Source organism: Lactuca virosa, chromosome 4 (genome assembly GCF_052849685.1).
Source record: "Lactuca virosa cultivar CGN04683 chromosome 4, Lactuca_virosa_CGN04683_v6, whole genome shotgun sequence".
Classification (NCBI taxonomy): Eukaryota; Viridiplantae; Streptophyta; class Magnoliopsida; order Asterales; family Asteraceae; genus Lactuca; species Lactuca virosa.
In genome coordinates, this window is record NC_136429.1 from 105,552,590 (window position 1) to 105,624,678 (window position 72,089).

A 72,089-nucleotide genomic window follows, 5' to 3' on the forward strand; every position below is an offset into this window, starting at 1 on the left:
AAAATCACAAAACAATTTAACACATACGAATGTGTCCAATTAATCATAAAATTTTCCTAGACTCTACTAGGACTTCTTCCATGCGTATCTTCAATCGTCAATTCTACTTCAACTTGGTTGGTGATGGAAATTCCAGACGATGGGAAAACTTCAAAAATTACACCAATCATTCCATCATCCTGCCAATCGAAGGTGTACTTCAGACGTACCGTACCCCTCTAAACGTTCCGTTATTTTATTAGACATATTCTAAAGGCAAGATACCACTCTTACGATATCTTCTTATAGGTATCATTCACTATCATAAACTTTTCATTTCCTCCATCTACTCAATTCTCTACGAGTCTTCACCATAACGTTTTGTACACCCAAGCAGACGTTCGGTGTACTGGGCGAGAACTTAAGATAGGAAAGCTTTATTTACGATAGACGTATAAATCTCCTTATCACTTCGAAACGTTTACATGTTAGTTCTAATCTCGTAATCATACGCTTAGAATCCGACACACATAAGGTTTCCAGATCCGATCGGCAATAGACCATAGATCCGAACAAATAATAGCATATAAGGCATCCTTATAGCTATAACATAAAATATTTAACACATAAAACATTTTAGGCATATTTCCTAAAATAAACTTGTGCTCGTGTCTAAAATATAGCAAACACTCATCTCACAATCATCGCTTAGCATTCTAAGTTTAACTCTAGAAATCCTACAAATTCCTAGTTCGCTTAAACTAATGCTCTGATACCAACTGTGACATCCCCAATTTCACGGCCAGAAAAGACCGGTTTAATTTATGCTTTTAAAATAATTTCAGAGTAATCATTTAATTAAAAGTGTTGCGGAATTTGTTCCCAGAAAAAAAACATGATAAATATGTTATCAAATCATTTCCGAAGAAATGTATTTTATTCACTTAAACCATTGGGATGTCATTGTCAATACAAAAACATAAGCATAAACAAAACTTACATTCATTTACACTAGTGATCTACTTCTCTTTTAATCTCTCAGTGTAAAGCAACTTCGTATCGATACTTGTGATACAATTAAACTGAGTGGGCCAGGCTTGGGAGCCTGGTGAGCATATAGGGTTTTCAATCCACAATAAATAATAAACTTATTAAGTTCTCAATCAACAATAAATTTATTAATTTCATCAACCAAAATAACCCTAATTACCCATTCCCATTATCCTCACTTTACGTCCCTAAAACAACTATCACAAGGGACCTAGCCTAAGGATTTTCACTAGGGGTGACAACATTGCTTTCCTCAGCAATTTATGTCAAACAAGACATCCTAACATAAAACAACCAACAAGGTGACAACATTGCTTTCCTCTGTAATTTATGTCAAATAAGACAAACATCGGGGTGACAACATTGCTTTCCCTCAGCAATTTATGTCAAATAGGCACGAAGTCACATCGTCGCCATGTGCTAAGTCCATAGCTCTTATTTATCGATAATATTTCCCACGGGAATCCCCCCCCCCCCCCCCCCGCAATACTTGTCAATAGGTTTTCCATGTGCTAAGTCCATAGCTCTTATTTATCGACACTATTTCCCACAGGAGCCCCCCCTCGCAATACATGTCAATGGGTTTTAGAGTAGGTAATCGACAGTATTTCCTACGGGAGTCCCCCCCCCCACAATACATGTCAATGGGTTTTTAGAGTAGGTAATCGACAGTATTTCCTACCCCCCCCCCCCCCCCCCGCAATACATGTCAATGGGTTTTTAGAGTACAGCTGATGAACATATAGTACACACACTTACAGGTTGCAAGCCTGCTAGTATTCCACAGACCGTCTAGAATAGTCCATGGTTGTCATCCATACTCTGCTGAATGACGGGGACCAACGTTTGGGTAAGGACTTTTCTCATATTGCACCACTCACGCCAACGTTTGGGTAAGGCTTTTCTCATATTTCACCACTCACTCTCAACTCATGATCTATATCACTGATCATCTCATCTATCCAACTCACCTTTCATCATACACCCACAATTTCATCTACCCATGTTTTACCCGACATTTTTGTAGATAAAATACATATACAGTTTAAATTATTTAAAAACATGTATAAATCATTCCTTCAATATCCATCTCAAATAAACAAACAATATATATTCACACAGCACGTATTTTATATAAAATACTTCATATCTATGTTTAAGGTGAAAGTAACTACACACTCACTTGATTTAACGATAACCGGGCAGCACTTCGTTGCCTAAAACGATCGTTTCTAATAAAACCGAGAGTTTTATTGAGAAACCGGGCTCTGCGAGGGTCGGGCTTCGAAACCGAAAAAAATAAATTTCCCGGCTTCTCGAGCACTCCGAGACGTGTTCCGGGCGTTGGAATTAATCCTGGGGCTTTGGGGAAGTTGAAATAGGTTAAAAATGGGTTTAGGGTGTAAAAATGTAAGAATTTCCAACATTAGCCGGGAGGGTTTGCACCCTCCTATTTATAGGCTGCGAGGTCCGAAGTCGGCCGAGAGAAGGGAGTCAGCAACGAGGCAGGTGACATTAGGAGGCGAAGGCACGTGGTCGGATCCGGAGGAAGACACGCGTCGGACACGGGGCGCCCTCGGATTGGACCAGCGAAGCTCGGATGACGAGTCAGAAGCGAGGCGCGTCGGACGCGCATTGGACCGCTGTTCGGACGAATTAGAAGGTGACGCGTCCTCGGCTGGGTCTTCGGCTCGGACACGTGGCACGCATACAACGAAGGTGACGTGGCCTATGCAAAATTTCTTGGATTTTGAAATTTTTTCTCGATTTTTGCGCCAAAACTTCTAAAATCCATAACTTTCGCATACGAGCTCCGTTTTTGATGTTCTTTATATGCACGCGTAGGTAAAATTACGCTCTACAACTTTTTTTTAGACTTCGTCGGCTAATTTTGACTTTAACTTTTATATTATTATTTTTAACAGACCGGGACAGGAAATCCGTTAAAAATTCATAACTTCTTCATCCGACGTCCGTTTTCGTCTCTCTTTTTACCGTTGTGCTACTATTGACGAGACCTTCGATTCTCGTTTAGGTTGTGTCGGCTAAAAATCACTCGATCTAAAATTCGAGTTTTTAGCCGTCTACTGCTAAGCCGAAACTTAGAAAAATCATAACTTCCTCATACGAAGTCAGATTTGGGCGTTCTTTTTATACATACTCTCGGTTTAACGAACACTACGACTTTCGTTTAAATAAGCAAGGCTAAAAAGTAGTTTATCAAAAACTCACTTTTTACGACATTCGGCACCGTGCCGGTTTTGTCGCGAAACTTCGACAGGTCATAACTTCTTCGTTATAACTCGGATTTCGGCATTCTTTATATATCCGTAATCCTTGTCACGACCACTACAACTTTCTTAATAGATATCGACTTTATCTAATATTTATTTTTGATGCTCATTTTTATTCTTAATTAATTAAACCCTAATAATTAAGCATAAAACACATAATTTTCACATAATATTCACATAATTCCTTTTCATTTCTTCTAAATGAGTTACAAAGGTTAACCTAGACTATTATGTCAATATTAATGCCTAGCCTAGAAACACGGGCGTTACATATATATATATATATATATATATATATATATATATATATATATATATTAGTGTACGTTTAAACTCCTGTAAAAGTTATAACCATAGTGACTTGGAGGGGGAGCGGGAATTTGTGTATAGATCTATACTGGGTTGACACCCCGCACCTTCGCTGTTCGCTACAGCTAGACCGGCCAGTCTAGGGTGACAAATGTCTTGAATGAATCCGGCGCCTGAAGAACGTCTAGATAGGCACTCCGTCATATTAGTATGGTTATAACGACTCACTTAGAATATAACAGTGTTATTTAGAAAATTACGCAAGTTATACCTGTTGATTATAAACAACTATTGTTTGGATACTTTAAACGAAGCTTTTACCACACAAGTCTTAGTGTTTTTAAGACTACAATTTTGTATATATCAGAAAATATAGGATTTTCTGGGGGAAAACGATTTTATACGATTTCGAAAATGATAAACTAAAACACACAAGCAACTATACGTGATTGGAAACAAGACTTACAACTATTTTGACAAGAAAATATCGGATTTTTCTGGTTTTCTAACTATCACAGATTTTTATAACAAATGATTATGAACTCACCAACATATCTTATGTTGACGCTTTTCAAACGACTTGTATTCTCAGGAAATCAGTAAGCAGGTTTGTGGAAAGCGGACTCAGGATCATTTTGCTGTAGTTTGAAACTTACTTACAAATGTCACTTTTGTGTAATATGAGAACAAATACATGATGTAAAACAATGTAAGTTGGTTATCTTAATGTATGATGTTTGGATTTGCTATGTTTCATTTATATTCAATTGTTATGATACTGCACAATGACGTCACCCGCCTCCGAACGTTTCCGCCGTTCTGGTTCGGGGGTGTGACAGATTGGTATCAGAGCATTGTTTATAGTGAACTAGTATATCTAGCCATACAAGATATACAACTATAAATACAATGGGAGTAAAACACTCTGGCTAAAAGTATACTTTAAAGATATAAGTACTTTATAAAAGTATACATACTTACTAGAACCGTATCATAACAAGAACAAAACCAAAGTAATTAAAGGTTGAACACTACAGTCAAACCTGGACAGTTATGTAATCATATCTAGGATAAATATAGCCTGATCCACTATATTTGTTTGAAATATGACCAACATGTGTTTGGGAGTGATAGTGGTGTTGTAACAAGTCTAAAACTCCCTAATTCGATATCCAAAAGTTTTAAGAGCCAAACCTAAACAATTAAAAATACTATAGGAGTATTTTGTCGCTTCAAAAATTTTCTACACTCTTCTTACGCGCCTATTCTCGTACAGACGACATGGCAGGATTTTATTTGTCAGGCGATCCCTATATCCCTAATCAAGGAAATGGAGGGTGGATCAAAGAAGACCCAGAGGAAGAACCTATGGAAGAACTTGAGGATGATGATATCAATGAGGAGGAAGAAGAAGAAGACGAGGATGGTGTGTCGAACGTCGAGTCCGAAGTCATCGACCCTCCTTACGTCAATAGGGTACCTCCACATCGCCTAGGCCCCAATGGTCCTATACCTCCACGGGCTTATGACATCGAGAGATGGAGACATCAACAACAACCATCTCCGTATGGGATGGAGCGAATATTTTCCAATCTTCGTTAGGGAGGACCCGCTGACCGCGCTCTTCCGGTCGTGGTCCGACGGATCGGAGATATTGGCGATCAGGCTCAAGTGACCGCCGACCGGATGGTGCAATTGAGAGTTGCCTCGGAACAAGCGAATGCTCGCATTCAGGACCTCGAACGGAGCTATGTCTCAATGGAGCGCCTGATTGAAGACCTTACCGCTGCACGAGCAGAGGTAAGAGAGTATCAGGTGCGACACGCTGCCCTTGAGGAGAGAGTACGTATCGCCGAGCGCAGACTAGCTGAACTTCAGGGTGCATCCTCAGCCGCACCATCGGATGCTCTCCACCACAAGTAGAACCCGTTTTACTTGCAGCCGTTAACCACAGAACTCTCTTTTGCTTATGAAAGTAGGATTAACTCTAAAAATTAAGTAACCACACTCCTCGTAGAATCTAATAACTAGAAGATTGCGTTGCCTCTATGTACCGAACGCCTTTCAAAGGCGAATTTTCATGCGTGTACTAAGAAATTATCATTAATGAAACAATTATGTGTTTTATTTATGATATATCTGTTATGCTTCTCTACTACTGGTTAATGTGTGAAAGCAAACCACCACGATCTTTAAACAATCACCAATATCTGAAATCCTTATATACTCATCGTCATTCTGTTCCATGACAGAAAGATGCCTAGGAGACCGATTCGCAAGAACAACAACACAACACCACCACCGCCGCATCCGCCAGATACGAACTCTGCCGCATTTCAAGCAGCAGTCTCAGCTGCAGTGACAACGGCTCTAGCCCACATTCAAGTTGGAAATAATGGTGGTGGGAATGGCCAAGGGACAGGAAGCTCCCACCACGGGATGAATCAAGGGCCTGTGAAGGTTTGTACCTACAAGGACTTTTCCAATGCAAGACCCCGCACTTTCAACGGGACTGGAGGAGTCATCGCCTTGAAACGATGGATCGAAAAGGTTGAGTCGGTGTTCGAAATATGCGAATGTCCGGAAGGGAGTAAAGTGAAATTTACGGCCTGCACATTCATCGACCAGGCATTATCATAGTGGAACGGTCACATTGAGGCCATGACACTCCCTATTGCAAATGCCATGTCCTGGGAAGAACTCAAGGAGATGCTAATCATTGAGTACTGTCCCCGAGGGGAGGTACAAAAACTCGAGCAAGAATTATGGAACCTTACAGTGCAGAACTAAGACATTGACGCGTACATCTCGAGGTTTAGTGAACTAGCACTTTTGTGTCATGGTATGATTACGTCCGAGGGAAAGAAAGTTGAACGATTCATTTAGGGGTTAACGCCTCCCATCCAAGGTAATGTGATTGCCTCGAAACCCGAAACATTTGACAGTGCAAAGCGTCTAGCCAAGAAGCTTTATGATCACAGCGACAAGAAAAGTACCTAAGCGACCGAGGGGGGAAACAAACAAGAAGGAGGTAACAAGAAGAACTGGGAGAACAAGAGAAAAGGGCGACAAAATTCAGGGTCGTCCAAGAAACCACAGACAGTAGCAGTCCATTCCGTTACCGCTCCAGCCGCACCAGCTCCACCCGCCCCAGCCTCAACCACAACAACCCCTGCCAAGTCATACGCGGGTTCCAATCCCAAATGTGACAAGTGTAACTACCACCACTTCGGGGCATGCAAGGAATTCCAATGCACCAACTGCAATCGAAAAGGACACACTGCCCGATATTACAGGATGCCCCCACAACAAAACAAGCAGCCCGCTGACAGCAACGCCGGAGCCAGCCGTGCATGTTACGGATGCGGAGAAACCGGCCATTTTAAACGCAACTGCCCCAAGAACAACAATCAGAACGCAGGAAGGGTCCTAGCCATTTCTATAAAAGGCTTTTTAGCCTTAACAATATAAATGAAAGTTTTAGAATATGTTAAACCGAGAACGTTCATAAAAAGAACGTCAAAATCTGACTTCGTATGAAGAAGTTATGATTTTTCTAAGTTTCGGTTTAGCAGTAGACAGCTAAAAATTCGAAATATAAATCGATCGATATTTAGCCGTTGCAACTTAAACGAGAATTGAAGGTCTCGTCAAAAGTAGCACAACGGTAAAAAGACAGACGAAAACGGACGTCGGATGAAGAAGTTATGAATTTTTAACGGATTTCCTGTCCCGGTCTGTTAAAAATAATAATATTAAAAATAAAGTCAAAATCAGTCGACGAAGTCTAAACGAAAGTCGTAGAGTATAATTTTACCTATGCGTGCATATAAAAAACGCCAAAAACGGAGCTCGTATGCGAAAGTTATGATTTTCGCAAGTTTTTGGCACGAAAATCAAGAAAATCTTGAAAACCGGGTAATTTCGCATAGGTGGCTTCGGACACGTCATCCTTCGCATGCAGCCTCCACGTGGCGTCTTCTGATTGGACCGAAGCCTCGCGTGGCACCCATTGATTGGTCCGAAGTCGTCATGCTCCTTCCCCATTGGACCGAAGTTCGGTCCACTTAGAAGCCAACACGTGCCTCGCACCGGGTCCGAGCTTCGCAACCGCCTTAGACTTCGGCCTCGTGGCCTTCGCAGAAGCTGTCGCGTGTCCTGCTGACTCGCCTTTGCCTCGCCAGGTGTCCGAGCCCTCGCCAGCTGGCTGCTGACTCACCTCCTCGGCCGAACCCTCGCACCCCTATATAAAGGGTGCGAGCCTTCTCGGATTTGAGAGTTTTTTCACCCCAAAATTCACCCTTTTTCACCTTTTCACCCCCTAGACTTTCTCACGACCCCCAAGGCCCCGGTATCATGTCTAAAACCCGAAGCAAGCCCCGGATCCCCGGAATTCTCGAGAAGTTAACCTCTCTCCAGTCGAAACTCTGCCCGATTTGAGCCGGTTTCTCGTCAAACAAACTCCTTTCCGGGAAACGAAACGCTGCCCGAGTCACCGCTTATCAAAGTGAGTTCATACCCCTATAATTTACCTTTTTAATGGTTGTTAAATGCTTTTTAGGGGGGGGGGGAATACAAGTTTAACACAATATTAAACTGTGTTAATAACTGTATGTGATAATAATCACACAAAGAGTTTCCGTATGCTTTTAAGAATTACCAAATACTTCCAAAATGACTTAAAGTCATGTTAAATCTTTAAAGTCATGTAAACTCCGTTTAATTCTTTGAAAAATGTTTTATAAACTATTTCAAATTATAAATGCCAAAATCATGTTTATATATGTATAAATATATAAATAAGATTTGAAGGGCTTAGGACTAATGAATTATCTTATTTCATTTTCCTTGTTTGGATGTATAATTAAGGTTGTGTTATTTGTCCGAAGGTCGTTTACTTCTTAATTATATATATATTATACATATATGAGTATAAAAGGTTACTCCTTTTGGTATAATTACCTTTGTATCAGGCTGAGCAAAGGTGTTCATCCATGAGAAATCATGCTAATCAGATAGAACATATAAATTATAATAGGTATAATTTATGATTCAAAACTAAACATACAAGTATGATTCACGACTGTATACTTTCCAAGGAAATTACCAAAATTCATTCAACTATACCAAGATATGTATAATACCTTTAATATATGAACAACATATTAAAGAAGTAATAATACATCATACCGAGTTTGCATTAACAAAGGTACTATACAGAGTACCAGGGTTAGCAATCACGGGATAATAAAACATCATACCGAGTTTGCATTAACAAAGGTACAAATACAGAGTACCAGGGTTAGCAAACACGGGGTAATAATACATCATACCGGGTTTGTATTAACAAAGGTACTATACAGAGTACCAGGGTCAGCAAACACGGGGTAATAATACATCATACCGAGTTTGCATTAACAAAGGTACTATACAGAGTACCAGGGTTAGCAAACACAGGGTAATAATACATCATACCAGGTTTGCATTAACAAAGGTACGATACAGAGTACCAGGGTTAGCAATCACGGGGTAATAATACATCATACCGGGTTTTGCATTAACAAAGGTACGATACAGAGTACCAGGGTTAGCAATCACGGGGTAATAATACATTGTAAATCTCACATGGATAAAACAACGAGTGAATTACTAAGTAATATACTTCTCTTAAAACAGTAAGAAAATATAATTACATCCCGACCAAATATACCTTCTGTAGTTTTTACTTACAGTAAAAGCTACGTATCATGAAATCAAGTATGGTAAATATACTTGTACTTCTGGTTTTGAACATTTAAAACCACAAGGTAGTATTATGGATAATATAATATTTTCCAGGATTAATACTAGGGTTTTTACTATAGAACAGATATAACTAAGAATACTTTTACAAAGGAAACAATTTATGGGATTAAACCACTTTTACAAATGAAACAGTTTATGGAATTAAACCACTCTTTCAAAAGAAACAGTTTATGGGATTAAACCACTTATACAAAGGAAACGGTTTATGGGATTAAACCACTTTTACAAATGAAACGGTTTATGGGATTAAACCACTTTTACAAATGAAATGGTTTATGAAATTAAACTACTTATCAAATGGAACTTAGTCATTCAATCTCTGTAAACTAGTATAACATAAAAGACCTTTAGTAGTTAATTCTATAATTCCTTAGTTTTTACATCAGAGTTATACATAAGTAATATCCGATTGACAGTGAAATGTGTGACTTCCGCCTTACTTCCTGTTCCTTGTTTGGTTGTGGGCTTAGGGCAGATACACCCATTTGGATATTGGGTTATATATAATCAGTATAAACTAAGTAATTACAGAGGGAAACTATTGAGGTTATCAATCTATCATCTCAGGAAATATAGGATTTTCTGGAGGAACCAGTGAACTTATCCAAAGAACTTAGGGTATACTTAACAGAACTAAAATACTGATGAACTCACCAGCTTAAATGCTGATCTACTCTTTCCAAATAACTTGTATTCTCAGGAATCCAGTAGGCAGGTACACTCCCGAAGCTTTTGAGAAGACTACCTAATACCGTACCGCGACTCTTGTCTTCTACTGTACCTACTTTAGTGTTTGAATATGTAATGTTTAAACACCTATGTAAAACTTATACATATTAATGCAATGGTTGTTTGTGCTTTGATTACTATATTTCATGTGTTGTGATACTTACCTGAAGTCCTCCGCCCCCGAACGTTTCCGCCGTTCTGGTTTGGGGGTGTGACAGATTGGTATCAGAGTAGTGTTTATAGTGAACTCAGTATATCAGTCATAAAAGATATACAACTATAAACCCATTGGGATAAAAACACTCTGACCAAGAGTTATACTTTAAAAATATAACAATATTTTATAAAAGTATAAGTACATGCAGAGTATATATACTAGAATGAGTATCACAAGAAGAACAAAACAAAAGTATTTGGATGTTGGACATTGCAGTTAAACCTAGACAGTGACGTAATCATATCTGGGATCAATATAGCCTGATCAACTATATTCATTCGAGATATGACCAACATGTGTTTGGGGAGTGATTGTAGTGTTGCAACAGGTCTAAAACTTACCTAAGTACCAGAAGAATTCTTGAACCAAACATAAAGATTAAAATACTATGGGAGTATTTTAGGATGCTATAACAAGAAAACTGAAAACTTGTCAAGTTCTTATATGTAGAAGTCCAAGAATCAAACTCATATAACATGGAGGTATTTTACATACCTTTGGGGAAATGTTAAAAAGATCTTTTCTGATAAGTCTATAGTTACTAAGTGGATACGTTAAGGTTATATATAGCCGAGATTTTATAGACTTAGAATATGTGATTTTTACTCTACTTCCTTTTCCGTGTTTGGATGTAGTTTTAGAGTAGGATTACTTATTCAAAGGTCTATTTGATCTGGATTATATATAATCGGTACACACCATGTGATTAAAGAAGGACCAAAAAGAATCACCTTTGAAAAAAAAATTAATTTTCTCATAGATTCTTTAGACATTGCCATTCTCGTGTAGACCCCTTAGATAAACGTAGTTACTCCAGCAATCAATAGAAGAGTCAAGGAGGATCCAACAGAATTTCATTAGGAGAATTCCAAGAAAGAAACATATGAGAAGTAAATAAACTATAGAAATCATTTAGTGCCCTTACTCTATTAAGGACACCAATGAGAGATTCGCATGAACTTCCAAGATTCAAAATCTTCATTACGAAGTAATGGGGATCAGTGTCAGAATCGGAAGTAAGACAGCTCGGGAATTCAATATACCTACAGAGGAGAAAGACACCCTATAGATACCAGGAGGAAACAAATCATTACCACTCAGAATAGAACAAAGAAAAAAAGAAAACCACGTGTGATTCATGTGAAGTGTTTGAGCACATTTTCATTTAAGTAATAACAAATAAATGATACAACCTAGTGAGCTAGTATTTACACCACTCACATTAGGTTGTGAGCTTATCCTCTTTTCCTGTCACGGCTAATAACAATAAATCAGATCACGAAATCTTAATTGATAGTGATTACTTCTCAAATTCATAAGTCTATTTTATGTAGACACTGTTATGAATTGTTTTCGAATATTTTCTAAAATTGGGAAACGATATCCACCAAACGAAGGTAACTTAGTTCGGATGATACTCGGTTCATGACCATTCTAGAAACTTATTTTTGTTCCTTACCAGGACTGCATCATAGGGATGCAGGTCGAATCATTGAGAACAATATAACAAAACGAAAGATTTATACATAGATACAAATGGTTAGAATACATCTAGAGACACGATAGTCGCTCACAAGCTCATTTTCTTATCATGAAACAGAATCATGCCTCCGAAGGAATGTAACCAACCCACCAGCAAAACACCAATCCTTCAAATAGATGCGGCTACGTTTCAAGCTGCGGTCACAACAGCTGTAGCAGCTGTCATGTCACACCTTAATGCTAACAATGCAAATGTTAGTAGTAATGCTATCGGTAACCCCAATCGTGGTGATGGCCAAAGACAGCAACGAGCACCTACTTGTAAGGACACGTTGAACCTTAAGCCTAATATCCTGAAACGAAAGTTTGAGAACAAGAAAGGGAGTCGTTCAACTCAAGAACCTAACAGAGGGCAACGAACTGGGGCAGTCAATACCCCCATCAGCCCTGTTATTCTAGCACCGACCAAGCCGTATTTAGGAAACCTCCCACACTGCAGCAAGTGCAACTACCATCATCATGGAGTTTGCCGAGAACTGCATTGCAATAGATGCAACTTGAAGGGGCATACCGCCCGCATCTGTAGAACTCCGGTTGAGTTCATCGCTTCAACTACCGATGTTGGAACCATTCCCATATGTCACTTTTGTGGTGAAATAGGACATTACAAGAGGAACTGTCCAACAGAGAAGAATGACGGGGGAGCAGGAGGAGTTTGACCCCAATACATGGGAAAGCATCAAAGAACCCTGTTATATTTTGGTACACTTCCAAACCCCGATAACTATCTATAATTATGATTACTCTTCCGTTCAAATTAAATCACAACAATTATATAAAATTTGAAACCCTAACAGGTAAGCTATGATGACTTAGTGTATACATAGGGGTCATTTATAATTAAGATTTGTAGACTTAGAGTGAGTAATCCCGCCTCATTTCCCGTTCCTTGTTTGGTTGTGGATTTAGGGCAGGGTTGCTCAGTCAAAGGTCTTACCAATCTTAATTATACATGAATTGTATACACCAAGCGATTATAGAGAGACCTAGTAAGGATCGTTTCATGAAAGTTCATAATTTCAAATTATCAGAACCCTCGTATTGGTAGTACCCGCCAATTTCGAATCAAAAAGGGGTTCGTAGCGATAATAACAGAATAAAACCAGAAGCGCTGAAAACCTAAGTACATAGGATATCATCCTAGTAATCATTCCTCCCAGAATGACTTAATATCTATTTCGTCGAGAAAATTTCGAAATTCTCATTGGACATGGTTTGGCCTGGCCCTTACCATGTGAAAATTCTTATGCTGTATAAGAGAAATTTTTCCTTAATCAACAGTAATATGAAATTCTTCCAATCCATGACGCAAACCCTTAGGTTGTCTCTCATTTTCAAAACTTCAGAAGTACCCATGCGAAGGGTACCACGCCATTCTAGCCTACTCAGTAGACAGGAAACTTCAAATGAAAAGCACCGAAGTAGTCTTAGAAGTCAGTAACTACCGAAGTACCTCAATAGATCTCATAGGAAAATCATTGTACCGCAGGTCAAGTTCAAGAACAGAGACTAAGAACTCATTAGGTAAATCTATCGTTGTTAAGTGTATACACGAGAGTGGTATATAATTTAGACTTGACAAGATTAAGGATGTGTAATTCCGCCCTATCTCATGTTCCTTGTTTGGTTGTGGACCTGGGGTAGAGTTACCCATCCGAACGTTTTGTGAAATCTAAATTATATACGACTTGTATACACGAGGTGATGGTGGATGATCCAAGTATGAGTCTGATCATGAACTTCGGAGCAAAAAACTTCATCATATATTCTACCAGGAGGAATTCAACGTGAGACCACGACAACGGGTCGAGCTACTAAATGACTACGAATTCGAAATTCGTTATCGTCCCGACAAAGCCAATATAGTAGCTGAAACCCTAAGTCGGAAAGAGTACTCAAGTCGTAGAGCTAATCATTGACTATGATAACCCATTCAAATCTATCCACACAAAGTAAGGAGGCTCAACAAGAAGCCTTGAAACCTGAAAATGTGGCAAGTAGAGAAGATAACTAGAACGTGTGAGTGCACGGTATTCCAATATCTGTTATCTCCGCAGAGATAATAGAATCATCTCCCAGTTCAGGCAGTCACTCAAAAAATCTCTAGGAACTAGAGTAGTTATGATCCTATGTGATCGACTATGGTAAAGAATGGGATACCCATTTACCAATTAGTCGAGTCCTTTATCACGCTAGCATTTAAGTTGCTCCATTCAAAACCTTCTGTGGTCACAAGTGCAGATCCTATCTGCACTGGACTAAATTAGGTAATATGCAACTAGCTAGAGATCCAATTTCCACACAACACCTTCGCTGATCTGGAATTCATCCGAGAAACTACCAAAAACAAAATACGAATCGGGAAGCGACATAAAGCTTCCAGAGTTAATCAGAGAAGCTACGGATTCGATAAAAGAAAACCCTTGAAATTCCAGGATTGATGACCTTGTCATAGGAAGGTCTCACCTCGGAAGGACAAGATGCGCTTGTGAAAGCGTGGAATACAAAATTCAAGGTACATAGGATCATTTGAGATTCTTACCAGAATCGGTCTTGTACTTATAAACTTAGACTACCACAAAAACTTAATAACATTCATCCCATCTTTCACATATCTAATCTAAAGAGGTGTCTATCCGATGAAACACTTGTTATTTCACTCGATGAAATCAAGTTAGATAAAAGTCTACACTATGTAGAAGAACCAATAAAAACCATGGATAGGGAAATCTAAAGAACCAAGCAAAGTCTTATCCCATTAGTGAAGGTTCGCTGGATTACAAACCGGGGACCTGAATTCACTTGGGAAAGGGAATATTAGACCTAGTCCATGAGTATCACTTTAGACTTAATTCGGGACGAAATTCCCTCTAACGGGGGGATAATGTGACACCAGTCAAATTTAGGTCAAAAATAAATTGATCAATAATCGTAATTGGGATGAACCAAGTGGTAGAGATTGTAACAGGGTTTCCAAAAATATAAAGAACACTGAAATCCGAGTTATAACGAAGAAGTTATGACCAATCGAAAATCCGCGACAAAACCGACAAAACATTGTTCAGTGTAAAAAGTGAATTTTCGATAAAAGGCTTTTTAGCCTTAACAATCTAAATGAAAGTTGTAGAATATGTTAAACCGAGAACGTTCATAAAAAGAACGTCAAAATCTAACTTCGTATGAGGAAGTTATGATTTTTCTAAGTTTCGGTTTAGCAGTAGACAGCTAAAAATTCGAAATATAAATCGATCGATATTTAGCCGACACAACTTTAACGAGAATCGAAGGTCTCGTCAAAAGTAGCACAACGGTAAAAAGACAGACGAAAACGGACGTCGGATGAAGAAGTTATGAATTTTTAACGGATTTCCTGTCCCGGTCTGTTAAAAATAATAATATTAAAAATAAAGTCAAAATCAGCCGACGAAGTCTAAACGGCTTTCCAAACCCTGAAACAAGCCCTCTGCAGTGCTCCAGTGATGTCTTTACCCGAGGGAACGGAAGAGTTCGTAGTGTACTATGATGCTTCTAATCAAGGGTTAGGTTGTGTGCTTATGCAGCGCGGAAAGGTGATAGCTTACGCATCCAGGCAACTAAAGACCCATGAAGTAAACTATACCACCCACGATCTCGAGCTAGGAGCTGTGGTCTTCGCCTTAAAGATTTGGAGGCACTACCTATATGGTACGAAGTGCACCATTTTCACAGACCACAAGAGCCTCCAGCACATCCCGAATAAAAAAGAACTGAACATGAGACAGCGGAGATGGGTCGAGCTGCTAAACGATTATGAATGCGAGATCAAGTACCACCCAGGCAAGGCTAACGTGGCAGCCGATGCCTTAATCCGAAAGGAATACTCGAGTCGCCAAGTAAAGACGCTGACAATAACCATCCATTCTCAACTGCCTTCACAAATCAAGTAGGCTCAGCAGGAAGCCTTGAAACCAGAAAACGTCGCCAATGAGGCATTGCGCGGAATGGAAAAGAATCTGACGGTCAAAGAAGACGGAGCCTATTATATTATGGACCGAATCTGACACCGAGGTTTGGTGAATTCTGGGAAGTGATAATGCATGAGGCTCACAAAACAAGGTACTCTATCCATCCGAGTTCCGATAAGATGTACCTGGATATCAAACAACATTATTGGTGGCCGAATATGAAAGTGGAGATTGCCACTTACGTGGGCAAGTGTCTCACTTGTGCCAAAGTTAAAGTGGAATATCAGAAGCCCTCGGGTCTACTACAACAACCCGAAATACCCGAGTGGAAATGGGAAAGGATCACAATGGATTTTATAACCAAATTACCCAAGACAGCAGACGGTCTGGATGCTATCTGGGTGATTGTTGACCGATTAACAAAATCCGTCCATTTCCTGCCAATAAAGGAGACGTACAAGATGGAAAGACTAACGCGAATATACTTGAAAGAAGTAGTGAGACTCCATAGAGTGCCCATATCTATTATCTTTGATATATATAGTAGATTCACCTCTCGCTTTTGGCAGTCGCTCTAGAAAGCATTGGGAACCCAACTGGATATGAGCAATGCCTACCACCCTCAGACTGATGGCCAAAGCGAGCCAACCATTTAGACTCTAGAATACATGCTCCGGGCATGTGTAATAGACTTTGAAAAAGCTTGGGATACCCACCTGCCCCTAATCGAATTTTCATACAACAACAGCTACCACACGAGTATAGGAGTCACTCCCTTTGAGGCCTTGTATGGTCGGAAGTGTAGATCGCCCCTCTGCTGGGCTGAGGTGGGAGACACCCAGCTGGAAAAAGGGCAAACACCCAATAGCACACTCAATGGACCCGAAATTATTCGAGAAACAGCGGAAAAGATAGTCCAAATCAGAGCACGACTCCAAGCATCGCAGGACCTACAAAAAAGTTATGCCGATAAAAGGCGAAAGCCTCTGGAATTCCAGGTAGGGGATCGAGTGCTATTAAAAGTCTCCCCTTGGAAAGGGATGATACGGTTTGGAAAGAGATGTAAACTAAATCCCCGACACATTGGACCATTCGAGATCCTTGCCCGGATCGGTCCGGTAGCCTACAAACTCCAACTATCCTCTAAACTTAGTAATGTACACCCTGTATTCCATGTGTCAAACCTCAAGAAGTGTCAATCGGACGAAACCCCCACAGTTCCACTAGATGAGATTGAAGTGAACAAGAACCTTCTATTCGTTGAGCAGCCTATCGAGGTCATGGATAGAGAAGTTAAGCGCACAAAACAAAGTCGCATCCCCATCGTGAAGGTTAGATGGAATGCCAAGCGCGGACCTGAATTCACATAGGAACGTGAGGATCAAATGATGCAAAAATACCCTCACCTTTTCGCTAATTCGTAAAGATAACTCCTAAAGAATTTCGGGACGAAATTCCCTCTAACGGAGGGATGATGTCACAACTGGAACTTTCAAGTCCAAAAACCAAGCCAAAGGAGTTCCGTATATGTAATAGTTATAGTTATGCTATTATTATGCTTTGGTAATGTAATGTTTTTGATAATTATACTACCCTAAAGTCTCCTACGTCAATGCAAACAATATGAAATATAAGTTACATCAAAGTATTAATCACATAAACAATAAAACTAACATATTTGAGTTTCCAATCCACTAAGACCATGAACACTTACCTAGGAAGCACTTTGGCCGTGAACTACCCTAAAACACTAACCCTTGACCGTGAACTACTTCTTGTGGGATAAGGTTGGCCGTGAACAACTCCCTAAGGAGCATCTTGAACGTGAACCACCCTAAGCCACCAAATCTTGACCATGAACACCATTCTAGGCCACTTTTAGACCGTGAACACCATAATGGACACCCTTTAGGCCGTAAACCACCTTTGGTGGACCTCATTTCGCCGTAAACCCCCCCCCCCCAATTCAAAGGTGTTTACGGTGAGTGTTAGTTGTGATTGGCTAATTCCCAATGCAAATCCCAAATATTCACGAATTAACTTCTAGTAATAGTCATTACCCAACAGTAAACCACGCAAATATCAAATCAATTCCTTATCCCATATGAAGGAGCGTAAACTCCATTATCATTTCACCACAACTTATTTCCACCTTCTGAGAACTCCGTGAACTCTCCCAAGAACTCAAGACTTAGCTCCAGAATCCATTACTTCACAATTCTTCCTAGTCCTTGGTAAGTAATTCATGCCTAGTAAATGATTCATGCATTTAATTATTTTAAAGCTTCTACTCACACATAAATTTATGTGTTCATAACCTTATGCTAGCAAAAATCCTCAAGAGGTTCATCCAACACTTCAAGTGTTCTAGGCTCCAAATTTCTCACCTCACCTCTCCCACTACACTATCTTCTACCAAAGGTAAGCTTCATACCCCTATTTTGAGTTTGTCATTGTTTTTGGGGGAGAATACAAGTCAAGGGTCTTGTGAATTCATGGTATAATTGCTTGTCTATATTTGTATGTTGTGATGTATGTGTTTAAGATTATAAAACTCCCTATAGAAGTCCAAAATTTCGAGATTATGGTTAAGTCTCAAGAGTTTGGACTATATTTCACAAATCAATGTTGATTAGAAGTAAAAACTAGTAAGTATATGAATTATCATTCATAAAACCTTATGTCAAAAATCACAATAATTGCTCAAAGAAATTGTTTAAACAAGAGGTTGGAACTAATATTTTGAAGATGTTAAATTATGAAAATATTAATATCTTGGGCTATTTTCGGACATATATATATATATATATATATATATATATATATATATATATATATATATATATATATATATATATATATATATATCATTTTTGGAACATGGAATAAATTGGAGTAATTATTGAACACTTCGATTTATTAAGGACCAAAAATGTAATTATTGGATAAATAAGGGCCTTTTTGAACACTTTCATAAATATAAGTCTAAAATGAGCATAAAAAGAAATGGTCCATTTTCAATAATTCACATAGTTTTGAACCACTTATGACACCTTTTGTCAAATATGGGTCTTATTTGATAATTTATAAAAAGGACCATTTTTGCCAAAATCGATAATATTTGGTCATTTTTGACAAATACGATTCAAAGTGGATTATTTTCAACAAACGAAAACGAAATATCTAGTCAACGAGTACAACTATTGTTATTTATTTAATAAATAACAGATTTCAACGATTTGCACAAATAACTGTTAGTATTCTAGTCAGACGCATATATATATATATATATATATATATATATATATATATATATATATATATTAGTGTACGTTTAAAGTCCTGTAAGAGTTATAACCATAGTGACCTGGAGGGGGAGCGGGAATTTGTGTATAGATCTATACTGGGTTGACATCCCGCACCTTCGCTGTTCGCTACAGCTAGACCAGCCAGTCTAGGGTGACAAATGTCTTGAACGAATCCGGCGCCTGAAGAACGTCTAGACAGGCACTCTGTCATATTAGTATGGTTATAACGACTCACTTAGAATATAACAGTGTTATTTAGAAATTTACGCAAGTTACACCTTTCGATTATAAAAAAACTATTGTTTGGATACTTTAAACGAAACTTTTACCACACAAGTCTTAGGGTTTTTAAGACTAAAATTTTGTATATCAGAAAATATAGGATTTTCTGGGGGGAAATGATTTTATACGATTTCGAAAACGATAAACTAAAACACACAAGCAACTATATGTGATTGGAAACAAGACTTACAACTATTTTGACAAGAAAATATCGGATTTTTCTGGTTTTCTAACTATCACAGATTTTTATAACAAATGCTTATGAACTCACAAACATATCTTATGTTGACGCTTTTCAAACGACTTGTATTCTCAGGAAATCAGTAAGCAGGTTTGTGGAAAGCGGACTCAGGATCATTTTGCTGTAGTTTGAAACTTACTTACAAATGTCTCTTTTGTGTAATATGAGATCAAATACATGATGTAAACAACGTACGTTGGTTATCTTAATGTATGATGTTTGGATTTGCTATGTTTCATTTATATTCAATTGTTATGATACTGCACAATGACGTCACCCGCCTCCGAACGTTTCCGCCGTTCTGGTTCGGGGGTGTGACATCCCATTTCAATGCTCTAAAATGCATTTTGCAGTACATCAAAGGTACAATCACTCATGGGTTACTACTCACAAAATCACCATTCAAGAAACTTCTAGCCTATTCAGACGCTGATTAGGCAAGTTTTCTGGACACAAGACGTTCCACCTCGGGCTATTGTTTCTATCTAGGAGACAACCTAATTTCATGGTCCTACAAATGCTAGCCAACACTCTCGCGATCAGGCATATAAGTGGAATATATGGGAGTCGCAAATGTAGTATTTATGACATGTCGGATTCGAAACTTAATGCTTGAGCTTCATATTTTACAAACCACAACCACGTTGGTATATTGAGACAATGTTAGTGTCGTCTACCTATCATGTAACCCAATTCAACATCAACGTATCAAGCACATAGAGCTCGATATTTATTTTGTTCGGGAGAAAGTAGCACGTGGTCAAGTTCGTATTTTTCACATTCCTTCTCGCTATCAGGTTGTGGATATCTTCATGAACGGTCTACCTCCCATCCTCTTTGAAGACTTCAAAAACAGTCTCAATGTTCGTCATCATCCCGATTGGACTACGAGGGCATATTAGTCAATGATTATTTTGTTCCTCGATATGAGGAAGGTTTGTTATAGAAAGTAGATTATACACATTTGTTGTGACATCTCACCGGGTTTTTGGGTCTTGAGTCTTGGATCCGGGTCGGATATTGGGGCCTGATGTCATCTGCGTATTCCCGACTTTGTACCTAGCAAGAACCACAACAGATCGTTAGAGTTGCTCCGGGGCTGGAGCCCCTGAAGCAAGTTGTGATGATCAAGTCAGATCAGTGAAGATGATGAACGGGTTATATGTTTAGCCATGGCGGCTGTGTAAAGGTTGAGAGAGAAAGGATAAATCCTTTATGGTTTTTTCTAAGAGAAAGAAGGTCCTTTAAAAATGTGGGGTACATGTTCTATTTATAGGGGACCATTAGGTCAAAAGAACAATTATGTATTTTCCTCTTATAATTAGGTCAAAGGGAAATTAGGTTAGGCCTTGGGCCATCCAGTTCAGGCCCAACTAGCAAGGATCTGGGCCAGGCCTCCAGGGGGTGTCAGTCGAGAGCCCGGAGGTCGCCAGACAAGGTTGTCGCTCCAGATCTTGAGGTTTGGACCATGCTAAATGGGTCATTCATTAACAAGTTCCCCAGTCCGATGTGATTGGTATGCGTCCAATGACATTTGGACTGGACATAGTCAAATATTAACAATGCATCAAAGAGATAAAACGACTGAACCTCGACCATGAGAGACGTGGTGTTGTACGATGGGCTTATGCGGCACTGGCTGGCTAGATACTTTTTTCTTCTCAGGAGTGTGATCTGATTGATGTGATGCAACGTATTTGTTGCTGGTAAGATGATGCAGGGCGGGGCTACTAATGATGTTATGTAGCTTTGTTATGTTGTGGTTGTGGTGCCAAGCTCCAAGGTTCGCCGAGTAAGCATAACATACTCGGTTCATGATTCCTGACTTCTAGTCACTCCCGAAAGTTGTTCATGGAAACACCATTGAGGAAAACGCATGTGGCCCAGCGAGGGGGATGAGATCTGCACCCAACGTCGTGTAGTAGGTTATTTTTCTATACCCGAGAGAAGACTTGGAGTGACTGGTCAACAATGTACATTTCTCAAGTCCCCTATAGAGGTTTTGCGAACCGAGCTTTGCTCAGCGAGCCTACTTCCGGCTCCCTCTTAGTGTTGTTTTTCTAGATTGGTTGGTATGCTTTCTTAAGATCATGGATTGATTTGGTTTTTCAGTCGTGAGTGCTTTAAAACTCTTCGTGGGGTAGTAGTAGTAACGTATTGGTCTCCCCCCCCCCCATTTTAAAAAAAAAAACAAGTGGGCCGAGCTACAGTGCTTATTCTAAAAGCATATCTTGTTTAGCGGGGTTGTGGCATGTGAACGTTTGAGCGAGGTCGATTTTTCTTGCGGAGTTAGTGGGTTGTTTGTTGTCTTGAACTTGCCTGCTTCGATCTTGGATGGTTCGTGTTAGTTTAGTTTCTTCTCCATGAAAAATCTCTTTACTTTACTCAACTCTCTAAAAAACAACTTAGAAGCCTTTTTCATCACCACTTTATGTTATGCCTTCACCACCAGGTTACTTTCACCGTCTCCAACATTTTAGATATACAACCACCTCCAAGCTATTGACAACCACAAGCGTTTCTTCGAACTCTTTTTGTCTTCTCTCCTCCCTCTATCTCAAAGCATATCAAAGTAAGTCCCTATTTGTTTACATTTCATACTTGGCATGTTTAGTACCCTCTTATAATTTACATATGAACTTAATAAATGGCTCTTAAAAATTCAAATTAAAGGCGCATCACCCCGATGGCCTTTGTGTTGAATTAGGTGTCTAAGCCCATAACTATATTTGGTATGTACTTGATTTGATTATGAGCATGGTCCTTTTAGGTTGCCTTCACTCATGCAACTCGATAGGATGACAAGTGGAGAGAGAGAGAGAGAGAGAGAGAGAGTAGGATTTATTATATGAATAATAAATTGGTACTCAAAATGATTTTATTAATATATTATAAGATTAATATATTATTTGGAAAATCATATTATTTAATTAGTATTGATCAGAAATTAATTTGGAATTAATTTAGTGATCAAAAGAGACTGATTAAATGAATGGGGACTGATATTGCAAATCACTGATAGTTGCAATTGGGCTGATGGATCACCTTGGAATAAGGTTGGACGAATTCTATGGGAAGCCCGTAAACAATTCGTCCAAGGCGTATTCTAGAAGGTGTTCATGGGCTGCTTAAGGCTTAAGCAGTCAAATTAGGGTTTCCACCTAAAAACCCTAGCAGCCGCAGGTATAAATAGACCCCAAGACTAAGTAATTTCGGCCCTATGCTTATGAAACCCTAGAGTAGCCGATTTTCACCTCTCTCCTTCTCATCCTTGTTGTGTTGGGTGTTTGTGACTCCATTAGAGGTGTAACACTTGGGGCACTAAGCTTTCAAAGGTCAAGGTGGTTCTTGTTATTGCTACATAACAAGTGAGGTAATGTTTTAACCCTGGTTTATACATGAAAATTGAAATTGTATGCTAGTTTTAGGGTTATATGCTTTGGTATTCAATTTGCATGTTCAATAGAGAAAAACTTAGATCCAAAGCAATTAGGGTTGCATGTGCACCATAGGAATGTTGTAATGCTCAAAACCCATCACTTTGTAGGCATCAAGAAAGCATTTGAGTTGGAAACCTTCCAAGGATTCGACATTTTGGTTGATTTTGGGGAGGGGTAGTGGTCTTTTGGGCATGAGTTGTTCAAGTCGGAACAGTTGATGCACATCCGCCATGAGCCATCATGCTTCTTTACCGTTACCGGGTTTGCTATCCATGTGGGGAACATTTCTTCCCAGAGAATGCCCGCAACCACGAGTTTTGAAACTTCTTCATTAATCACTTTGTTTCTATCACTCGCCTGCCCCCTACTTTTTTGTTTAATCGGAGCGCTGCCCGGTAAGATGTTAAGGTTGTGTTCGATGATCCTTCGGTCTACACCTGTCATATCTGCAGGTTGCCATGCGAAGACCCCGAAAAACCGTGTTAGTAAAGCGATTAGTTGGGCTTTGGTTTCCGCTGATAGGTTAGCTCCGACCTTTATTGCTTGTTCGGGTTGTTCGTTGTGTATGACGTGCTTTTCAAATGGGTGGTGTTCTTTGCATTTCTTGGGGGCGCTGACCAGGTCCGCCGCCGCCATGATCTGGTGACACGTACGTCTGTACAAGGCATCGACGACGATGGTTGCTGATCCGGTCCTTATACCGAATTTGACTGTGCCGTGAATTGTTGATGACACGGCCTGTAGCTCGTAGAGTGCTGGACGCCCTAAAAGTATATTTTGTTCCGCTGGGTGACGAATTACAAAGAATTCGATTGTTCGTGTTTTGCTATCTCTCCCGTCGTGCCTGACTAGCGTCAGTGGGAGGTGTATTCTGCCAAGAGGCCATAGACTGTTCCCCGTGAAGCCGACCAGGGGTTCACCTGCTGGGGGCTTCAAATCTTTCTTCCATGACTCCGGTAATTGCCGGAAGCAATGTTCGTATAAGATGTCTGTGCTACTGCCATTATCTGTGACAACCCGAAACTTTTTCAGTCAACGAAAGTCAAATCCCGTTAAATAAAATTTTGAATTTTATTCATTTTGTCAAACTTGTAAGGGATTGAAAACAACTTAGATTAAATTAATATAAGTGTCGGGTCTAAAATCGTGCGAAAAATCAAGTTTTTCATCGAAAATCAGTCAAGTCTCGAGCAACGCGATGTTCACGGCCGCAATCGTGTTCACGGCCGTAAACGCACAGATGGGTGGACCCCACCACTGACCATGAACCCAGCCTATATATACGTGTTTCACCCTTATTTTTACTTTTATGGCCGAAAACACTACTTTCTCTCTCTAAAAACCACCAACCGAAAACTCAAGTTTCTTCCTTCTATCTTCCGAAAATCACCCAAATTCACCTTGGAACTCGTTTTGGAGCATCAAGCATTCATCCTTTCATCGAATCAAGCACCCTTCATTTTGGGTTCACGGCCGTAAAGCCTTCAAATCTTCAAATCTTCAAAGGTTGAAATCAGTTCAAGGCCGTAAACCAATCAAGGGTCGTAAACCATTCAAGGGCAGGAAACCGTTCATGGCCGAGAACAGTTCACGGCCGCAATCAGCCTCAATTGGAATCTTGGCTGAAAACCCACTTTTCCACTTCGATTGAGTCTTGGTAACATTCCTTAACCAAAAGCAAGTGTTTTCCTGACACTTTAACTAATGGATTCGCTAATTTAAATGCAAATATGTGTTTAATTTTTATTAGGATTCTGTTAATTTCGCGTATAACAACTCGAAGATCCTCATTCCACTCTCATTATCCGGCACATACACGTATCCAACAGTGAGTTCATACCCCTACATTTTACTACTTTTAATGTTTTCAGGGGAGAATACAATTAAAATACTAAAATTTTGTGCTTTTATACAAAATGGTTTCAAACGGATTTAAAAACCTTTGGAATCGATACAAACTGAGAAATCAATACATTTTATTAAATATTTGGATATTTTAAATCCCTTATGTAACATACTGAGCATGAGGGTAGTTTTCATTATACAAATTGCAAGGTTTCAGTATCATACATGCTATACATTCAAAACTTTGTGGATATACTTTGGAAGATTCACTGAACTTTTACAAACATAATACAAAACTATAATAGGTATAGTTTGGAGTTCAATACACCGTTTTACAAGATTCAAGAACCGTACATCATAACAAACATATAAACTAGGGTAAAACTAGTTTATGGTATACAATATTGTTTCTAGAATACAACAGTACCTTACTAAATAATTATTTAAGTATAACTATTTTTACATTAAGAGACATACGTATAGCTTCAAGTACAAGAGAACATTACATTACACGTAAAGTAGTTAATACAAGGCTGTGAGACATCACTTCAATTGTACCTTTCGGGGTGCGGGTTCAATCCTATCATAGTATAACCATAGTCTCCTGGAGGGAGAGCGTGAGATTTGTGAATATATCTATTCGAGATTGACTATCCCACACCTGAACTGCTAGCTACAGTTAGGCAGGCATGCCTGGGGTGACAAATATCATAACGCCCGACGCCTGAAGAACGTCGTAGAGGTCACTAGGTCATATCAAGCATGGTTATACGAACTCACAACAGTATAAACTAACCTTTTGTTTACGGTATTTCATTCTTCAATAGTTTTATTTTCGTTAATAGAACTACTACGTACTACAACTGGAGGATTCCAGGGATTTCAATTCATGGTTTTATTTTAAGTAATAAAACTACTATACATACTGGTGCTAGCCAGAGTTTTTATACAGAACATACCATACATACTGGTGTTGGTCAGGGTTTTCATACTATACATTACTTACATTACTGGTGGTAGTCAGAGATTTCATACAAGAACTTTCATGCAAAACAATACAATACAACTGGTGGTACCAGGCATACATACAAGTACTTTCAGACACAAAAACATAATTCAATAACGAACTTACAATTGGTCTTAGGGTTTAAGACTACTTTTCATTACTAAAGAAAATATTGTATTTTCTTGGAAACGTACAAACATTTTCACAGATTCATCAACAGGTTTTCATTACAAAAACATGCTTATGAACTCACCAGCTTTTATGTTGATACTGTTTCAAAACCGCTTGTATTCTTAGGGAATCAGTAGACAGGTACTCCCTCAGGCTTTTGAGAAGGCGGAGCTTATGGTGTCTTGTCTTTTATACTTTTGGTCAGATACTTTTGATGTATACAAACTATGTACCAAACAGATGTAAATATTTTTCTTATGCAATGTAATGGTTGTGTTTACTTTGATTACTATGATGCAATTGTTGTGATACTATACATGACGTCCTCCACCCCCGAACGTTTCTGCCGTTCCGGTTTGGGGGTGTGACAGATTGGTATCAGAGCTATTGTTTATAGTGAACTAAGTATACTGAACCTTACATGGTATACAACTATAAACCCTAAGGAGGCGAAGCGCTCTGAACTAAAAGTATACTTTTAAAAATCTAAGTATTTTATAAGAAGTATACAAGTATACATACATACCAAAACCAGTATCACAAGAAGAAGAAAACAAAAGTATTTAGATGTTGGATACTGCTGTTAAACCTATGCAGTTATGTAATCATATCTGGAATAAATATAGCCTGATCAACTATATTTATTTGCGATACGACCAACATGTGTTTGGGAGTGATGGTGGTGTTACAGCAACTCTAAAACTTACCAAACTCCATACAAAAGAGAACGATAGAACCTAACATACAACCAAAAATACTATAGGAGTATTTTATCTAGAGCCAAAAACATTGTAGACATTTCATTCCAAGTGTTGCTATTTATCTTTCTAGCGATTGTTTACTTGTATTAGTAGACTTCTTTTGTAAAATCGCTTAATAGAACACTTTATTTATCAGGTTGAGATATATTTTGTTCTATATCACCTGACTTCCGACCATTATAGAGGTCTTATATTTGTTTTTCTCATGAATCATTTTAGAGAAAGATGCCTCCGAAGAAGAAGTCCAACCGAAATAACAACGATCCTCCACCGCCGCCACATCCTCAGTTCGATCCTGTTATGTTCCAGGCAGCAGTTACATCCGTTGTGGCTGCCGCGATGTCACAGATCAATTCTGGCGGCACTAGCGGGTTGGGTAGTGGTACCCATCCCCTCAACCCCGATGGTGGCCAGGGACACCCGAAGGAGTGTTCCTACAAAGACTTTATAAACGCAAAGCCCAAAACCTTTGACGGCAATGGAGGTGTCATTGCCCTAACTCGCTGGTTCGAGAAGATCAAATCCATTTTCGAGATTTGTACGTGCCACGAGGCAAGCAAGGTGAAGTTCGCCACCTGCACCTTCACCGATAGAGCACTGACTTGGTGGAATAGCTGAGTCAAATCCCTAACTCTGCCGATAGCCAATGCCATGGGTTGGGAGAACTTGAAGTAACTGATGCTCGCTGAATACTGCCCACGAGGCGAGATGCAAAAACTGGAGCACGAACTATGGAACCTGAAGATGAAGGGTTCTGATATTGCTGCGTACACAGCTAGGTTCAGCGACCTGACTCTTCTGTGTCCCGGGATGGTCACCCCGGAAAACAAGAAAATTGAGAGGTACATACGGGGATCGACGCCACCAACTCAAGGGAATGTCTTGGCTGCTAAACCTCACACATTTGAGAGCGCCAAGTGTCTGGCACAGACTCTGATAGATCACGGGTTTGATCATGAACCAGTAACAGCCGTTCCCGAACCACCAAAGGAGAGTGCTGGAAAGATAAAGTTCTGGAACAAGCGCAAGGGCAAGTCTTCACAGGATCCCTTCAAGAAACAACAAACAGTGGCAATCCATGCTGCTACTACTCCTGCTGCTGTTCCTGCAACTAAAGCACCTGCCACTAGGTATGTTGGAACCCTTCCAAGCTGCGAAAAGTGTAACTTCCATCATCACGGACCCTGCCGGGACATGCAATGCAACAACTATGGCAAAAAGGGACACACAACTCGTTTTTGCAAGACTCCAGCACAACCAGCCAATCAAGGTCCCGGAGCGGGAGTAGGCCAAGACTGTTATGGTTGTGGAGAAACCGGGCACTTCAAAAGGAATTGTCCCAATGCGACAACTGCAAGCAGTACAGGGAAGGTTCTAGTTATGGGCTAGGAGGAAGCAGTCGCTGATCCCACCGTAGTTACGGGTACGTTCCTCCTCAAAAACTCTTATGCATGCATTCTTTTCGATAGTGGTGTGGAGAGGAGTTTTGTTATTCATGCATTTAAACATCTACTCAAGCATAAATCCCAACCTTTAACCGAAACATTTACCGTCGAGATGGCTAACGGAAAGAAAGAGAGCACTAACGACGTATTCATAGGCTGTACCCTTACCCTAAACGACCATTCTTTTCCAATCGACATCATGCCAGTTTCTATAAAAAGCTTCGATGTCATCATCGGTGTGGATTGGTTGATCCCCAATCGTGCTGATATCATTTGTTATGAAAAATCCATTCGCCTCAATCTGCCATCTGGCGAAGCCCTCATTATCTATGGTGATAAACTCAGCTCAAGCCTTCGTATTATTTCGTGCATCAAAGCCCAAAAATATCTGCAAAAGGAATGTCATTCATTCCTAGCCCATTTCGTTAATGAAAAAAGGAAGTTAAAGACCTCGAGAGCATCCCCAAAGTCTTCAAGTTTCCCGATGTCTTCCCCGAAGATCTTCCCGGAATTCTTCCCGAGCGCCAAATCGAGTTCCGAATCGACTTAATTCCCGGAGCTACCCAGTAGCCAAATCCCCTTCCCGTCTAGCGCCGACAGAAATGCAAGAGTTATCCATCCAGCTCAATGAACTGCTCAACAAGGGATTTATCAGACCAAGTTCCTCGCCCTGGGGATCCCCGGTCTTATTTGTGAAAAAGAAGGATGGGTCCTTTCGGATGATCATAGATTATCGCGAACTGCGAACTGAACAAGCTTACTATCAAGAACCGTTACCCCTTACCCAGAATCGACGACCTCTTCGATCAACTCCAATGAGCTAGTTGTTGGGTTTTGAGCATTCTAACACTCCTAAGTGTACATGCAACCCTAAATACCTTGGATCTATGTTTTTTCTATTATACATGCAAATATGAACTTTCCAAGGTATTCATCCTAACTAGCATAATAACATTGATTCATATGAATATATCAAGTTAGAATTACATACCTCTTTGAAGTATAATGACTTCATGAAGCTTGAGTGCCTAGTGCCCCAAGTGTGACACCTCAAATGGTACACACAACACCAAATACACTTGGAATAACTTGAGAGAATTAGAACACTTCATCAAATCGGCTAGCCCTCATGTTCATACACCAGTGACCGATTTTGTCAACAATAAGATGCTTATATAGTTAGTGACAATTAGGGTAAACCCTAATTGTCATGGCTTTCCATTTCCTTGGATCCATGGGTTCAAATACTTCATGGAGCATCCATGGAGCATCTTATGGGTTTTAGCCCAACTTGATAATCCATGGAGCATTAGCCCACTATACAAGTATGGGTGATTTACACAATCAACCCAGATATTTAATTAGTCTTCTTTTGATCATTTAATTAATTCTAGATTAATTCTTGATCAATACTAATTAAATAATCTTATCAATATATTATAACTTATAATATATTAACAAACCTTAAGTGATATGTCTCTCATTATAGTCTATCCAAATGCATGATGCCATGCAACCCAAATGGACCATGCCGGGTCAGGTCAAGTCTTACCAATTATAGTTATGGACTTAGACATTAATCCAACAGTCTCCCACTTGGATAAGTCTAAAACTATTATTACGTATGACTTCAAGAACCGACTGGCAATGGTAGCTCTCAAAAGCTTCCGTCGAACTTTGACCTTGCCGATGATCTCTGACCTTTGTCAATGACTTGTTCATTATATAAGTGATCATATATTCCTCCATTCTAGATATCATATGGACTGAGACATGGATTGTAAATCATTCTCTCTGTCCATTTGTTGTTTCCCGATTTCCGATTTATGATGACTGACTGATTGAACAAATCAAATCAGTCCTGGCTTGGCCAAGCACTCACATGTGTCATCACTAAATCATCGAGGGGCCCACATATATCGCTTTTATCCCGAAGGTAAAAGGAATGGATAAACTTCGACTCATATGGCTTGTTCTACTACTTGTTGAATCATACACAAAGGCACGTTTTATAACATCGAGTTACCAATGCGGTTTCGTGCAATCAATGTATAACCAACTCATAGTAACAACTCATATCTCTAGGTTTTTAAGAATATAAGATATTATCATCTCATGATCACTCGTGATAAAACCCATGAAGTGATTCAAATGAGCGTGGGTTGAATCCAATACTCAGAACTTATGAGCACTCACGAGTGTTGTAGCACCACTTTGTCCAACATCTTAGACCTCTACAAGCCAACCCATGACAGTCTTGATTCATATCTACTTCCAACATATGACCGACTGTGGATGGTTTGAATAACTTAGTCATTCGGGAAGAATAACCTAGTTTACTCTGGAAGTCAAAACATGCAAAATGAAACACAAGAATAATTGAATCCAATATGGTATCAAAACCTATGAATATAAATAAGACACTTTTATTTATCACCATACTGATTACTCATTATTCATTGTTTCAGTTTTATCAACTTTATACTTGAATTAAAAAACACTAGTTGTCCCATGCTCCAAGCAAGTACACTATGTTTTTCAAAACAATAGCTTTGCCATACACTAAGTATGCACTCTATGTTTTCTATGATCCTTACTTTGTGAAATAAACCAATTGAGCATAATTTCAATGATTCTAATTTCACACTTCCAAATCCTTATCGAAAAATGTGAGAATTTCAAATTCCTATCATTTATCGAAATCTGTTTAGTTTTTAAACTTATATGCACTGACCCTCTTGTAATGAATATGTACAAAGTCACAAAGACTTGTCAACAGTCATTATAAGGTATTCCAATGGAGATCAACTCCATGGAAATATCCTTCTTGCATTAAGTTTTTCTAATCTTACACAAATTGAATAACTTCCACCAATGGAAACATTTCCATATTCCCATTTTGACTATCACTTCTGAACAAGAGTTGCCTCTTTTCAGAATATGTCAATATGGTCCTTCCAAAGTTAACACTATACTTCCAACTGTCCCTGAGCAACCAATCTCTGGTAAACCTTAGATTGTCCTCGACAATTGCTTAATCATTTTAGTCATATCCAATTCTAGACTTTTTCCCTTCTTAATGCCTCTGGGCATTTGGAAAAATTTAGAAGGGACAAATATTAAATATTATAACACATGCAATCGATCCTGTACCCAAAGCAAATGGGACATGATTCATGATGTCTCACATAAAGACATGATTCTAGACCAGTCTTTTGCTACAATATTTTTATTTGCCAAGTTCTCATAATTCAGATTATGAAAAGGGATGCCGTAATCATAATCAAATTTTAGAACGCAAATAATAGACCCATATATAGAATTTCCTTATGTTGAGTCATTTCAACACAAAATTCATATATATCCTTGACTAAAGATGATTAAAACCTCAATCTAAGCTTTTAGAATTGAAATGAAGTATAATTTCCTCTCCCTCAATTATAGCAAAACAACTTTTCAACCCCTGCAACTCCACGAATTGAAACTTTTGTTTTCTATAATTAACATTGCTAACTTGCAACCTTTATCATAATTATCATGCTCCCACTAACATGATGATTATTAGCATAACACTTATGCTCCCGCTAGCTTTGACATGTACTTAGAAATCAGCTGGACTTCTAGAAATCAATACTTTATTGACTTTCTTACCAAATTTCAGATTTCTGATACGAGATTGCTTTGATAAGACATTATCAAACTCATACACTTTATCTTAGATAGCTTACAGGTGTGTCTAAACAATTTCAGAACTATGAAAAGGGATGCCGTAATCATAGTCTCAATTGTTTAGACCTTTGCCATCTGCTTCAAATCTACTTGGTGGAAGTGTTTCCTCACCATCATTTTCATGAATCAGAGAGAAAACTTATGAACCTTAGATTTTATGGTGTATGTGTTCTTATCCATGTGAATCTGTCAAAGCCATAATCACAAGACAAGGTTAGTGACAAATCCAAACTGATATGGACTGAACTAAATCTTAATTTCTTGCCACCTGGCAGCACAAGGGCCTGCCATTGCTTCCAAGTTGTTATGCAACCAATTGAGAACCCTCAGAACTCATACGCAAAGCCAACTTTAACTGGAATGGGCATAGAAATATGTCAACACGATAGGTTATAAACCTCACGTCGTGTGCTAGTGTCAAACTTACAGGTTTTTATTCTTGATTAGATCTTTGAAACCCTTTCAGGATCTTTAAGACTCCCACTGTCCTCTTGACATATAAGACTCACTTGTCAAATATTCAAGAGATAGTGCGGATTCTTTATCAAGACAAACACTTCACACAATTGGCCTTAGTTGGTCTTTGTTTTATCCAAAACATCACAACTTACCAATTTCAAATGTACAAGAGTAGGACACTTTTACTCTTACATTTGACAAGTGTTAATAATCCTTCTTTAAGATGTGTCACTCAAATTACAATCTTGGAGTATGACTCTAAGAATTGTTTTGGACGAGGTATGACTCATCTTCTTGATTTAACCATTTCAACAATTCATGACTCCTCTTCTTAGCCATAAAAATGCACTAAGATGTCCTTAGAAGACCAATTGTGATATGGTTCTTTAATCATTAAGATGATCACAAAACATGATACTAAAGTACTCTCCCATCTTTTCAGATTTGAGAAACTTTTATCTTTCTGCCTAATTTGATTCTTCTCATTCTTTCTGCCATACATCGAGACTTTTCTAATGCTTCAGAATTATACTTAAACTTATAAGTATAACCATATTTACTAAACTTTAATAAATCATGACGAATAGTCTTATCGATCTTTGTGGTGGACTTGACCAGTGCACAAGAATGTGTATTCGATCCCTTTAGTCCTTTAATTGACTCACATATACATGTGAACAAGGAATTAGTCTTAATTTCCCAAAGATGACAATTCTCATTCATCACACAATACAACTTGCATGATTTCAAGTTTCTATCCAACTTAAACTTGGGAATGAGAATCTTTCCTTATTTGGTAAATTTAGACACTACCACAAACGAAAGAATCAAGTCCATTTCAAATATTGCTATCAATGGAATCATATAAACAACAATTTTCCACAAATGCTATTGTAAGGATATATATAAAAGTAAATAAAACAAAGTTTTCTTTTATTTAAAACTTGCGGAAAAACTTATCCTTACAATGCAAATGCATATGAAAACTATGTTGTTATCTATTCCTAAGCAATCTATCACAACTCTTAAGCAGTAGATCAAAAATTATGATCACCGAACCATGCGATTGAAATCTATCTTCGCGATCAAAATCAACATATACTTCCTTTAAGTTTCTTCACATTTCTTTGATTCTTAAAACATCAACATGTGACCCAGTCACATCATGTGACAAGAATCTCAGAATAGAAACTTAGCAGAGTTAGATAGTGAACTTTACCTGAAGCAGAGTCAAACTTCTTGACTTGATCAACCTTATGATCTTTCAGGTAAATAGGCAGCATCACAATCAATACCCCTTCCTTTGGCAAGAGAAACATATGGACTCTTTAGGAATGGTGTACTGGACTATCACAGACTTGCCTTTCTCTTTACCATTTGGTCAACCGAGTTGACTATGGCCAATCCCTTTCCATTGGGAAGCGAAAGTTTTTCTGGATATCCAATGTTACCATTTTCAAAGTCCATGGAAGTTTGGGAAGTTGATATTCTAATCAAATTTGCTTTACTAGTCCTCCAAATCATTGCTGATTCAGTAGCACCAAGCAAATAGATATGATCATTAAGGTACATGTCATAGTCTGTTTCATAGTAGTCCCAAAGGAACTCACTATGTGACTTAGAAAGTGATTGAACATCCAACTTTCTCAAGACTTTGACACCCAACTCTCCCGGCTTGTCAATATGTGACTCCATCTCCAAGATGTGATCACACATAGACCTTGCTTGCCATTAGGGCTTGAGTGACCTTGAACTTGTGGGTTAGGGAGAATAATTGGAGGAGGTGGAGGAAGTAAATTTCCAAGAGATTTGGGAAGATCATAGATATCTGAGCTAGACATCTTTTGGGAGATATTCAAGATAGTTGATTTAAAGTCCTTAATATAACACCTAATATGAAATATTAAGGCTAGGACCCAACACAATATTTTATAACTTGGAAGAGGGATGCCGTAATCCAGGCTATAAAATATTTGAAGGTAGGTGGCTGACGATTCACCAATTTCCACCATGAAAACGAAATAATTTATTAGGTTTTAATTGGTTTTGAAACTCCTAGTTCCTTTGAGATTCATTGAACTGTTCAATGGCATGTTTCAATCTCGAGTGTGCCCTTCAGTTTTTGTGACTGGGATGCCGACGATCATAAAACAAGGTGTGAAGTAACCATGCAAATTACTTGGTACTCTTAAATGTTTATCACCCAACCGATGTGCCGGTAAACCACACACGCTCCACCGGCCTATGATAAACTTTAAGAAACCCTTTGCCTACCTTGTTAAATCAAGCTAGTGTGCCGGTAAACCACACGCGCTCCACTAACCGACTTAAGCAAAGTGCAAAGTGTAATTTCATGGGTTAGCACCTTATTCACATTTTCCTACGTAACTAAGATTGGGAATTTATAAGTGTTTAGTTACTTAGTATTTATCATTAATACTTTTAATGAAGGGAGAATTATAGTCCTTGTCCTACCTGTTCGGCTAACGACCCTCCACCAGTTAAGGAAGCGATGGGTGAGAGTGGACACCCATTAAGCTGCCATTTTATAGGCAACAACCTTATACCCCCCTTATAGACCGGCTTCGTGAATGAGGCCTACTAATGGTAAGACTGACTTGCTCTTATACATATATATATATATATATATATATATATATATATAGTATTAACTTATAATATTATAATAGTATAAGGATTGAATTTTAACTTTTAAAACTCTAAGGGCTTAACTTGGAATTAAAGTATTCTTGAGGGAAACTTTACAAATTCCAAAACTTGAGGGCAAGTTTTGAAACTATTCAAAACTAATTAATTCCATAACTTATGAGTTTAAAGTAGTTTTAAATAAGAAAACTCTTCAAGTTCCATAACTTGAGGACAAGTTATGGAAGACTTTAAACTATTAAAGAATGTAACTCTTCTTCTTTTGCAACTTATGGAACTAATTAAGGTTACACATTTTAATGATTTAATGAAGTGACTCTTGAACCTCCATAACTTGAGGACAAGTTATGGAGTCATAAAACCATTTAATGAGGACAAGACTCTTCATTTTGTAACCATTGCCAACTTTTATGAGTTTTACGAAACTTTAATGTGACTTTTCATGTAACTTGAGGACAAATTACACAAACACATTTTAGAATCCACTCTTAGATTAAAATGGATCAAAGACACATAATCAATCAACCTTTTCTATTAATCTAAGCAACTCATATGAACAAAATAATTGGAATCAAATTTTTTCATGTAATTAGCATAACACTTAAACTAATACAAAACATGAATCTATTGACAATTATCTTGGAAATTGGATTAGAATGAACATTACCACATGAAAAAATAAGTTTATAAGTCCAAAAAATGCTTAGGGTAATGTTCCTAATCCAATTCGAGCCAAAACAGTCGAATATATGCTGTCAGGGGGTCCAACTCGTCGAGTGCATGAACCAACTCGGCGAGTTGGATGCATTTTGCCTTGGACTCGTCGAGTCCCTTCATGGACTCGGCGAGTCTGCTGTTCAGACAGCAACAAAATTCGATTTTTCAGCCATTTTTGCAAGTATAACAAGAAAACAAGCCTACGCTCTGATACCACTGTTGGGTTTTGAGCATTCTAACACTCCTAAGTGTACATGCAACCCTAAATACCTTGGATCTATGTTTTCTCTATTATACATGCAAATATGAACTTTCCATGGTATTCATCCTAACTAGCATAATAACATTGATTCATATGAATATATCAAGTTAGAATTACATACCTCTTTGATGTAGAATGACTTCATGAAGCTTGAGTGCCTAGTGCCCCAAGTGTGACACCTCAAATGGTTCACACAACACCAAATACACTTGGAATAACTTGAGAGAATTAGAACACTTCATCAAATCGGCTAGGCCTCATGTTCATACACTAGTGACCGATTTTGTCAACAATAAGATGCTTATATAGTTAGTGACAATTAGGGTAAACCCTAATTGTCATGGCTTTCCATTTCCTTGGATCCATGGGTTTAAATACTTCATGGAGCATCCATGGAGCATCTTATGGGTTTTAGCCCAACTTGATAATCCATGGAGCATTAGCCCACTATACAAGTATGTGTGATTTACACAATCAACCCATATATTTAATTAGTCTTCTTTTGATCATTTAATTAATTCTAGATTAATTCTTGATCAATACTAATTAAATAATCTTATTAATATATTATAACTTATAATATATTAACAAACCTTAAGTGTTATGTATCTCATTATAGTCTATCCAAATGCATGATGTCATGCAACCCAAATGGACCATGTCGGGTCGAGTCAAGTCTTACCAATTATAGTTATGGACTTAGACATTAATCCAACACTAGTTACTTCTCAAAGATAGACCTAAGATCAGGGTATCATCAACTACGAGTCTTGGAAAGTGATGTTCCGAAAACAGCTTTCCGAACTCGGTATGGTCACTACGAGTTTGTAGTAATGCCATTTGGTCTAACCAACGCACCCGCGGTATTCATGGATCCGATGAATCGGGTGTGCCTCCCGTTCCTAGACAAGTTCGTGATAGTATTCATAGATGATATACTTGTCTATTCTCAGAGTGAGGAAGATCACAGACAACATTTGAGGCAAGTGCTGGGAACTCTAAGGGCGGAGAAACTATATGAAAAATTCTCAAAATGCGAATTCTGGATCAGAAAATTAACTTTCCTCGGTCACGTGGTTAGCGAAGAAGGCATACACGTGGACCCTTCCAAAATTAAAGCTATCGAAAATTGGTCAGCACCGAAGACACCCACAAAAATTCGTCAATTCTTGGGTCTTGTTGGCTATTATCACAGGTTTATGCAGAATTTCTCCACGATTGCTAAGCCTCTTACCGCCCTGACTCAGAAAGGTGTAACCTTTCGTTGGGGAGAAAATCAAGACACTGCGTTCCAAAAATTGAAGAAGGCCTTATGCAGCGCACCTATCTTGTCTCTTCCAGAAGGGACGAAGGACATCGTGGTCTACTGCGATGCATCCAATCAGGGGCTAGGCTGTGTGCTCATGCAGCGAGGAAAAGTCATTGCATACGCCTCAAGACAGCTGAAAGCACACGAAGTCAATTATCTAACTCACGATCTGGAGTTGGGAGCAGTGGTCTTTGCATTAAGATTTGGAGATATTTATCTCTACGGTACCAAGTGCACTATCTTCACCGACCACAAAAGTTTACAACATATCTTTGATCAGAAAGAGCTCAACATGAGACAACGACGATGGGTAGAGCTACTCAATGATTACGAGTGCGGAATTCGCTATCATCCGGGCAAGGCCAATGTAGTAGCGGACGCCCTTAGTCGGAAGGAATACTCGGGTCGTAAGATGAAGGCACTAACCATGACAATCCATTCGCATCTGGCCACACAGATCAAAGAGGCTCAGCTAGAAGCCTTGAAGCTGAATAATGTGGCAGATGAAGCCTTGAGAGGAACGGACAAGAACTTCGAAATCAAGGGTGACGGGGTTCGTTACTTCATGGACCGGATCTGGACACCAATGTTCGGTGGTTACAGAGAGGTGATCATGAATGAAGCCCACAAAACTCGATATTCCGTTCACCCAGGTTCAGATAAGATGTATATAGATCTCAAAAAGCTATATTGGTGGCCAAACATGAAAGCAGAAATTGCTACCTTCGTGGGCAAGTGCCTGACTTGCGCCAAGGTGAAGGTGGAATATCAAAAGCCCTCAGGTCTAATTCAACAGCCAGAAATACCTGAGTGGAAGTGGGAACGAATCACAATGGACTTCATCTTCTTAGTCACTACCGAAACAATGGTAACGACATACTTGAATAAAACGAGACCAATCACTAGCTTCATGGTAACCTTGTGACTTTCCCTGATCCAAGCGTGAGTCCTGTGCTTCCAGTAGTATAGATCTCTACTACTATTCACACCTACTCATACTCGTCCCAAGTATTGTCTCGCAGTCCCCAAGTCCTAAAATCACAAAACAATTTAACACATACAAATGTGTCCAATTAATCATAAAAATTTTCCTAGACTCTACTAGGACTTCTTCCATGCGTATCTTCAATCATCAATTCTACTTCAACTCGGTTGGTGATGGAAATTCCAGACGATGGGATAACTTCAAGAATTACACCAATCGTTCCACCATCCTGCCAATCGAAGGTGTACCTCAGACGTACCGTACTCCTCTAAACGTTCCGTTATTTTATCAGACATATTCTAAAGGCAAGATATCACTCTTACGATATCTTCCGATAGGTTTCATTCACTATCATAAGCCTCTCATTTCCTCCATTTACTCAATTCTCTACGAGTCTTCACCATAACGCTTTGTACATCGAAGCAGACGTTCGGTGCACCGGGCGAGAATTTAAGATAAGAAAGCTTTATTTACGATAGACGTATAAATCTCCTTATCACTCCAAAACGTTTACATGCTAGTTCTAATATCGTAGCCGTACGCTTAGAATCCTAAACACATAAGGTTTCCAGACCCGGTCGGCAACAGACCATAGATCCGAACAAATAATATCATATATGGCAAACATATAACATTTAGCACATAAAAGCATTTTAGGCATCTTTCCTAAAATATACTAGTGCTCGTGTCTTAAAATATGGTAGACACTCATCTCACAATCATCGCTTACCATTCTAAGTTTAAGTCTAGAAATCCTACAAATTCCTAGTTCGCTTAAACTAATGTTCTGATACCAACTGTGACATTCCCAATTTTCACGGCCAGAAAAGACCGATTTGTTTATGCTTTGTTTTATAAATCAGAGTAATCTTTTAAAGAAAACAGTTGCGGAATTTGTTCCCAAAACAAAATGTGATAAGAATTTATCTAAACATTTCTTTAAAGAAATGTATTTTCATTAATTAACAAAATCTCGGGATGTCATGTTCCGATACAGGCCAAAAGCATAAACAGTATAAAATAGACCTTACAACAGTCATTTATAACTACTGATCTATAATCCAAAATCTCTCGTCAAGTCCACCAACTTATACTCTTGTGCCATTACCTGTAATGCAAAGAAAACTGAGTGGGTCAGGCTTGGGAGCCTGGTGAGCGTATAGGGTTTTCAACCCACAATAATATAATTATTATATTTAATCATCAAACAATCAACCCAATTACCCATTCCCATTATCTTCATTTAATCTTCCCTAAAGATATTATCCTAAGGGTCATCTCCTATATCATATTTACCTCTCATCTCCTTACATCTTATTTCCTTATATGTTTGTTCCTAAGAACTTTTCCTAAGGATCATCGCCTACATCGCATAGACAATACTAATTCGGGGATCACTCCCTCAATATGTGTCTAGTAAGGGTTAGGGTATCATCGCATGATTACGCAGCCACAACATCGCCTGGACTCGTAAATCATAATAAGGGTAAGACTATCATCAGATGAATACGCAGCCACAACATCGCTTGGAATCGTAATTCATAATAAGGGTTAGACTATCATCACATGAATATGCAGCCACAACATCACCTGGACTCGTAATTCATAACAAGGGTTAGACTATCATCGCATGAATACGCAGCTACAACATCGCCTGGACTCGTAATTCATCACCTATCTATCATCACCTAATTATCATCACCATTATATCCTCACCTATCTCTTATCACATTATTTCATCACACACCAACTATTTCATCTACCCATGTTCTACCCAACATATTTGTAGATATAAACTACATATACAGTTTAAAACTATTTAAAAACTTGTATAAAACATTCATTCAGCATCCATCTCAAGTAAACAAACAAAGTATAAACACATAGCACGTATTTCATAGCAAATACTTCATATCTATGTGTTAGAAGAAAGTAACTACACACTCACTTGATTAGACGATTATCGGACAGCACTACGGCTCGTAAAGTAGTATTCTTCGGTAAAACTGGAAGATCTTCACACACCGGGCTTCTCGCAGGCAGAGCTTCGGCTCGGAAACTCTTTTCTTCTCAGGATCTTCGGGCTTCGGGACTTGCTTCGTGTCTCAGGATGATACCGGGGCTTAGGGGGTTAAAATAGGGCTTAGAGAGGGTATCGGGAGTGGGAGAGAAGAGATTGAGCAACCAAACTCGGCTGCCCCTTGAATTCTATTTATAGGGCCATTTTTCTGGATTCACGTCGTGAATCTCAAATATTCACGTCGTGAGTTCAATAGTCATCAGGTGCGTCATCGCAACTTGCGTCTGTCAGGCTCCAGAAGTCATAAATACTGAGTTCACGTCGTGAACACTGTATTCACGTCGTGAACTCTGACAGTTTTGGGGTTTCGCGCCCCGAACTTAAGAAATTCATAACTTTCGCATACGAACTCCGTTTTCAACGTTCTTTATATGCACACGTAGGTGAGATTATGCTCTACAACTCTCGTTTAGACTCCGTCGGCTAATTTTGAATTTATTTTTATTATATTTTTATTATATTATTTTTAGTAGGCCGAGACAGGAAAACTCCGTTAGAAATCCATAACTTCTTCGTCTGACGTCCGTTTTCGTCTGTCTTTTTACCGTTGGACTACTATCGATGAGATCTTCGATTCTCATTTAGATCGTTTCGGCTAGAAATCACTCGATCTCATATTCGAACTTCGGGCTGCATACTGCTAATGCTGAAACTTCGAAAAATCATAACTTCCTCATACGAAGTCAGATTTAGACGTTCTTTTTATGCACGCTCTCGGTTTAACGTATTCTACGACTTTCATTTAGATCGCTAAGGCCAAATATCTCTCTAACGTAAATTCATTATTTACGTCGCGCTGTGTCGTGCCGGTTCTGTCGCGAAACTTCGACAAGTCATAACTTCTTCGTTATAACTCGGATTTCGGCGTTCTTTATATGTATGGAATCCTTGTAACATATACTACAACTTAGTTAAGATTAATCCCTATAAATAATCTTCCATCAAAAAGTCATTTTTGATGCTTATCCTCTCTAAATTGAATAGCCCGGATCTACGGGCGTTACAATTATTTCCCCCTTAGGATGATTACGTCCCGGAATCATCAACGAAATAGGACTTGTATAATGATTCCATACGTTATCTCTTCATCCTAGGTAATAACTGTAAGTTCTATGTTTCCTCGAAAGAGTATCTAACTCTTGGACTTCTCGATAGCAGGTAGTCCTCAATCCTGCATCTGCTCTTCGTACTATGTTGGACTTTCAATCGTAACCTTCGTGTTACAAAATAAATCCTTACTGAGGACTCCTTCTTCTTCTTAGGATAAGTACTTTCCTTTATCTATTGTAACAGACCGATGGGTCGTGTTCTAATGACCTCTCATCGTATGATGCAACGCTTAGACTCAAGTCTCTTAGAGTCAAATTCCAGAATGGAATATACCTTCCTTCATATTCTAATGTGATATAATCACATCTTTACATGTAGCATTTCTAGCTACAAGCTTCCTTAACAACGAGCGCGATGCTATCGATCGCATTGATTTCAATCTTCTGACTTGTGTCAGATGCTACCTCGAACTTGGTTCTATGAACCACGTAACAAACTCATCGTAGTCGGACTCAATTTGATATGACCGCTAGGGTTAGAATATCAATCATCTTCTTAGTCACTACCGAAACAATGGTAACGACATACTTGAATAAAACGAGACCAATCGCTAGCTTCTTGGTAACCTTGTGACTTTCCCTGATCCAAGTGTGAGTCCTGTGCTTCCAGTAGTATAGATCTCTACTACTATTCACACCTACTCATACTCGTCCCAAGTATTGTCTCGCAGTCCCCAAGTCCTAAAATCACAAAACAATTTAACACATACAAATGTGTCCAATTAATCATAAAAATTTTCCTAGACTATACTAGGACTTCTTCCATGCGTATCTTCAATCATCAATTCTACTTCAACTCGGTTGGTGATGGAAATTCCAGACGATGGGATAACTTCAAGAATTACACCAATCGTTCCACCATCCTGCCAATCGAAGGTGTACCTCAGACGTACCGTACTCCTCTAAACGTTCCGTTATTTTATCAGACATATTCTAAAGGCAAGATATCACTCTTACGATATCTTCCGATAGGTTTCTTTCACTATCATAAGCCTCTCATTTCCTCCATTTACTCAATTCTCTACGAGTCTTCACCATAACGCTTTGTACATCGAAGCAGACGTTCGGTGCACCGGGCGAGAATTTAAGATAAGAAAGCTTTATTTACGATAGACGTATAAATCTCCTTATCACTCCGAAACGTTTACATGCTAGTTCTAATATCGTAGCCGTACGCTTAGAATCCTAAACACATAAGGTTTCCAGACCCGGTCGGCAACAGACCATAGATCCGAACAAATAATATCATATATGGCAAACATATAACATTTAGCACATAAAAGCATTTTAGGCATCTTTCCTAAAATATACTAGTGCTCGTGTCTTAAAATATGGTAGACACTCATCTCACAATCATCGCTTAGCATTCTAAGTTTAAGTCTAGAAATCCTACAAATTCCTAGTTCGCTTAAACTAATGCTCTGATACCAACTGTTACATCCCCAATTTTCACGGCCAGAAAAGACCGATTTGTTTATGCTTTGTTTTATAAATCAGAGTAATCTTTTAAAGAAAACAGTTGCGGAATTTGTTCCCAAAACAAAATGTGATAAGAATTTATCAAAGCATTTCTTTAAAGAAAGGTATTTTCATTAAATAACAAAATCTCGGGATGTCATGTTCCGATACAGACCAAAAGCATAAACAGTATAAAATAGACCTTACAACAGTCATTTATAACTACTGATCTATAATCCAAAATCTCTCGTCAAGTCCACCAACTTATACTCTTGTGCCATTACCTGTAATGCAAAGAAAACTGAGTGGGTCAGGCTTGGGAGCCTGGTGAGCGTATAGGGTTTTCAACCCACAATAATATAATTATTATATTTAATCATCAAACAATCAACCCAATTACCCATTCCCATTATCTTCATTTAATCTTCCCTAAAGATATTATCCTAAGGGTCATCTCCTATATCATATTTACCTCTCATCTCCTTACATCTCATTTCCTTATATGTTTATTCCTAAGAACTTTTCCTAAGGATCATCGCCTACATCGCATAGACAATACTAATTCGGGGATCACTCCCTCAATATGTGTCTAGTAAGGGTTAGGGTATCATCGCATGATTATGCAGCCACAACATCGCCTGGACTCGTAAATCATAATAAGGGTTAGACTATCATCGCATGAATACGCAGCCACAACATCGCCTGGACTCGTAATTCATAATAAGGGTTAGACTATCATCGCATGAATACGCAGCCACAACATCACCTGGACTCGTAATTCATAACAAGGGTTAGACTATCATCGCATGAATACGCAGCCACAACATCGCCTGGACTCGTAATTCATCACCTATCTATCATTATATCCTCACCTATCTCTTATCACATTATTTCATCACACACCAACTATTTCATCTACCCATGTTCTACCCAACATATTTGTAGATATAAATTACATATACAGTTTAAAACTATTTAAAAACTCGTATAAAACATTCATTCAGCATCCATCTCAAGTAAACAAACAAAGTATAAACACATAGCACGTATTTCATAGCAAATACTTCATATCTATGTGTTAGAAGAAAGTAACTACACACTCACTTGATTAGATGATTCTCGGACAGCACTACGGCTCGTAAAGTAGTATTCTTCGGTAAAACTGGAAGATCTTCACACACCGGGCTTCTCGCAGGCAGAGCTTCGGCTCGGAAACTCTTTTCTTCTCGGGATCTTCGGGCTTCGGGACTTGCTTCGTGTCTCAGGATGATACCGGGGCTTCGGGGGGTTAAAATAGGGCTTAGAGAGGGTATCGGGAGTGGGAGAGAAGAGATTGAGCAACCAAACTCGGCTGCCCCTTGAATTCTATTTATAGGGCCATTTTTCTGGATTCACGTCGTGAATCTCAAATATTCACGTCGTGAGTTCAATAGTCATCAGGTGCGTTATCGCAACTTGCGTCTGTCAGGCTCCAGAAGTCATAAATACTAAGTTCACGTCGTGAACACTGTATTCACGTCGTGAACTTTGACAGTTTTGGGGTTTCGCGCCCCGAACTTAAGAAATTCATAACTTTCGCATACGAACTCCATTTTCGACGTTCTTTATATGCACACGTAGGTGAGATTATGCTCTACAACTCTCATTTAGACTCCGTCGGCTAATTTTGAATTTATTTTTATTATATTTTTATTATATTATTTTTAGTAGGCCGGGACATGAAAACTCCGTTAGAAATCCATAACTTCTTCGTCTGACGTCCGTTTTCGTCTGTCTTTTTACCGTTGGACTACTATCGATGAGATCTTCAATTCTCATTTAGATCGTTTCGGCTAGAAATCACTCGATCTCATATTCGAACTTCGGGCTGCATACTGCTAATGCTGAAACTTCGAAAAATCATAACTTCCTCATACGAAGTCAGATTTAGACGTTCTTTTTATGCACGCTCTCGGTTTAACGTATTCTACGACTTTCATTTAGATCGCTAAGTCCAAATATCGCTCTAACGTATGTTCATTATTTACGCCGCGCTGTGTCGTGCAGTTTCTGTCGCGAAACTCCGACAAGTCATAACTTCTTCGTTATAACTCGGATTTCGGCGTTCTTTATATGTACGGAATCCTTGTAACATATACTACAACTTAGTTAAGATTAATCCCTCTAAATAATCTTCCATCAAAAAGTCATTTTTGATGCTTATCGTCTCTAAATTGAATTGTCCGGATCTACGGGCGTTACACAACGAAAGTCAAATCCCGTTAAATAAAATTTCTCGAGCAACCCGGTGTTCACGGCCGCAATCGTGTTCACGGCCGTAAACCGTTCACGGCCGTGAACCGTGCACGACTGGGTGGACCCCACCACCGACCATGAACCCAGCCTATATATATGTGTTTCACCCTCATTTTTGCTTTTCTGGCCGAAAACACTACTTTCTCTCTCTAAACTCCACCAACCGAAAACTCAAGTTTCTTCTTTCTATCTTCCGAAAATCACCCAAATTCACCTTGGAACTCGTTTTGGAGCATCAAGCATTCATCCTTTCATCGAATCAAGCACCCTTCATTTTGGGTTCACGGCCGTAAAGCCTTCAAATCTTCAAATCTTCAAATCTTCAAATGCCGAAATCAGTTCACGACCGTAAACCAATCAAGGGACGTAAACCCTTCAAGGGCAGAAAACCGTTCACGGCCGAGAACAGTCACGGCCGTAATCATTTCACGACCGTAATCAGCCTCAATCGGAATCTTGGCTGAAAACCTACTTTTTCCACTTCGATCGAGTCTCGGTAACATTCCTTAACCAAAAGCAAGTGTTTTTCTAACACTTTAACTAATGGATTCGCTAATTTAAATGCAAATATGTGTTTAATTTTTATTAGGATGTCGTTAATTTCGCGTGAAACAACTCAAAGATCCTCATTCCAGTCTCATTATCCGGCACATACACGTATCCAACAGTAAGTTCATACCCCTACATTTTACTACTTTCAATGTTTTTAGGGGGAGAATACAAGTAAAATACTAGAATTTTGTGCTTTTATACAAAATGGTTTCAAATGGATTTAAAAACCTTTGCAATCGATACAAACCGAGAAATCAATACATTTTATTAAATATTTAGATATTTTAAATCCCTTATGTAACATGCTGAACATGAGGGTAGTTTTCATTATACAAATTGCAAGGTTTCAGTATCATACATGCTATACATTCAAAACTTTGTGGATATACTTTGGAAGAATCACTGAACTTTTACAAACATAATACAAAACTATAATAGGTATAGTTTGGAGTTCAATACACCGTTTTACAAGATTCAAGAACCGTACATCATAACAAACATATAAACTAGGGTAAAACTAGTTTATGGTATACAATACTGTTTCTCGAATACAACAGTACCTTACTAAATAATTATTTAAGTATAACTATTTTTACATTAACAGACATACGTATAGCTTCAAGTACAAGAGAACATTACATTACACGTAAAGTAGTTAATACAAGGCTGTGAGACATCACTTCAATTGTACCTTCCGGGGTGCGGGTTCAATCCTATCATAGTATAACCATAGTCTCCTGGAGGGAGAGCGTGAGATTTGTGAATATATCTATTCGAGATTGACTATCCCACACCTGAACTGCTAGCTACAGTTAGGCAGGCATGCCTGGGGTGACAAATATCATAACGCCCGACGCCTGAAGAACGTCGTAGAGGTCACTAGGTCATATCAAGCATGGTTATACGAACTCACAACAGTATAAACTAACCTTTTGTTTACGGTATTTCATTCTTCAATAGTTTTATTTTCGTTAATAGAACTACTACGTACTACAACTGGAGGATTCCAGGGATTTCAATTCATGGTTTTATTTTAAGTAATAAAACTACTATACATACTGGTGCTAGCCAGAGTTTTTATACAGAACATACCATACATACTGGTGTTGGTCAGGGTTTTCATACTATACATTACTTACATTACTGGTGGTAGTCAGAGATTTCATACAAGAACTTTCATGCAAAACAATACAATACAACTGGTGGTACCAGGCATACATACAAGTACTTTCAGACACAAAAACATAATTCAATAACGAACTTACAACTGGCTTAAGGTTTAAGACTACTTTTCATTACTAAAGAAAATACTGGATTTTCTTGGAAAATACAAACATTTTCACAGATTCATCAACAAGTTTTCATTACAAAAACATGTTTGTGAACTCACCAGCTTTTATGCTGATACTATTTCAAAACCGCTTGTATTCTCAGGGAATCAGTAGACATGTACTCCCTCAGGCTTTTGAGAAGGCGGAGCTTATGGTGTCTCGTCTTTTATACTTTTGGTTATATACTTTTGATGTATACAAACTATGTACCAAACAGATGTAAATATTTTTCTTATGTAGTGTAATGGTTGTGTTTACTTTGATTACTATGATGCAATTGTTGTGATACTATACATGACGTCCTCCACCCCCGAACGTTTCCGTCGTTCCGGTTTGGGGGTGTGACATTATCTATGTAGACTCGGTGGATTTGTTTGTGTCTTATGCATGCAGTTATGAGGATTGGGTATATGGGATCCTGCTCTGGCGGCCTCAGGTCGTCTAGCGAAAAGTTAATACTTTTGACACGTTGGGTCAACGCTTGCACGTCGTGGTTTGCTCGAGTTCATTCTCGTTTCTTACATGGCCTGTTAACCATGAACACTCCATCTTGCTTTTGTTGTGTGTCTGGTGTCGGCGCTTCGTTTACCAAGGAAGTAATCGATTGGCACCTGGTGGTCTCCGTACTGCGTGTGACAATGTTGTATGGCCTGATGTTGTCGTGTTGCATTGGTGTAGTGCGTGTGCTCACCATTGTAGGCACGTGTTGTTGTTTATCGGGTTGTGTCGCGTTGGGTGCACGTCCAGATTGCTTTTAAACACGTGGTCGTGGGTTCGAGTCCCATGGATAGTGCCAACTGTTGTGATATGTCACCGGCTTAACTCCGTCTTTTCGACGGGTGGAATGAAGAGCCTGAGAATCACAGCAAAGAAAATAAGACTGTCAGTCGTCGTCCGGAAGGTTGTCCCGGAACGAGGCTCCGAAGATCAAGTCAGCGAGAGTATGAGAGAGTGTGGGTTTAAGGCATAAAGAGAGTGTTAAAGGGTTTTAGATCTTGACCCCTTCTCTTGGGGGAGAAGGGTACCTTTTATACCTGTGGCAAGGGGGGGCAAATCCCCGACAGTGCTTTCTGCTCTTTCAGGTTCTGTCAGAGCAAGGTGAACTTTGATTAGTGAACCGTGTTCCGCAAGCAGTTGCCTGCCATTGGCGTAGGCTTGCAAGGTGTGATGTTCCTAGGGACCACACCTGTCGGCCTGTGAGTGGGTTGGTACTGTTTTGTCTCGACTATGGCCTTGATGCTTGGGCGCTAAGGAATAAGCACGGGAGCGCGAGGGCAGGTTCGAGCGTGAGGACCCGACGTTAGCTGTTCGTCATTCGGATTCGTTTGTAAGACCGACATCTCCGTTGTATTTGACGGATTCCTAGTGGGGCACGTCAACAAGTCACAAAGACAACTAGCATCCAACAAACATAATCTAACGGTCCGACATTGGTGCCTTCGACCCGCAAGTATAGTGAAGAGGCTTACCTGAACTACTCAACAGAAGCTCAACAGCTACCTCAGCAACAAAACAACCAACCCAAGCTTCCTAAAATCCAAACTGAGACCAATCCTTAGTCAAATACTCAATTCTACCCAAGTTTGACCAAAAGTCAAACCAATCAATTGTCAAAGCTAAGGTCAAAATTGCCAACAACAACCCTCTACGTCGTGGCCTTCCTTGGCCACGTCGTGGGAACAAAATGCCAAAATAGTCGATGGTTCCCCAGTCGCCGCGTCGCCACAGCCTAAGGCCACGTCGTGGGGACTAATCTGAACAACTCAACGAGCTTAATCCATTTTCTTCCGATTTCAGGAGCGCCAAAGCTCAGATGTGATCCTTTCCAAGGTCTTAATGGATAAAGTTTCTAACTTTATCCATTAGGAAGGTCCAAACTATCAAGATGTAGACTTTAAGTCTCAAAGGAACCCAAAAATGCATATTTGTTAACTCAATCCATTAAATCAAAGTCTCTAACTTTCAGATCTGAATCAACAAGATGTCTAGATGGATAAAGTTTCCAAATTATCCATAATAATGCCACAATCTTTCAAGATCTAAACTTTAATACACCAAAATGGCCTAAAGGACCGAGATAACTTGCATGGCTAAAATGGAAGGCAAAAGATCACAACTTTCTTAGTCCATGAGGTGTAAGAAACATTCCAAACAGATCAAAAGATGTTGGAGTCCACTCAACTCCAAGATCACCCATAAAATAGACCAAAAGTGCCCCCAAATGACAAGATCTAAAGAACTAGATAACAATATTGAAACTTTATACTTACAATAGTTCAGAAATATAACGTCTTTGATAGATCCATGCCCATACCCGATTATAAAATCATATAAAAAATCCGGTCTCGTCCCGTTGGATACCCGGTTAATAAATACCCATCGGTTTTACGAGCATACTCGCGAGTGTTGGGCATTTAATATATTAACAAGTTAAAATTTACCAAATGAAACTTTCATCACTTAACACACAATGGCAATCACATCCAAAGAATTTTTTTAGTGATTTGAATTTCTAACAACATTAACTAACTTACTCTTAACAAATGTTGCAAAAGTATAATCACGATAAACAATTTAAAATATTCAAATTTCATGATAAACTAAACATATCATAATATAAAAATTAAAAACAATATCAATAATTTCCACTTTCAAAAAAAAAAAATAGTAATTACATAAGAAACTTTTTAATTATAATATCCCAAATAATATTTTAATATACATTTGAAATCATGTATTGATAATAAAATCATATGTATTATTATAAAATATAAATGGTCCGAGAGGGGGAAATGAGACTAGATAATCGGTCGGTATATAACTTTAATATCATAACCAGCATAATTTTTTAGAAAATATCTCACACTCAGTCCAATAGCCATTTATTTAACCCGTTTACATGTCCCAAAGTTTTGATTTAGTTTTTCCCCTTGGGTTTGAGTATTTTTGTCACCCCTTAATCTATTATTAGTCACTATGATGAGAGCATAGTGGTTGGGGAGCGATATTGCACACAGGAGAGGTCAAAGGTTTAAACCCTAGCACATCTAAAATATCGTTAATGTTCTACAAATGACATCCTATATAGTTCTTACAGTGGGTTGATATGAACCACTCAGATGATACGATTTATCATTTTTTTTATTTATCAATTTATTACTATCAACTAACAATTGGCAACACGTTAACAATAACACTCTGCATTATTTAAAATTTTTGTGTGCCATACTTAAAACAAGAATGCAATGTTCTCAAAATTTTAATTTTTAATGAAGGGAAGGGAAAGGAATAAATTTTCCCTTTGCTTAGATTAGACACAAGCAAAGTTCAAATATTTACCATTTCAATAAAGATTACGACATGCAAATAAAAAAAAATATATCGTTTTGATCTTTAACCAACCGTTAACATCATATATTGAAAAAGTATATACGTGACAACTTAAAAGGAATAATTTATCTCTTGCTTATATGTGAGTGTGTGAAAAAAAGAGGAGAGACGGATTTACCAACCCACCAAATGCGATTAATCACTCCAACCCATCAGAACCAGCGATGAAGGAGTCCTTACCCGACGATACCGATTATACCACCCCAACCCATGACGGAACCCGGAGTCGATTACCCCCTCCCTTACATTGTACATGGTATTTTAGTTACTATTATTATAATTTTTTTAGCGTTAAATTTATTTTCAAAGTTTTTAAGTATTATAATTTAATTAATCCTATATATTATCACATGCCCTATTCTATATACACCACAAGAAAAAAAAATAACAAAAAAGAAAACAAAAACTAGTAGGGTAAATTTTCGTATGCATTCAATATTTTTTTATATTTTGTTTTATTTTTTTGTATTTAGAGCATCTCCAACTCACTCCCATTCTCCATTTCTTCCCCCATTCCTCTCAAATCCTACCTCATTTATTCCCTAATTTTGGGGGAAATGAATCGTATAACACCATATTTGGTGTTATAGGATTCATTTCCCCTAAAATGAGGATGAACTTTGAGTTGTCGGTTTTAGTCCCTCGTTTTATATATTTATATATTTCTGGTTTTTTTATCTATTAATTATTATTTAAATGTAAGATTTAATACTTATAATATTGTGTTATATATTGAATTATATTAATTAATCATAAATATAATTTTTTTTTGTTTATCAAATTCATATTAAAATTTAAATACATATTGAAATTTTAAAACACAATAACGTATTTTACAAAAACTTATAATTACGTATTATAAATATAATCTTATTTATTTAATATTATTGTAATGAAAAAAATATAGATTATATATTTATTAAAACAAAATTAATAGAAGGGGCGTATTTGATAATTTATATAACTTAGAATAATGAAATATATTTTTTGGGGTAAAAATGGAGTAGGGTTGGAATAAAACACTATTTATCTTATTTTTTACTGTATTTTTGGGGGAAAAAATGAAAGTGAGTTGGAGATGGTCTTAGCTTAAACTCTTTTATTTGAGTTTTTTTGTTTTGTGGTGGGTAATGACTAATGATATGGTTAGCCACTTAGCCATTAAAAAAAACTTAATGTTTATTTTCCATAAAAAAACGTCCATGCAAATTTTAAAAATTAAAAATTTAGAACAAATTACACGGATGGTCCTTTAGTTTTATAGTTTTTCCCTAATATGGTCACTACGAAACTTTTTTCCCTGAGATGGTCCTTCCGGAGCAAACCTTGCACGTAAAAGGCCCTTATGACTAACTGTGTTAAAGGATTCTGTTAAATAATTGTAAATGACGAAAATACCCTTTGTTTTTTGTACACGAATGGTCTCTCTCTCTTTCTCTCTCTCTCTCTCTCTCTCTCTCTCTCTCTCTTTCCTCCTACTACCTTTTCTTTCTATCTCTTTTCCAAAACATACACACATACACATACTATCAAAGAACACATACATAAAATGATTAAAATCTGAAGAACACCTCCATCTCCGCCGACCATCACCATCCGCCACCACCATCATCCGCCGCCAACCACCTCCATCTCCTCCAACCTCACCCCACATCTTTCATTTTTTTAACATGATGAAACTTAGCTCGTATCTGGACCGATAAGGCTACACCCTACATCTGGAGTCCGTCGAACTCCAATGAAGGCGGCGTCAATCTCTTTGTCTCCCTCTTCTGCTGGTATGATCGTCAGAGAAGACGAATGTAAGATCTGGACAGGTGGGCAGATCCAGCTAGGGTCTGGAAAACCACCATCATCGCCTAGATTAACCGGAAAACCAACCCATCTAAAACATAATTCCACTAGAAACCTCCAGACGGACTCCTTGCCTTCTCCAGAGTTCTACCCCTTCCTCATTTGCTGCCTTCACCGAAAAATGTTGTCTGGTTCGAGGGTTTTAGATCGGAGCATTTTTCAGATCTGTTATAGGCAAAGGCTTCAAGATTGTGTTATGGTTAGGGTTTTTCAGATGGTGGTGATGGAGGTTAGATCTGCAAACGGGATCTGAAAACCTTTAAAAGCACAGGTGAGAATAGTGACGTGTTCGGCGAGAATGGTCACAGTGATTTCTAGATCTGATCCGTTACATGAGAGTCAAATTTCCGGATAGAACAGGTGGCGGCGATGGAGATCTTTCCGGCAGGTTTGAACCTTTGATAAAGTAAGGTTGTGCAAGTGCTGGAATGGAGGCGGACACAGCTGAAGTTAAGGTTTTGGTGGTGGTGCTGCATCAGAAAATGGTACTCTGGTGGTGTTGTTGGGAGGATGTCGTCTAGGAGAGAGAGAGAGAGAGAGAGAGAGAGAGAGAGAGGATGGGACCCACTTTTTTTTAATTTCAAATTAACAAAATATTAAAAATAAATAAATAAATAAAAACAAAGGGCATTTGCGTCTTTTCACACACACTTAACAGAATCTGTTAATAAAGTTAGTCATAAGGATCATTTGTGTGCAAGGTTTGCTCCGTAGGTACCATTTGAGGGAAAAAACTTTCGTAAGGACTACTTTAGGGAAAAAAAAACAAAACCTTAAGGACCAATCGTGTAATTTGTTCAAAAATTTAAAACCATAAAAATCATCCATGTTAAATTTTCTCCATAAATACTTATGGTGGTACTTTTACGGTTTTACCAACTACAAGGATCATTTATGTAATTTCGTCTACACGTAAAGGGGAGAGATAACGCCTGTTTTATTTTCATTGCGTCGATGTCGGAGGCATACGAGAGAGTGAAAGGGGGCAGGCTGACCTTCAAAGGAGGAACCCTAGCTTCAAGAAGCAAATCCATTGATAAAAAGAAGAAGAAAAAGCACAAGAAATCATCTGACGAAAACGCTAACGTCACCGAAGAAATTCTCACCGGGGACGCCGCTACTGCGACTGCAGAAGATGGCGGTGGTTCCGCGGCTGCGGAAGGTGGATCAGGAGGAGGCGATGACGGTATTTACACGATTGATGCGGCGAAACGCAGGAAGTACGATGATCTGTTCCCTGTGGAGGCTAAGAAGTTCGGGTATGACCCGAAAGCGAAGGTGAAGTCGGTTGAGGATGCCCTTGACGATAGAGTCAAGAAGAAGGCTGATCGTTATTGCAAATAGATGAGCTCATTTCTAAATTGAAGGTACTCATAATCATTGAGTGATGTTGAATGAGATTATGACTGTGTTACATGTTTCTTTTATGCACTTTTAATGCAATTAGATAATATGCTTTGTGGTAGATAACATTTGCAAACATTCCTTTGATCAGAAATTGCACCTTTAATTCTGGACTCTTATGAGTCTTATCCCTCTCAACCAAAATAAACAAAACAAAATTGCTGCTCAATCTTGTGTGAAGGGTTTGAAGTTTCATAAAAGGGCCAAATGCAAGAAATAGCTAACATACTTTCATTTATCTGTATTACAGCATCTTTCTTTCGTTTTTTTCAGTCACATCATTTCTTTTATCTTTTTTCTTATCAGGACATTATATTTTGAAAAAAATTATCAAGTTATAGCATTGAAAATTGCTTTGTATTCAGATGACATTCCTATAATTGGGGTTGGATACAAAAATGGGCGTGTTGTACTTGAGATTTTACTTGAAATACAAATCGGCTTGAAGTTTGTATAATTTAGATAGTTTACATTTCTAAACCTTACTATGAAGTATGAAGTATGAACTAGTATCCTTTTAATCAATCTTGTAGACCTATACAGACTATTAAAACTTAACCACTTAATTTACAGCCTGTTTCTGTAGCTGGAGACACAATCAAAAGATGATTGTGTCGGACCTTGGTGGGTTGTCACAGTTTGCAGGAATCCATCCTATTGTTTGTTTTTCATTGTCATATATCACCATCTTATCTTGCATCGATATATCTACAAAATACACACAAAAATCTTCACTACTACTTCATTCTCTAGTTTCTACAATTATTTTTGATGATGGGATTTCGAAGAGGGCATTTACGTCTTTTTTAAATACTTTACCACCTTTTTAGGTGGTGGGACATAAGATTTCAATTTTTGTCCCATTGTTACCGGTCTCAGTCCAATGCACGTTAAATACAATACAAATAATTGGAATTGTACCTCCAATTATGTTGAAGTTTTGAAGTCCGACTTCAGTGCCATTGAGAACTCCTAAACAGACACTCCCTCTTGACTGTGAAAGTAAGAAAAAGAAAATCCAAATTCCATGAGTCAGAAACTTGATGTTGTTTGGTGGATTTTTAAATAATTGGAATGAAAAAAGGAGACTTACTGAGAGAAGAAGGTATCCTTCAAGTGGGATTTCGAATTGAGTTTTGGATCTCCAACCATTGGAAAAGCTTAAAGCCACAGGCTTAAAGTACTTCTTTACATCCCTTATGCTTCTGAATGGTTTTCTTCCTTTCCAGCAAAAGGGTAGAGTTTCATCATCTACTGCTTCTCGTATAGGCTTCCCACTCAATTCTTTTGTTATCTACCAATATGAAAAAAGCATCCGAAAATGAGTAATGAATTATGATATTTAGTTTCTAGATTTGTTCAAAATAACCATTTTAACCTTGAATTATGACTGACTATTGCGCTTGTTACGTTAAATAATAATAAGCCAAACACTCTGTTGGCATAAACCAACAATAAAAAAGGATTAGTTGTAAGAAAGTTTCATTTTATTTATTTATTTTGATTAATTTCCAAAAGCGTGAAGACGTTAATAACCAGGGAAACTAATTTACAAGCTTCATAGACGCAAATTATAAATGATAGACTTGATTTTCACGTTTTTATGGCTAACAGCCTTAAGAAACGGATTAATTGATAAAATCCTAGTCAGAGTCTAAAGTTTTATAATAGCTAAAGTTGAAAACCTACCAAATAAAGCAAACCCTCATAAGCTTGGGAACTTAGATACGTGTACGAGCTTCCACTATCAAAAATCACAAGTAAATTCTTAAGCCCGGTTGCTTTTCCACCATAAATCACCTCTCCATACCCAGGTGAATAGTGCTTCCTGAAACACATTTCATAAATCATCAAAAAAAAAAAAAAAAAAAACCATTAAGTTTTCTATCAACGTTTAGTGATAAAAACCTTCATCATCTGTTTATGTGGGACAATTTTATACAGTTATTACCTATAATCACGTGACATTGGGGTTGATACTACACGTGAAGAATCATAGACATCATCTCCAAAGAACAAAAACCCACCTCCACGACTACTGAAACAGTGCCCAACCACATTCCGAATTAGACCTTGACTATGAAGTTGCGATACAATTCCTGTTTTACCCTTCCCTAACCCAAGAACACCATCAAGTGGTTGATAAGATGGACCAGGGATCTGATCATATCCACACCTGTCCACAACACAACACAAACAAAAAATATTTAATTCTTATCCCACTTACATCAGTTCCAGTCCCAGTCAAATACAGTTACCCAGTCTGCATAAAAAGTGTTACAAACCCAATGGCGAGACGAGGAGTGACTCGAACGCCAGTTGTAAGATTGAGAAGGGAGACATCGTTGACAAGGACACCGAGAGATGAACCACCATCAGCATACTCAACTTCATAATCACATTGATTAGGGTCATCACATCTGTGATCCCCCGAGTGGAGTGATGCACAGAGAGGATCTTTACATGGAACTAGATCGTTATTTGGTCTGTAGTAAGGATGTGGGGCCTACAACACATTACACACAAAGATAAAGCATAAACAAAGGAAATGCTTAATGTAATGTATCCACTATGAAGTATGAACAACCATATATGGTATAGTTTACCGAAGTTAAAGTCCATTAAAAAATATAGTATGAATGGAAAGGAATTTAAATGTTGAACTGATTATACCATGGACAACAACCTGAGTGCAATGTACACAAGGAGCATCACACTGAAGCCATGTTAGGTCGCTACCCGTGTCAGGATCAACAAAATAAGGCCTCGGAGGATGTCCGATGTTTATCTGAGCATAATAATACCTGTTTTTTTAACCATAAATCAGATTCATCAACACAACATATTCATAAACTATGATATATTAGATTCATCAATAATCATCAGAACAGAAATGCATATAACTACTACAAATCTTGTCAAATTCAAACTGATAATTTCAAAAAAGAAACAAGTGCATAAAATTACGATGCGAGAAATCATGAAGAACGAATTATGATATGATTTCACCCTTAAAACAAGCAACAGGAATCTCCAAAGCATCTACACATGACAAATTGGCACCATTATATATACAAGTTAATTGGAACTTTTTATTAGTTCATCATCATAATTTTATGGATTTCTAGTATTCACGATCAAGTCTAATGTGGTTATCATCAATTATTCGAATTTGATTTTGGTCTACATCAAAAATTTGAAGTCAAAATGTTGTTTGAAAGAGGAGCCAGAAGCTTATCTAAGTTTACTGATCGATCTGATCAACTGATACATTTCGTACAAAATCTAATTTATTCTGTTGATTTACCAAATGAAGTTAACTCGAAAATACCAATTTAGCTATTTCCTTCACTTTGACAGATTCTCCGATGAGAACTTCAACACAACGACCAATTCAAATGTCGAATCCAAAATTCTAAAGCATTTATTCGTTGATTCAAGCTGAATCGATGAGAAACTATAAAGTTAGAGATGAAGTTATTCGAGTAATTAGTATTTCTCACCCTTGAGGATAAACATTGCCGTATAGAGGAAGTACAACGGATGAACAGATTGATTTTCCGGTAGACGGCCATTTCCACCATTTTTGCCGGCGATCATCGGAAGCCGATAACGGTGGTACGATCAGCGCTAAGGACAGAAAACACAATACCACGATTATACCTGCTTTCATCGGGTGTTTATGGTTTGAATTTTTTGATAGAGAAAATATAGAGGTAAAAATAATAATTGAATAATTCTTTCTTTTATTAGCTATCTATTAAATGCTTTTTTATGTTTGTATTCACTATATATATAGAGAGAGAGAGGATGGAAGAGATACTTTGGTTGATAACGAGGGAAACAAATAAAATATTTTTTTATTAGCTATCGATTAAAATTTTAGACCTTTTAGTTTTTATATATAAATATTTTTAAATATAATTTTAATGTTACTTTTGTTTTAATCATATTATTTGATACAAAATATCAATAGAGATTAGATATCAATTACCAATTGTCGTTTTGTCGACCTGTTTTTCATTTATCATTTTAGCATTAATGCACTATTTAAAAATAAATTATTTTGATTAAATTTAACCAAGAATAATTTAATTTGATATTATTATAAAGCGGCCCTGTCATAAAAGTGTTCATAAGTGGTTGGATATTGTATCGATTTTTCGAATATGAAACTAAAAGTAGAGAATTATATGAATATATTAATTAGTTCAGTCATTTATATAAGTAATTATGAATAAGTTTGAAAAAGTAATAGTTTTAATGGAATGATTATATTGATATAAATATCAAACATTATAACTTTAGATATATACTAAAAAATCTTTAAAAAATACGTAATTTATTCATACTAATAGTATTCATAAGTTGCCAGATTTTCATATTCGCATTAATACAGTATGATTCTATGTATAATAATCGAATAAAAAATTAATACAAAGGAAAATACAAAGAATATTTATGTGTTGATGGTGATGCACTGATGCCTTTGGGTAATTTCTTGGGAATAAAGGCATGACCATGGCATTGCTTCATGCATTTGACTTCTTTTTCTTTTCTTTGTAGATGGGTTTTATACTGATTCGTTTTATTTAATATTTTTTTTTTATTAAACTAAATGTTTGTTAAGATATAGAATGTGCCGTGTTTGGGTTTGTGTGAAACATTATAAACTACTATTAACATTGCTCAATTAATTTTTGTATCATGACCATGACGTGTCAGAGATGCTACAATATGCGACTGTGTACATATATAGTAGTATGAGCTATATTTCATATTATCAGCAAGTGAGATAATTCTAGATTGAATTCAAGTAAACTGTAAATATGTATAATAAATAATAGAGGGTTTAAGTTTGGAATAATATATTGTGTGGGTGCTTAAATTTGTAGATTGCAATTTCTCTTCAATTTCTCTAATTTTTCTTTTCCTAATCATGTTTAATCAAATTTGATTACTTTTACGAGATCATTAAAATATCACGTTTAATATATCACTGCAAAGATTATAAAAATACCTATTACTGTTATTTTTGGTTTAAAATAATTTTTAATAGTGATAACCTTAGAAATTGTAAACTAAAATCATTAGGAAAAAAAATAAAATGTTAGTTTATGAGTAAATTATATATTTATATTTATCGGTTTAAAAAACACAAGGGAAAAGAAACAAATAAACAACTGAGGATTATTAAATTCCAGAGAAAAAAAAGTATTACTAAATTTTTACTAATAATTACAAGATAAATTACAAGATAAATTATTAGTAATATATACCTTTTTATATTTGATATCAAACCCGTTGACAAATCTACATAGAAAAAGTTTTTCACCCAAGTGGCCAAGTCCTTATAGTCGATGCTAATCCATCAAGTGGATGTTTAAAATCACGTAATTCATAAGAAAATCGTTTTTCAGGCAAAAGTGATGCTTGGTCTGAAAATATACTATTGCTATGCTCACACAAAAAGAGAGAGAGAGATGCTACGTGCCTACGTCCTTTCCAACTTCTCATTGTTTTGGAAATAAATAATTTGATAGGCAAACAACTATATTCCGTATATGTATTTGATTATTTGATTTTTTTACATAATTTATCATTAAAGTGATATCGGCTTTTAAAAAAAAAAAATTGTATATATGATTTTTTATTAAAATCAGCTTAACATGAATATCCAAACTAATCAATCACTTAGATAATTCAAATTAATCGAATGACTTAGATAATTCACAAGACAATTTTATTTTATCGAATTGTATAATTTAGATTGGACCATTGAAGTGGCTTAATAATAAATTGTGTACACAAAGATAACTAAATGTATATGCTAAATATACTTGCTTACCTTATAAAATCATTAATCCTAATTTTTTACTATGATTCGACTCTTTTTTTATTCATCGGTAATAAAATGATGAATTAAAGAATCATATTGATGGAAAGTACACAATTATATTTCAGTTTAACTCTGTATCTAATAAGATGGCTTTTAAAAAATTATGTTATCATGTTTCAGTTTGTTAATAAAAATTTAGTAATTTATTCACCCATAATAAAAGATCAACTCTATCTTTTTTAGCAAGAAGGAAGAACAAAAAGTACAAAAAGTTCAACCCATGTTAAGAGAAATCAACCAACAATCCCAAAAGAAATTTACTTTCCTATCTCTATTAGAAATCAAAAAATAATAATAATAATAATAATAATAATAATAAATAAATATATATATATATATATATATATATATATATATATATATATATATATATATATATATCATCAAAGATCTCTTGTTTTCTTGGCATGACCGTTCCAAATAAGAGTTAATTGTGAAAACTCCTTAACACCCAAAACGTAGTGGTAATTACCGCATCAAATCTCGTCTTGTTCTTCTTGTCAATAAATAAAGAATCAGCCCAATTGAGGATGAAATAAACAGAAAAATCTAGAGGAATCTTCACATTCTATCAAAGTGCAATCTTTCTCCAAATTAGCATCAAGAGACAACATGAAGCAAACAAGTGCCAGTGGATTCAGTGGATTCACATACTTGAGAACAAATAGGACAAAGCAAAGAATCAAGATCGATTCTTTTATCTCTAAGGTTTAACCATGTAAGGATTCTATCCATCTCAATTCTCCAGATAAGAACATTAATCTTAATGTGGATTAGATTATTCCACCTAGTGGCGATATTAGAACCACTACTGTAACATCCATAAAATTTGAGCCAAATTAAAACATTTTAATTCATTCAAAAACCATTAAGTTCATACATCTCGTTTTCAAAATAGTTTAAACATCAGAGTATCCCCCAGAACCATATCGCATAAATCATAAAACATGAGGAGCGGTACGATCACACCTTCGCCTTGCCACGATCTCCTGAAGTACCTGAAACAATACACTAAACTGTAAGCCCGAAAGCTTAGTGAGTTACCCCCAAAATACCAACCGCACATATACATACTCATAACATATCACAAATAGAACAGCCATGCACATCGGGTCTACTATGTGACTGGTCCGCGCGCACCGGGCCTTCAGTCCACCTGGTCCACCCTCCGAGTCTAGCCATGTACATCGAGTCTACAGTGTGATTGGTCCGCCCGCACCGGGCCTTCAATCAACCTGGTCCACTCTCTGAGTCTACAGTATGACTGGTCCGCCCACACCGGGCCTTCAGTCGGCCTGGTCCACTCTCCGAGCCTCGGCACGTCTGGTCCGCCCTCTTGGGGCCTTCAGCCTATCCGTACCGCTCGCTGGACCTTCAGAATACCCGGTCCGCCCTGGGTATGTTGGCCTACAGCACAAAGCAGGACCCGCCTCAACCCAACCCCCGTCACACAACCATGTGCACATAAAACAATTATTCACATAACAAATCCTTAACCAGACAAACAATCTAACAGATCACATAGCATATCAACATCCTAACCAGGATTCCGACCTAACCGGTCACTAGCATAACATTACCCTATATTCCGGGACCTTAACCAGGTCACTAACATAACACCACCCTAATTACCAGGGTGCAGACATAGCAAATCAATACATATCAAACAAATACCCAGATTTCCATCCGATAAAAGGCCGGCCTTGGTGCCGTAGACCCTGTCGATATAGTGAGGATAACTCACCTGCAATTGCCGACTGAAGAGATACGACCAAGCTGCTCCGACAACCGACACGAACTTCACCACAACACACTACCAAAGGACCAATACCGAAATTACCAAAATACCCTTGGAAGTCAAACTGGTCAACTCTTGGTCAAAGTCAAAGTCCTCAGTCAAAGTCAACTTCCTGACTGACCCTACTCGCCGAGTCAACCCGTTGACTCGTCGAGTCCTTATACTCTGAAACTCCTAGAACACGACTCAACTCGCCGAGTCACCCTAATACTCGTCGAGTCCAACGATCTCCGAGTCTCATCCTGTCCAACTCGCTGAGTCACCCCTCGACTCACTGATCTGCGTCTTAGCCAGAAGAGGTTAGGGGTTTTGCGACCTGACTCGCCGAGTCCAAGAACAGACTCGCCGAGTCCAAGGCAATCTTCAACAGACTCGCCGAGTTGTTCTTCAACTCGCCGAGTCCATGCACATGTTCATACAACTCGTCGAGTACACCCATGTGACTCGCCGAGTCCCTTTAGTTCTCAATCCATACAGAGGCTTTTCGAGCCATGCAGGGGCTCCAATCCATAGATCCACTCTTCTACAGCCTAACCCTCACATAAAGTTGCAAACTTTACGTGAAACCAAGGAGATATAAGCCCAAAACACTCTAGGGCTAGGGTTCATGACAAAGGGGCTTCACCAATAACTCTTAGACATGAGCTTTATGGCATTAAGGACCATCACAAGCTTAGATCTGGAGTAGCAACCTCAGATCTAAACTCCAAACCCTAAATAGGTCTCAAACAAGCTAAGGAACTCCAAATCAACCACCAAAGGTGAACCCAAAAAGGAAATAGCTTAAGATAATGGCTCCTTAGCTCTGAGATGTGCCCAAACTGATGTAGATCCCAGATCTACACAAGCCCCTTGATGCTAGCCTCTAATTTCTCAAGCTCCTTCCACCAAATTCCTCTTCCAAGCTCTAATCTCCTCAACAATGAAGTCTCACACGAAATTAGGGTTTTCTGGAACTCTTTGGGGGGATTAGGAGGCTGGGAGAAGGTCATAAAGTCCTTTAAATAGGGTGCAACCCTCGGGATTAGGGTTTTCTCATTCCAACACCAACTCGTCGAGTCCAAGCCGCCGACTCGGCGAGTTGGCCACTTAACCCGCGATCAATCCCGTTCCGACTCGACGAGTAGCATACCTACTCGTCGAGTAGCTTCCTTAATTTACACTTAGCACCCTCCAACTTCTTACTTCTGAACTTGGGATGTTACAATTCTCCCCCACTTAAATTAGGCTTCGTCCTCGAAGCCTGCGGCAACACAAACTTCCGGATGATTCTCCCACAATGCATCCATTGATCTCAAACCGACCCAGACTCCTTCAAACACAGTTATCGAATCCATAAAATCCATCTCTTCCCTTGCAGGGTCCCGATCAACTGCCTCAAGCCGACCACCGACTTCTTTTCTCTGATGACAACACTCATCAACTAAGTGCCACCTGAAGACACTACCTTACTTCCGTCTTACACATTCATTCGCACCCTGCGAAAACTGGATGCCACAACACCCACTGAGCTCCGCCAAGACACTAATCCATCTTCCTTCGCCCAAAATTGGTGATAACCCTGATAACTTGCAACCTGGAACGAATCCTCATGATGGAATACCCCAGATTGGAATACCTCCACATACATAACTCAAGCCTACAACCATACTCGGAACTAAGGACCTTGTCCTTGCGTCACCCTCGAACCCTTCGGTTCGACACAACGGAGTGCAACCCACTCACACCTCCCTATCACGATCTCTAGGTCCTTGACCTCCGACTGTAATATCCTTATACAGTCCTCAGCACCGGTCCAGACTACTCCCGAGTCTGTTAACCTGCTATCTCACCTTCCTCTGTCCCAATCTCCAATCTGGAACCACTTTCCTCCTCCTCTTCCAAGGAGACTAAAAACATGCCTGCGCATCATCCAACATTGCCACAACCTCAACGGGAATCCAACCCGTATGTGCTTCCATATATCTGGTACAATCCCAGTGCTTACTACCAAGCACTTTCGATCATCCATTTACTCCACTGCCTTCCTTTCAGAGGACCCAAACTCCTTCCGGAGCTACATACCTTCCCTTTCCAGGAAGTCTACTCAACAACCCTTACTGCACCTCTAAGTGCCACAGAGCTAAACTCCACTCTACACTATCCATGTAGAGCAACTGCTATTCTCGAACTCCCATATACTCCGAATCCGATCACATAACTAACAAGGCCCACGCACGGCCTCCAGCCAACTTCATCATCATGATCAATACTTGGGGCCAGACCATATCAATTACTATTGCTTGGCGACACAGTCACTCATTCTCCGCATACAGATCTACTAACACATACAAAGTCTTCAGCATGACTGGACCGCCTTACCAGGCCTTCAGCCTATCTGGACCACTCTCAGAACCTTCAGCATGTCTGGACCGCCCTCCTGGGCCTTCAGCCTGTCTGGACCGTTCCCCGAGCCTTCGGTCTAACTGGTACGCCTTCTGGCCTTCAGTCTATCCGGACCGCTCAAAAATGTCGTACGTCACCTTGAACCATCCTTCCCGGGAATCTCTCCCATGCAATCTGTTTTAGCCCTCTTGGGGTTCCGAACTCCAGCTCCATTCCATATACTCAATCCCGGCCTAACCCTTGGCCTTACAACAATCAGTCACCTTTTCCAAAAACCATGGTCTGTGCTCCGCCCCACTTGTCTACCACTTGCTCTCACCGATCCATACCCTCATCAAAACACTGCTGAAATCCAAACAGCTAACCATCCTTGGATGCATGTTGTTTCACCGGAGAATTTTCCAATTCTCCCCCACTTAGTGCACCGACTACTAACCACCGATGCCCAAAACCGGCATAGCTCAATCGCCCTTACTCCATATATTCCCTCTTAACCATGAATTGACTCCCTCGGGAGTGAGTAACCTTCACCGAATAACCCTTCCGCCATCGCACACCCGAACTCCAGGGAAGTTAAATCTCAGCTGAACACTTCTCACATCGCAGGTGCCATACCCAGCAAAGATATCATATACCCGACCTTCCGATCATCTATCCTCTTGGATGCTAACCAACTACAACTCCTAACTACTAAGATCCTCAATCATACCGCAGCTGCATCCGGCTCTGCCCTGACCTCCTCTGCTGTAAGCTGGAATGCGCGTCCCTGAGCCCTCGGAGGCTCCGCTCCACCCTGACCCCCGCCAGTAATCCTCAAAGTGGCCGGTGCTGGAGCCTACACCGGTCTTGCAACAAGTTGTGGACAGTTGACCCTCAAGTGTCCAACCTGATGGAAATGATAACAAATCCTCATATCCTGCACTAGAGTCGACTGACAACAATCCCTCGCATAATGCCCCTCTCTCCCGCACTTGCGACACGCACCACCGGATCGACAAACTCCGACATGACCCTTCCCACACTTCTCACAAGTGTGGCTGCCCTGACCTCCCACCCTAGAGTCAACAGTTTTGAACCGTTTCGGCGCCGGCTGCGACTGCACCGGGGCCTGACTCTGCTCTCGCAACTGCAACTCAATCTCCAACTCACGCTGCCTGGCGGCCTCCTGCAACTCTAACAAGGTATGACATCTCTGCGTGGACACAAACTGTCTAATATCCCTCTTGAGCATACTCAGATATCGGGACATCTGAGCCTGCTCCGACGCGAACTCCGGGCAAAACATCGCCCTCTCAGTGAACATCCTAGTGATCTCCGTCACCGACTCTGAACCCTGCTTCAGTTCCAGGAACTCCTGAGCCAACCTCTCTCTCTCTCAACCTGCGGAACATAACGAGTACTGAACATCTCCCGGAACTGATCCCACGAAACCACAGCCCGCTGCGCATCAGAATAAGATCCCATAGTCAACCTCCACCAATCCTTCGCCCCGAGCCTCAAAAGGTTCAGAGCACACCTCACCCTCTGATCCGCAGGGCATGAACACGTGAAGAAACAACCCTCCATGTCTGACAACCATCTCATAGCAACGATCGGATCCTGAACTCCATCGAAAGTAGGGGGCTTCGTATTGTCGAAATCCCGATACTGAAAGCCCCGACTGGCTCCTCTTCCTATCGCTGCCACAGCCGCTGCGGCTGCCGCGGCCGCTGTCTCTGCAAGAGCTGCATAGCGCTCATCAAAATACTCAACCATGGCGGTCTTTATCCACCCAAACAGTTCCGGCAACTCAGCCCGGAACATAGCAGCAACCTCATCATGCAGGATCTCACGAATCCTGGCATCCAACTCATCCGTACTCATCTGACCGATGACTTCGGGTGGTGCTGGTCCATCCTGACCACCTCCTCATGATCCCGATCCCGAACCGGATCCTACCCCGAAACGTCTCACATCCGCCGAGAACTAACCTCTAACCAACAACCTAGGGGTTGTGACTTCCTTGACACGCGTATGGGTCCTGTGCTTTCAGTAGTACGGGCCCATACTACCTTCCACACCTACCCATATTTGTATCAAGTATCACCACAATGCCCTAAGCACAAACATACATACCAAGCACTCCATCCTCACCCCTAGAGGAATACTGAAAATCCCATAACAAGAAACCCTAAGCTAGCGGGCATCATAAATCAGGCAATTCTATCATGCAATTCCTGAAGATCCCTAGCCTAGTACTAGCATGCTGTTCTAACATATCACATAATCAAATAACTTGTATGGTATTTTGGGGTCTACTTACTGGCTCTGGCTGATCGTACCCTTTGCATCCTCCTTTACTTATTTCGAAAACCTTTTGAAAACCATTTTGAAAATCCCTCCTTGATTTGAGACTGGATTCACACGAATGTTCCTCCAATTCGCTCAAACCAAGGCTCTGATACCAACTTGTAACATCCATAAAATTTGAGCCAAATTAAAACATTTTAATTCATTCAAAAACCATTAAGTTCATACATCTTGTTTTCAAAATAGTTTAAACATCAGAGTATCCCCCAGAACCATATCGCATAAATCATAAAACATGAGGAGCGGTACGATCACGCCTTCGCCTTGCCACGATCTCCTGAAGTACCTGAAACAATACACTAAACTGTAAGCCCGAAAGCTTAGTGAGTTACCCCCAAAATACCAACCGCACATAAACATACTCATAACATATCACAAATAGAACATCCATGCACATCGGGTCTACTATGTGACTGGTCCGCACGCACCGGGCCTTCAGTCCACCTGGTCCACCCTCCGAGTCTAGCCATGTACATCGAGTCTACAGTGCGATTGGTCCGCCCGCACCGGGCCTTCAATCCACCTGGTCCACTCTCTGAGTCTACAGTATGACTGGTCCGCCCACACCGGGCCTTCAGTCGGCCTGGTCCACTCTCCGAGCCTCGGCACGTCTGGTCCGCCCTCTTGGGACCTTCAGCCTATCCGGACCGCTCGCTGGACCTTCGGAATACCCGGTCCGCCCTGGGTATGTTGGCCTACAGCACAAAGCAGGACCCGCCTCAACCCAACCCCCGTCACACAACCATGTGCACATAAAACAATTATTCACATAACAAATCCTTAACCAGACAAACAGTCAAACAGATCACATAGCATATCAACATCCTAACCAGGATTCCGACCTAACCGGTCACTAGCATAACATTACCCTATATTCCGGGTACCGACCTTAACCAGGTCACTAACATAACACCACCCTAATTACCAGGGTGCAGACATAGCAAATCAATACATATCAAACAAATACCCGGATTTCCATCCGATAAAGGGCCGGCCTTGGTGCCGTAGACCCTGTCGATATAGTGAGGATAACTCACCTGCAATTGCCGACTGAAGAGATACGACCAAGCTGCTCCGACCACCGACACGAACTTCACCACAACACACTACCAAAGGACCAATACCGAAATTACCAAAATACCCTTGGAAGTCAAACTGGTCAACTCTTGGTCAAAGTCAAAGTCCTCAGTCAAAGTCAACTTCCTGACTGACCCTACTCGCCGAGTCAACCCGTTGACTCGGTGAGTAGTTATACTCTGAAACTCCTAGAACACGACTCAACTCGCCGAGTCACCCCAATACTCGTCGAGTCCAACGATCTCCGAGTCCCATCCTGTCCAACTCACTGAGTCACCCCTCGACTCACTGATCTGCGTCTTAACCAGAAGAGGTTAGGGGTTCTGCGACCTGACTCGCCGAGTCCAAGAACAGACTCGCCGAGTCCAAGGCAATCTTCAACAGACTCGCCGAGTTGTTCTTCAACTCGCCGAGTCCATGCACATGTTCATACAACTCGTCGAGTACACCCATGTGACTCGCTGAGTCCCTTCAGTTCTCAATCCATACAGAGGCTTTTCGAGCCATGCAGGGGCTCCAATCCATAGATCCACTCTTCTACAGCCTAACCCTCACATAAAGTTGCAAACTTTACGTGAAACCAAGGAGATATAAGCCCAAAACACTCTAGGGCTAGGGTTCATGACAAAGGGGCTTCACCAATAACTCTTAGACAGGAGCTTTATGGCATTAAGGACCATCACAAGCTTAGATATGGAGTAGCAACCTCATATCTAAACTCCAAACCCGAAATAGGTCTCAAACAAGCTAAGGAACTCCAAATCAACCACCAAAGGTGAACCCAAAAAGGAAATAGCTTAAGATAATGGCTCCTTAGCTCTGAGATGTGCCCAAACTGATGTAGATCCCATATCTACACAAGCCCCTTGATGCTAGCCTCTAATTTCTCAAGCTCCTTCCACCAAATTCCTCTTCCAAGCTCCAATCTCCTCAACAATGAAGTCTCACACGAAATTAGGGTTTTCTGGAACTCTCTGGGGGGATTAGGAGGCTGGGAGAAGGTCATAAAGTCCTTTAAATAGGGTGCAACCCTCGGGATTAGGGTTTTCTCATTCCAGCACCAACTCGTCAAGTCCAAGCCGCCGACTCGGCAAGTTGGCCACTTAACCCGCGATCAATCCCGCTCCGACTCGACGAGTAGCATACCTACTCGTCGAGTAGCTTCCTTAATTTACACTTAGCACCCTCCAACTTCTTGCTTTCGAACTTGGGATGTTACAACTACACAAGAAAGAATCAAGAAGTCTTTTGGTAGAAGTCACCGAGAACACTCCATGCACGTCTAAGTCCCATACAAATCCATCAGGAGCCTCTGAAAACACATAATTTTGAATCACAGAACACGACTCCATCCATTGAGAATTTCGGACTCCCGTTCTAGGCAATCTACCAAAAGCCTCCAATAACTTTTCCGAGGAGTTCTGATCCGCAATCAACGCTCCTGGAAAAGGATCAAGCACAAATATGCGAGGAAATTGATCATTTAGAGGACTCGAACCAATCCAAGAGTCAAGCCAAAATCGAGTACTTAACCCATTTCCCACATGTTTAATACAATAGCCGTCTAACTTAAGACCTTTGTCTTTTAGGCGAGCAAAATATCTAACCATGTTTAACCAAGGATTCAATCCACCAACACGAAAGGAACCACCAGAACCCCGTGTGGCCGAACCATGCAAAATAAACACCACCCTAGCCCATAACAAGTTTGTGTATTGTAATTATCTCCACCTCCAACGAAAAAGTAAAGCTCGTTTAAAATCAAGCAAACTACTAATTCCAAGACCACCCGATTCCTTAGAATTAAGAACACGATTCTAAGCTACCCAATGTAATTTTCTTTCACCTGTAATGTCCCAAAAATTACAAAGAGATTTTTTATTTAGAAACAGATTAACCGATTAAAACCTTCAACTCAAAAACCATAAATGACATTCATTAATTTGAAACCAAAGTATTATCAGAGTTGAGTTATAGGAAAGTGGAAATCATTATCTTCGATGCGTGTGTACAGTCCCATCGAGCTATTCTCAAGAACTACCTACAAAACATTTAATCCACAACTGTAAGCATAAATCTTAGTGAGTTCCCCAGTATACCACATATTCCACAATATATACAATGCATCCACATAAAATCCTTTACTCTAACACCGAGCAACCAAAACCCCTATCCACATAAATATACCATATGTTACAGGCCCAACCCAAGAGTATACATGTCCAACCTAACTCACATAATGGGCCCAACCCAACCATACATAACGGGCCCAACCCAAACTCCATTTCCAGGAGCTACATCCCGGTCTTTTATACAATTGTCAGGGGCTAGATCCTGGTCTTTCATGTAATTCATAAAGTCATATATAGTCATGGGTCAGATAGATAGTCGAATAGATGATCCACCTAAGAGTAAACAATCAGATAAGAATATCACAATAAGGCATTAGACCACGACTTCTCAGACTATCCAACTTAAACTACATAGAACCTACGCTATCATTACCACATAATCATGTAACATAAAAACATAACACATACTAGTATATTACATACCCTTGACACTTGCCTTCCCTAGTTACCTTGCCATTGACCACTTCTCAATTAAGTCCTTTGCTGATCAAACATACATAATCCTGATAACTGGCCTTCCCCAGTTACCCTAACCAAACATAACTCCTGACAGTATCATACGATCAACAGGTAAGACCCTACCAGTCTAGCATACCAAGACACCAAGGTGTTTGTTTGTTTTTTAGAGACAAAATGTCTGCAATCTGCGAACCACATCTGCAAACATCTGCAGTAGAAGAGGTGAACCAAACATATGCAGTCTGTAAGAAAAAGACTGTTTGTTTTTTTAATGTCTATAGACTTTTAAAATAAACATAATGATAAACTACATATTTTAATGACAATCAAATAATTTGGCTTTTAAAAAATGTGTTGTAATATAATAATAAAAGAAGATTGGTATGAATTAAGGGATATATGCTTTATAATAAGCAAGATATTAGAAACTTCTCTTAGAGTATCAAGAGATAGATTTTATTACTTACCAAAAGAAATAAATGATATCTATGTACGAGAGAATATCGATATAATTATTAAACTATAGGATAACTAATATTTTATTACGAATATACAAAATTAGTAATATATTATACAATTCATATTAGAATAGAAATTATTAATATACAAAAATTATATAATATACAAAAATTATTAATGGCTTATATAATTCATATTAGAATCGAAATACAATGCTTTTATACTTACTTTAATATAACTCACTTTTTTGGTCTTAAACAATAGGCATATCACATTTGTTTTTATTCTGGTCGCACATCAGAAAAGTAGAAACATGGTTTTGATGTTTTATTTTTTTCTTTTAATATGATTGAAAAAGAAAATCAATAAACAGATATATACATTAATAATTAAATAAACATAAAATAAAAAATTTATAATCGCTTATAAGAAATCTAAAAGGTGTTTTCTTTCAATATGATGGATGTGTGAGTCGCGAAAGAAAAAAAATGCGTATGTTTTTTTCTTGTTTTGGTTTAAGTTTATTGCAGTTGTGAAGACCTTAGAAGACATTAGTCCATGTCTGTACCAAGAAGATCTCGCACAGACGTTTTTAGGTCTGCGCACTTTCAAAAAACAAACGGTCTGCGAGGGCATATGTCTGTGCGTGGTTTGCACGACATAGACAGAAGTGGTCACACAGATCTGTAGACCAAAAACAAACAACACCTAAGTGTTCTAAATGGCATGTAACATCCAAATCCTTGAGATATTTAATTCCTTAAATTTTTAGTTTATGGAGGGGTTACAACATGAGATATGATGGCCACGTCGTGAGTGTTAGTTGACCAGTTGATCGCATCTTTTGGAATCTCACGACGTGAGGCATAAGTTCTCACGACGTGAGGACGACCTGATGACTCAAAACCATAATATTTCAGGTATTTAAAGGAATGAGAGGTTAGGTTTGCAGATCCTCATCCTCTCTCACCCTCTAAGCCTCCTGGAAACCCTGATTCGACCCTATTTGAAATCTTTGATCAATTTTGGTGTTTTGCTTGCTTTAAGAAGAGGAAAAGAAGATAAAGAAGTACCATTGTGGAGGAAGTTGTAAGGAAGCATCATTATCATCAGCTCTTTTCTTATTGGACCCTTTGTAAGTGCCAAGACTCAAACTTTATGTCATTTCATGGCTAAATCTAGGCTTTTGGTCCCATTTCTTTAAGTTGTAACTAGTTGGAGTGAAGGAGATCCATAAAGTTTGCAACTTTATGGATTCAAATGGTCTTTTGAGTCTTATATCACTCAGATCTGGAAGTTGGTGAAGTATTAGAGGCTTGCATAAGAATTTGAGGCCATGTTTCTACTTTTGACCTAAAATGGTGTAGGGACATGCATGGTGCGTGCATGTCCATAAAGCAAACATTTTTATGGACCATTAGGGTCCCTTTAAGCTTCTGTAAGAGTTGAAATTGAAGGTTGAATGGATTAAGAACGTTGAAACGTTGGTTCTGGCTTCAGACCGTTCTCACGACGTGAGACATGAGGTCTCACGACGTGAGCAGGAGAAACCCGTCCCTTAC

General features: G+C 38.9%; 2 protein-coding genes across 5 annotated transcripts; one reads left to right on the forward strand and one right to left on the reverse strand.

The window, feature by feature from the left end:
* The first annotated feature begins 53,482 nt into the window (after positions 1–53,482).
* LOC145106963 (uncharacterized) lies at positions 53,483–54,494 on the forward strand. 2 transcript variants are annotated; one of them, XM_079043873.1, is made up of 2 exons: positions 53,483–53,932; positions 54,276–54,494. In XM_079043873.1, exon 1 carries the CDS (start codon positions 53,520–53,522, stop codon positions 53,907–53,909), a length of 390 nt encoding a protein of 129 aa, XP_078899999.1. In that variant the 5' UTR covers positions 53,483–53,519; the 3' UTR covers positions 53,910–53,932; positions 54,276–54,494. The 2 variants fall into 2 exon arrangements, with proteins under 2 accessions (XP_078899999.1, XP_078900000.1); XM_079043874.1 differs by having other exon boundaries at positions 54,335–54,494.
* LOC145106961 (Eukaryotic aspartyl protease family protein) lies at positions 54,389–57,737 on the reverse strand. Of its 3 annotated transcripts, none has more exons than XM_079043871.1 (8): positions 57,473–57,737; positions 56,656–56,773; positions 56,255–56,475; positions 55,921–56,145; positions 55,659–55,797; positions 55,063–55,263; positions 54,891–54,963; positions 54,389–54,677 (listed from the first exon to the last, which is right to left on the reverse strand). In XM_079043871.1, exons 1-8 carry the CDS (start codon positions 57,640–57,642, stop codon positions 54,568–54,570), a joined length of 1,257 nt encoding a protein of 418 aa, XP_078899997.1. In that variant the 5' UTR covers positions 57,643–57,737; the 3' UTR covers positions 54,389–54,567. The 3 variants fall into 3 exon arrangements, with proteins under 3 accessions (XP_078899997.1, XP_078899996.1, XP_078899998.1); XM_079043870.1 differs by having other exon boundaries at positions 56,228–56,475; XM_079043872.1 differs by having other exon boundaries at positions 56,228–56,475; positions 56,643–56,773; positions 57,473–57,592.
* Between the last annotated feature and the right edge of the window lie 14,352 nt (positions 57,738–72,089).

Coding starts and splice junctions, on each gene's coding strand:
- LOC145106963 (XM_079043873.1), top strand. CDS start 53,520: ATGTCGGAGGCATACGAGAGAGTGAAAGGGGGCAGGCTGACCTTCAAA.
- LOC145106961 (XM_079043870.1), bottom strand. CDS start 57,642: ATGAAAGCAGGTATAATCGTGGTATTGTGTTTTCTGTCCTTAGCGCTG. Junction 56,476..56,655: donor CTTGTGTACATTGCACTCAG/GTTGTTGTCCAT, acceptor AATGTGTTGTAG/GCCCCACATCCTTACTACAG. Junction 54,964..55,062: donor AAGGATACCTTCTTCTCTCA/GTAAGTCTCCTT, acceptor TTACTTTCACAG/TCAAGAGGGAGTGTCTGTTT.